A 70,096-nucleotide genomic window follows, 5' to 3' on the forward strand; every position below is an offset into this window, starting at 1 on the left:
TCATGATAATGCCCTAGGTGATGCCCCCCTCCCTTAGGGGTATATTGGTGGGATGCTCCTTAGCACTTCTTAGTTAAAGCTCTTCTTCTTATCAAGACCTCAAGGACCTCTATCCCCTCATCATTCTGACTAAAATAAGGAATAGAAGAAGATTTATCACATTTTGATAGGGTGTTACCTGATGGAGAATGAACTTTTACTAGCCCCATCCCTTAGTTATTTACCAGGAGCATCAACAAGGGAAATAAAGACTTATTAAGAGAAAAAAAATGTCTATCTAAATTCAGGGATTTTGTTAGTAATTTGCCAGTCTACAAACACAACTTTTTTCAGAATAATGTGTCTGCTCGAGGCAGCGCTTATTTTGAGGGTGTGTCTACCTTAGGGTAGGGCATACCATTATGAAAGGTGTATGTCCAAGAACATAGCTTATTTTAAAAACGAGCTTGCCGGGAGATAGGGTTATTCTGGGAGGCTACTTGCCCAAGGGCATGGCCTATTTGAAAAGGAGCCTGCTAAGTGGCAGGGCTTATTCAGAGAGGGTGTCTTTCGAGAAACAAAATTTATTCTAAGGATGTCCCTTCAGCTTAAGCATAGAACCATTTGAGGTTGTGTACATTCCATGGCCGAGATGGGAACTGCCCTTCATGGTCTTCCAGCTCATATGCCCCATATTCTAGAATGCCTACAATTTTATAGGACCATTCCCAATTAGGATCCAACTTTCCAACTGATTTAACGTGTCTACTCATCAAACTATGAGGTCTTCCACTTGGAAACAACTCGGCTTTACCCACTTATTATGGGTGTTTATCATTATGCTCTTATAATGTTGCATTCGAGGGAAGGCCCTCTCCTGAAGTTCTTTAATAAAGTCTAGATTTTCCTAAAGGAGATGGCATTATCCTCGATTGAGTAGTCTTCTACCCGAAACCACATCATTCCAACTTTTGTTTGGATAACAACATCCATCCTGTAGACTAATGTGAAGGTACTTTCCCCTATGGATGTTTCTAGGTTGGCTTGATAAGCCCAGAGAATACAAGGAGACGGTTGATGGAAGAACCGTACTCGTATTAAGACTAGGAGCCTAAATGTCGATGCCTATATTCACCTAGTCCCTATTATCATAAACTGTTACTAGACGGCCACCCATGTTACCAGGTTATTTCTTGTTATCGGTTAATCAAAAATATTTAATTAAATTAAGTTTAATTAATTATGCTGGTCACACATGCCCAAGGCTAGTTGAAGGTGAAGGTAAAGAGTCACACTCTAATCATCAGAATGATGGAATTAATTTCGGAAGATAGAGATTAATTTAATTGGATTAAACTTATTTGGAGAGAATAAATGATTGGGCTATTTATTTAATGATACTACACAATTTATCATGATTTGATAATAATTTTGCTCTCCTTTTTGAGCTAAAATATTCCTAATCATGTGGATTTATTGCATTTCCAGCTCAAAAGAATTGATATGGAGTAAAAATGGCAAAATCAAGCTAAAAACGAATATTGAAGGCATCAAAAAGGAAAGAAATGATTTCTGACAGTTTTGCTGAGCCAACTAAACGTGCCCATGCTCAGTGCTCCAGTCAATGCTGAAGAAGAAAAAGGAAAGATGCGATTTGCATGAAAGAAAAAGGAATGATTTGCTGCGATTTTGGGAAAGGAGCTCTTGAATATTTAGCTGATTTAATAGGATGATTTATTAACTTTTTAGAACCAATTATGTACTTAACCACCCTCTATGTCTAGGTTCGTAGGATGTTTTTAGTATAAATAGGGGGAGTTTCTTAATTCCAGGACATATTGAATTCTATTGACAACTTAACTTCATTTTCAAATTCTTCTTAAGTTTTAATTCATTACCTAGAGTTAATGGAATTCCACTTCCTAGTGAGTTCTTCCATTAACATGTCCGGCTAATTTCATCATTTTCTGGTTAAGGTTAAGGTGATTCCTTGATTCTTAGAATGTTGTGAGATCTAATCAGTGCTTACTATGCTTATTAAATAAGTATTCATGTTATTCTCTATGCTCTTACTACAAACATCTGATTGATGAATAATTCGGCCGGTTGTTCAATATCAAGAAGGTTTGCTTTACTAATTGAACTTTACAAATCCGTGTAATTGCTTGTGTAGTTCAATACTCAGTAGCAACGTAGCATGATTAATTATGTCATAGTAGTAAGTTATGTTATGGGAATGCATGATCAAACTTAAATTAATTATCCTCGTAGGAATTTATTAGTTAGAATTAGGCCTTTCTAATTCTTAATGTTGTTAATGGATTAAATCTTGTGTACGTTTCTAGGATTGTCCATGGGATCTAACCAACAGTCGTACCTTGGCTGACAAAAAGGTAAGGAAAGGTGAGGTCGTTAGGTCGTACCAATGACCATAATTGATTTATTTGTTTGAAAAAGTGTTACATTTGCATCAATGATCAATCCACGAAATCAAGCATGAACCCGACCTTAACCGGAAAAGTCTTCTCTCATATCTTCATCTTCTAATTTTAATTTGGTATTCTTAGATATGCAGCAACGAAGGCATTCTTTCACACGAGAATGATTGAAGGGTCGTTTGTACTTGAGCATGGAGTGATAATGCTATCCTTTGTGGAGAAGTTCAAAGACCTCCACACTAATCTTAAGAGGGAAGACACGTATGTTAACGTGATCCTATAGTCTCTACCGTCCTCATTTGATCAATTTATTGTCAACCACAACATGAATAAGCTTGATAAAAGCCTCAGTGAATTGATAAATGTGTTGGTCCAGTATGAGGTAATGAATGAAAAATCTGCACCATCAGTATAGATAAGAAAGGTTTCAATCAAAGAGGAAGGAGGATGATACATCATCAACTGCTGCTAGCACCTCGAGTACTCTTGTTAGACCGCCAGACCGAATAAAGGAAAGAGGAAGAGGGTTCGGCAATCAAGGATACCAAATGATGTTTCATTCACTGCCAAGAAAAGGACCATTGAAAGAGGGAGCGTCCTCAGCTCCTCTCCAATGAAGGTAAAACTTTAAATTGAGCATTAACATGATTAGTATTCTATCCTTGGTATTGGATACCAATTATTCACAATCTGTGAATGGTTTGCAGGTGGTGATGAGGAGTAAAGAGCCGAAACAAATGGTCTTAAGGTTTAGCAATACTAGGGTTGTTGTTGTAATGACTAGGGACTAATTAGCTTACTAGTGACCATATTAGGATAGTATTTATACAACCTAGCATGATCAAAATAATGTTTTCATTTACTATGGTACAATTTTTTATAATTGACTGACTGAACTGACTCATGAGAATCGTCATATGGAAGCTTTGAGGGCTTGGTCAATACGACTTGAATTCCCGATTTTGGTAGTACAAAATTAGTCCTCGAACTTGAGGAATCATGATTGTCATGTTCATACAAAGATTGTATCTTGGATATGGCAAGCAATGACTGTGTCGTGAGGTATGATCATTATAAACCCTATCCAGTGCAGTCGAAGTATGTTGCGACGACGGTGAGTTCCAAGATACACTCTAAGAACCATTTAAGCCCTTGAGAATCTATAGCCACATTAACTGAATGAATGAGATAGCTTTCTAGTGTTAGTTAGTATAGTAAACGTGAACTCAAATTAAGTATAGATGGCTAGTCCACAATGAGAACCGACACTCAATTTCATATCCTAGACGAAGGCTAGGAGACAGTTGATGGAAGCACAATACTCGTATAAAACTCAGACCCTAAAATGTTCGTGCCTATATTCACCTAGTCTCTAATGCATTGACTGTTGCTAGATGGTCATCCATGTTAACGGGCTCTTTTTTATTATCAGTTAAGCAGAAATAATTAATTGAATTTAATTTAATTAATTATCTTAGTCACATATGTCCAAGTCTAGCTGAAGGTGAACCTAAAGAGTCCCACTTTAATCACTGAAATGTGATAGAATTAAGTTAAATTAAATTTGAAAGGTAGATTAATTTAATTGGATTAAATTAAATTTCTTGGAGAGAATAAATGGTTGGATCATTTTTTTAAAAATTCATAGGTTGAATTTTTTCAAAGATTAATTAATCGGATTAGTTAGTTTTGGGTTTAGGCCTTTTAAAATTGATTGAATTAATTTTATTGCGATTAATTTAATTTATAAATTAATAGAGAGAGAGTGGGCTTGAGTCGTTTAATTGGATTAAAGACATAGACCTTAAAATAACGGACGCATGATTAAATTGGATTTAATTTTTGTCCGTATGATATGAGCTTATCTTTTAAAGCCTAGTTTATTTAAGTCCAAGCCCAAGACCTGTTTGACCTAATCCAGGTCAAAGAGAAGATGAATTCTCTTAGTGGAAAATAAGGGGGATGAAATTGCAGTTTTAGGAGAGCCAAATTTCAGCCAAAGCTTGAGAGTTTGAGGGATAGGTGAGTTTGGATAAGCTAGGTCATTCCTAGCGTGTTGAGACTAGGTCAAAATACTAATCCACTCTCTTTTACATAACATTTGAGCTCTACCTCTCTCATCTCCCCTAACTCACGGTTTCTCTCTATGCCCACTCTCTTCTCTCTTGTTTCCCTTGATTTTCTTGAATCAAAGAAGAAACGAGAAGAGAATCAAAGTCAAGAATTCATAACATGTGTTTCATTCTCTCTTTCTGCTTCCTGTCTTGCTACACAAGAATGAGGCGATCCCCGATGATTAAAGTGGACTGCGTTAGAGAATTTTAATTTTGAGATCTTGAGGAAAATGATCCAATTGGAGATGAAGAACAAGACTTGAAGCCAATAGAAGAAAACTACAAGGGTGAGGTTTTGGTTTTGTCATTATTATTCATGGGCTATGTTTTATTTTTGTACATCAAATGCCCGTGATAGATCAAGTTACACCCCTTGATCGGGTTTATTATGCTTCTAATTTCGTTAATTTAATTTTTCGTGCTTTTGCCATGCCTTTTAGGCCGATTTGCTTCCTACAGTTTCCTCCAATTCATTTTGACCTTCTCTTGATTCCTTTTATCAATATGAGATTGGTGATGAGTGGCACATGCCTCACGTCTGGTTGCCTCCCATCGATTTGTTGGGAGAAGCCCCTCCTGTAACCAGGTCAATATGGATTGTCGTCAGTCCCCCCGAGAGAGGTGTAAATGGTAATCTGCCTAGTTTTGCAATCTTCTAGGGCGCTAGCTAATTTAGATAGGTACTCGGTCTTAGTATTTTCTTCTCGTAGGTTTTGAATGACTTAGAAACTCTCGCATCTTGATTTTAATTCCTCAATCCGTAGCAAGTATTAAATCATGCTATCTTCTTTTTCTTCATACTTGTCTACGATCTGTTTGACTATGAGTTGAGAATCCGAGTAGGTTATGAAGTACCTTGCTCCTACTTCCAGGCCATCCTCCTAACTAGCACGAGGGCTTCGTACTCAGCCTCATTGTTTGATGCTTTAAAGTAAAATTTAACCGCATATTCCATGTCATCCCCCTCGGGGGAGGTGATAACTATTGTAGCTCCACTCCCTTATATAGTAACCGATCCATCTACATGGAGCAACCAAACTTCCTTAATAAGAGAGGGAGTTGTAATTTCTAAAACAATATTGGCCATACTATGGGTCTTAATGGTCTTTTGAGGTAAATAAAAAGTATCATATTCACTTCATTCAATAACCCATTTTATCAGACGCCCTGAAGTGTCAGGCTTCTCAAGTGTTTGTTTTAGAGGATAATTCATTCTCACACCATGGGGTAGGAAAGAAAGTATGGCCATAGCCTTCGTGTAGTGAAGACCAACATGAAGGCCATTTTTTCAATAGTGGTGTAACATCTCTCTACTATGATGAGCACATTTCTAACATAATATATGGGCATCTGTCACCCATTTTCCTCCTAGAAGAGGACAGAACTCACCGCCTGAGATGTTGTGGATATGTATAGCTATAAGGAATGTCCCAGGAAAAGCTTAAAAAGCAGCGGGAGGCCTGCAAGGTATTTGTTGAGCTCCTCAAATGAAGTTTGGCATTCCGACTGCCATTTCAAAATTCTTAGCCTTCCTCAACACTCTGAAGAAAGGTAGTTTTTTCTTAGCAAACTGAGAGATGAATCGGTTGCGGGCCGCTATCCTCCTTGTGTGATGTTGCACCACGTTGATATTGGTAGAAGCCCTCATATCAACGATTGCCTTGATTTTGAGGGGGTTTGTATCGGCCTCCTAGTTACCATGAATCCTAGGAAGCATCCGACCTCACCCAAAGGTGCATTTGGTAGGGTTGAGTGTCAATCCATACTTAAGGACACTAAATGTTTCTTCTAAGTCGGCGACATGATGACTAGCCTCTTTGTTTTTACTAGAATGTCATCCACATGTACTTCTATGTTCTCCCCTAGATGGGGTTGAAAAATCGGGAAAATAGCATTTTAGTCCCACAAGTTAGGCCCGTGTCACTTTTGGTCCCATTCATTATGGGATTAGCACTTTTAGTCCAATAACTTACAAAATTTAGCAGTTTTGGTCCTCATGTACTTTACATCTACAATTTAACGATATAGGTCGCATGTCTAGCATGTTTTCATTAAGCACTTTGTGTTAGAGGAAACATTGGGGCTTTCTTCAATAGTAGCATATGAGTGCTTCATTTTGCTTACTTGATTCACTTGTGAAAGACATGATTCCTTTTGTTGCTTCTACTTGGCTTCAATTTATAGAAATATAGGAAGAATAGGATTCAATTTTTTTGAAAGAAGAGAAATCGCTATATTTTTTGCCTAATTTCCTTCAAGATTTATTTTTCCCCCTCAATTAGTTATATTTTTTGGCCAAAAATGGTTCCAAGCTGGAAAACAAACCAACTTCCTCTCCAACTAAAAATACTTAACGATCACATGCTAAGCACATGTGCTACACTGTTAAATTATAGACAAAAAAGTGTATGAGGACCAAAAGCACTAATTTTGTAAGTTACTGGACTAAAAGTGCTAATCCTGTGATAAATGGGAGTAAAAGTAAAACGACCCTAACTTATGGGACCAAAAATGTTATTTTCCCTTGAAAAATCTTATCCACTAATCGCTGGTAAGTGTCCCTTACATTCTTCAGTCCGAAGGGCATAGCCACATAATAAAATATTCTCGAGGAGGTAATGAAAATAACCCTCTTATGATCATCAGGGGCAAGCATGATCTGATGGCACCCCTGAGAAGCATCCATCATATTCAGAGAATCTTATAGGAAGCGGATCAGCCCAGGAAGCGCAACAAAAGCACGAAAAATCGAAACTAATGATACTTAAACCAAAAAGAAACACGATTAAGGGGTGTACCTTTGATATATCCCAGGCGTTCAATGTATAAATAATAAACAAGGCCAAGAATTAAAGAGGAAGAAAATGAGGATACAAGTATTTAAACCAAATTCTTACCCGCATTATTTTTCTTCAGTCGGCTTCAAGTATTGTTCCTTTCCAACCCGATCATTCCCCTCCAGATTTCAACCTTGAAATCCTTCAAATATATCCACTCCAATCGCTGGGAATTGCCTCCTTCTCGTGCAGCAACACAAGAAGATGGAATGGAGAATCAAATTGGGATCGACTCCTCAACTTGGAACATTTCAAACTGACCCTTAGAAGTTGGTTTTTTATAGCTACCAAACCTATCCGCAACCCAACTCCACGGGTAACCATTGGCCTATGGGCTTTTTGTTGTGAAATTAAAACACCGTTCAACGTATGTAGTAAGCACAAAAAATAATCCTAGCCTGACGAGCACTTATTATATTTATTATTACAATATTATTTTCATAAAGATTCACGAATAGAAAATAGCCAATTCAATTGGCTTTCTGATCACCTATTCTCACAAATCGTACTTGGAGGTAGAATTTACTAGCTGATCGATCCACAGGAGCTGGTAGAATTTCTTGCGATAGGCTTGTTGAGGTTCCATAAATCCACAGACATTCACCATTTGCCCTCTGGTTTCAAGTGCAACACCACATCGGAGAGACACTCCAAGAATTAGATTTCCTTGATATCTGGTGGTTAGCAGTTTATCCACTTCCGCATGGATGATTTTGCTTTTCTCTAGTTTGAAATGTCTTTTCTTTTATTTTACAGGCTTTATGTAAGGATCTTTTATTGAGATTATGTGTTATTACTTTTGAAAATATGTTTTCCAGGTCATGGGGGAGTCTATGCGAAATACATCGACATTCCACTGGAGGTATTAAATTAACTCTTCTTTAATTTCTCCTTCAGCTAGGAGCTAATATTCGTGGTCTTAACGACTCCCCCATGATTAACTCTATGGTGAGTAGTTCTTCTATAGGCTATACTTTGTTGTGGTCCTTCCCCTCAAAGCATATTTCCTTTAAGGTTAAGGAGTCATTTCCCTAACGTTTGGGGACACCCCTATAGGAAGCGTTCGAAGTTGTGCTCTAACCCTTACATACAGCCTCCACATAACATTTTTTGGCCTATAGTTGGTCCCTAGCAACTTGACATATCCCACCTCGTATGGAAAATTTGATCTTCAAATGGAATGGGGACACTAGTGCCCCGAAAGTATTGAGAGTGGTTCTCTCTAAGATCAAATTATGGGAGGAATAGATATCAAACACTAGGAATTTTATTAAGCATGTTCTTCTCAGGGGTTCCTCTCCCAAGGACAAGGGAAGTGTCACCATCCCCCTAGATGGACTATCTTGCCCTCAAATCCATATAAAGAAGTATCTATCAATTTCAATAGGGTGTCCCTAACTGCATTTGATGAATATCCAGAATACTAAATAATTGGCCAAAGTGGCCGTGATTATCAAGGCATCGTTATAAGGTAGCTCTAGCACGACCCTCTTAGTGGGTCCAAACTGCATAGGGACATGGACCACGGTCTCCAAAGAGGCAGTATTGAGACAATGGAGATAGTCCCTCAAAGATTCTGCTTCCTTTTGCTAGATTATGAAAAGGCTGAGTGTCGTCCTCCCTTGCTGATTGTTGCTAGCGAATTGATGCAGGAACAAGGGCTGAAACTCCTAAAAACCCCTGATTGACCCCGCAGGTAGTTGGTTGAACCATGCTAGGCTGCCCGAGCGAGCTGGTGATGAAAATACGTTACTTGGTCTCGTCAGTGCAGCGATGTAAGAAGTTTGCATTATTGAACTGGGATAAATGCTCTTGTGGATTCATATGACCGTCGTACTCTCCTACGGAGAGAGTTCCGCAATTAGGATAGAGATTGTTAGTCGTAACTTCTTCACTAAAAGGAATGTCGTCCTGTTCCTCCAGGGGGACTTCCAACATTCGATGTTGCACATCTCGAAATCCCTTCTGTAAATGCTCTAAGCGAGTTATCCACTGAGGCGGGACCTCTCCCTAGGGCTGAGGAGGTGGACTTATTTCCCTAGAAGGATGACCTGTCGGCACTTGGACATGGTTTCTCCTTCACCACCATAGGGGCCTATGTGGCTAAAGGGCTGCGAGTGGTACTAGGGGTGCAGCCGCCAGTTGCACTCGTACCACGGATGGAATCATCTACTGCATGGTTTCCAGTAGTCCAAAGGATAACCTTTAGGAGGAAGTGTTGTTGCACGAGGGATCTACTAGCCCATTGGGGACAGAAGAGCCTCCAACTTCAATTTTTAATATATTAGAATTTCAACCTATAATTTATTTATAATTAAATTTAAATTTCTTAATTATTCTCAATTAGTCTATCAATTATGTATAAAATCCTATAGACATCACAGAGTGTCTTCTGCCAATGTGTCAATAGCCTTCTTTTTCTCCATTCCGCTGTTTGGTACTTCCATCGTTCTCACGTCTTAACTTTGTATTCCCACATACGGTGCCACTTGATGCAAGCAAAAAGGTTTCCTGGTTAAGGTTATCATGAACTTTAGTATATTGAGCCAAATTTTTTACAAGCCTTGAAGTAGGGACCTGTAGAAAATACGTTAGCACTTTTATGCCCAAGTCAGTAAATGGTTGTGAAAAGAAAAAGATAAAATTGACTAGAATAAAGCAATAATGAGTGATAATGTAGTGGTAGAAGTTTTGAAATATTATTGCTTTGTGCTTATGTGTTGCAAAAATGCCTTACCCTTTACCGGAGGGGAGTGGCTGGCTTTTATAGCTTTAGACCCCTGTAGTTTGAAGAATAGTGACTCCCTTGAGACTCGGCTGGGAGTTACTGCAGATAGACCTCCAAAGAATCCAAGAGCAATTGGCAAATATCTGGAGAGGTCATATTTGTTAGGGGTCTTTAGGGCTCGAATAAGTTGTTCTTTAGGATATATTCTAAATTCCCATGGGGCGTACGAGCAGTGATAGGTGATCCACCTAGATCCTAAGTCTTTTCATGGATTACGTGGCCGAATGCATTCTTTCCAAGTGTGTTTGATGACACATGGACGTTTAGTTGTTTGCTTCCTCAAATCTCAGGCCTATGGTGGCCTTGTTGGGCTATGGTTAAAACCCTTCTCCTTTATGTTCTCACAAGCCAAGAATCCTGATCCCTGCATGCGTGGCCCTCATATTGGTTTTATATTTGGGTTAAATTTATTTTGACTCTCAGTGATATATCAGAATATCAAAAATCCCCTTATGAAAGTTTTAATTTCAAAAATCACCCCTATGTTATGAATAAATAATCACACCGCCCCTTGGTCAACTTTAGCCTAATTTTTTAGAAACAATAACTAAAATACTCCTTCTAGTCAACCGGCCAAACTAGCCTCTTAATATATAATTATTTTAATTTATAATATATAGTTTATAACTATTAAAATACATTTGTAATATGTATAATTATAATTTATAAAAAAATTCAAAGTAATAAGTATAACCCTCTACCCCCACCTGCTTCGCCCTACCCCCTGCCTCCCTCCCCCCCATTTTCTTCCCCCCTCCACCCCACCTGCTACGCCCCCACGCCTCCCCCTCTCCCTCCCCTTCCCACCCACCACCGCCCTTTTGGGAGTGATATGGGCGATCGACATCACCCATAAGTGTGTCGCCCTCGCTGGAGATGGGCGATCGTCGCCACCCCGCACCCTCCTCTTCAGCAATGGCGGCGGCGAAAATGCTGTCACGGTGTTATTTTTAATTAATTAATTTAATTAACATAATATTTTACTATATAAATAATTAAATAATATTATATAAAAATAATATTTTATTATTAATAAATATATATAATATTTATTATTAATAGATATATATAATATTTATTATTAATAGATATATATAATATTATATATATTAGATGTGAGAGAAGGACAAAAATATCAAAAGAAAAAGGTACTTTCATAGCAAATTCGCAATCAAAGCGCGTGTCGATCAATTTCTATACGAAGGGATTTTTTTGAACTTTATGTTATATTACAGTGGGAATATTTTATACTTTCATTTTCATAGGGGGTTTTTTAAACATTCCTATTATCACAGGGGTATAGATTTTTCCCCTTTATATTCTAGACTCCTTCTTGGTTCGAATGCAAATTTGAGGCATTATTTAGGATGGTAACATCGAGAAGTACATAATAAAATAAGTATGAAAACATTCAGTCTAGCATGATACATCTAAGAGCTAATTTTAATGCAGCATATCAAATTAAAATCACCAGCAACAATAAAGTTATAATATTAATAGATAATAGATAAAAGTTACAACTCTAGTATCTTGTGCATTTCTTCACAACTTAAGCCCATTAGGGCAGATCGAGTGATCCTAGGCTAAGCAACTTCAATATAGCTCTTCAACTACAAGGGCAGCTTTGCTGATGAAACCATCGTTGTAGAAATAACAATTCACAGTTGAAAATATAAAAATAAAATTTTCAGGTTGAAATGCAGATATCTCGCTCTCTTTAAGGAGATTCAAGCCCACTGCAGCAAACTTCTCACTGGTACAGCAGTATAACTCTTGAATTGTCCCCTCCAGGATACAACAGCCTGACAACGTCGTATAACCCTAACTCACTCTGGACAAGTAGTAGAGTCCAAAGCTCCACCAAAAAAGAACACCTTCCAACAACTAATATAACTCTCTCTTATAATTGCATGCAGTATGTGTGTATATGTGTATATGTATGTCACAAAATAAGTAGAATGATCCCCTTTTATAGGTGTAGAAATCATCCACCAACGTAATGTGCATTAGTGGACAATTATGTTAAAAGAAGTGATGATAAATGGGTAGTAATGTGTATGAATATGGTGTAGTAGTGAGATGATGGTATTGAAAAAATATAATTGCAAACATTATGACCATAAACATCCACTAACCTCAACTTCCATAGGAGGAATATGAAGGGACATAATTTTAATTTTAAATTAAAATGCAATATAATATTAATATATATACTAACAATCACCCACTCATTTTAATATTAAACCCACAAACCAAATTGTACAACCTATGCAGTTGGGCTGCGCATTGAATGATGGCCGTGAAACCAACTTCTTATGGTCAGGTTTAAAACGTTCCAAGTTGAGGACATCGAGACTGGGCATTGAGAGTCCTATTCTTGCACTAAATTGCATTCATTAGATGAGTGTCGTGTTTCATCGGCGTGGGTGGTTGACAAAGTTGTCAAGTCGACTAAACTGACTCTCGAAAAGTCGTCATATGGAAGCCTTGGAGGCTTGTTCAGTATGACTAGATCTTCCTGGCTCCGATTGTACGGGATTAGTCCTTAGGCTTGAGGAACCATGGTTGTTGCATGCATATGATGGTTGTATCTTGGATTTGACGAAAAGATGAACGTATCTTGGATGTGGTCATTACAAGTCTTGTTCAGTGCAATCAGAATATATAGTGGGACGGTGGGTTCCAAGATAGAATCCGTCACCTGTCAGTATATGACAGTCGAGTCTCATATGCGCTCTGAGATGGTTCGTACTCTTAGAGTTTGTGGCCACAACGATTGGTTGAGTAGGAAATGATTTCCTACGTCAACCAACAGAGCAAATGCATCTCGAGTTAACGAGCATAGTCCAGGATGGGAATCGACGCCCAATTTCATACCCTAGACTTAGATAGGGAGAAGGATGATGGAAAGACCGAAACCTATATTATACTCAGGAGCCTAAGTGTTCACGCCAATATTCACCTAGTCTCTAGTGCCATGAACCGTTGCTAGAGGGCCACCCATGGTGATGGAATTTTTTATTAATGATTAATTGAAAATAAACTAATTAAATTGAATCTAATTAATTATTGTGTTGGGGACGAGCCCATGTCTAGCTAATGGTAAACCTAAAGAGTCAAACACAAATCACTATAAAATTGGTGGAATTAATTTGAAATTAATTCGAGAAAAAATGAATTAATTTAATTGGATTAAATTAATTTAAGGAGAATATATAAATGATTGGATATTTATTTAATAATCCATTTGACGGATGGCTCAAAAATTAATTAATTGGATTAATTAATTTTTTGAACTTAACACCTTTAAATTAATTGGATTAATTTATTAGGTTTGACTTAATTTATTGATTTTGGATCAATTAATTAATGTTTGGGCTTAGATTTATCTAATTAGATTAAATGAACCCTTGGACTTAGTTGGGCTAAAATTAATTTAATTAATTATTGCCCAATGAACTTTGGTTGGGCTTGATTTAATTTGATTAAATCAAGCCCGGTGCATATTTGAAGTCGTAGTCCATTTGAGCGAGGTTGAAGCAAGTTAAGAAGGAGTTGAAACACCTCACCATGATGAACATGATGGAGGAGTTATTTCATCATGGTTGGAGGTTATATGCATGTGGTTTTATAGGTTGCCTTGGAGGCAAACTTAGTAGTTATTGAATTTTGAATTCAATTTATGTGATATACAAAACTACATACATATCCAACATAACCTCATCCTAAGCCACGAATTTTTTCTTCAAAAATATTCTCTTTTTTATTCTATATTGAATTGGATTCAAGTTAGAACATAAAACAATCCAAAAGCTCTAAACAATAGTGTTTTGTTTGGAGTTGTTTTTCTTCTTGTTTTTTATTCTATCTAACAATAGAAAAAGAACTATACCTTTTCTATTTTATGGTGTGGACAACTTAGAGGAATTCTAATTTGAATTCTCAAGTGAACAGAAGGAAGAACATAAAGAGAACAATGCACGTTGCTGCTTTTCTAAAGAAACAAAAAATGTAAAGTTTCATGTTATGTTTCTATGCTTTTTTATTTTATCCTCTAGTCATTTGTCTAGCATGTTTATATATTTATTATTATGCTTTTGACAAACACCAAACACCCAAAAATTTCAAAGGGAACACCCATTTGAATCGATTTTAAAAATTTTTATTTCACGCCTCCATCGCTTCCTGGGCCATACCGATTTTTTCTGTCTCAAATTTGATCTATGACTGCTTCGGGAAATAAAGTATCACTGCACACGCATAACAGTCAAGATGTTAACATGAGTTTTAGTAGCCAGCACAGTACAACCTTGTGTTATCCATATTTTCATTAGTATTTTTTAGAATAAGCCCAATTCTCATAAGAAGCAGCCTATTTCCACACTCATATAGGTGAAATCTGTCAAGGGTGCTCCTATAAGTCTAACACCACACTCGTTCAAGCTACAGATTTTCATTAAGAGTTAATAAACTCAACCTCCACAAATCCTTATACGATAAATGCACTCACATCATAGGGATGAAATATAATTAAGATAAGATAGTGCATTTTAAGACAAGCCATCATATGATTCGTTTTTCTGATTGAACCTGATTATAGGATCTCTAGTTCCCAGGTTGGGTTTCCTCATACATGACTTATGATTATATAGGCTTTAACCCCATCCCCCTTGATGTGTTCCTTAACCTTTCTCTTGCCAAAGTCTTGGTTAATGGATCTGTAAAATTATCACAAGATTTAACATAATTAACATTGATATTACCACTTATCAAGTATGATCTTACAATACTGTTTTTTCTTATTATAGGTTTGGATTTCTCTACAAATCGCAATGGTGCTGTCACAATGAATTAAAATTGGGGCAATTGGTTTTTCAAAATATGGTATTTGAAATAATGAATCTCTCAACCAATTTGCTTCCTCACTAGTCGAAGCTAAAGTAATAAGCTCAGCCTCCATGGTAGAGTTAGTAATAATTATTTTCTTTTTAGACTTCCAAAAAATAGCAGCACCACCCAAAATAAAAATATAACTAGTGGTAGAACACGAATCACATGATAAAGTGTTCCAATCAGCATCAGAAAAACCTTCAAGTAAATATCTCATAACTCTTGTTATGGCATGCCAATATTCAATACCTGGTTTGCTTGTAAACCTGCTAAGTACTCCTACAGCATAGGTAATATCAGGCTGAGTGATTGGTCGCATATCTCAAGCTTCCAATTAAACTAGCAATCTCCTTTTGATTTATCAAATCATCATCATTTTCAATAGGAATTAAGTGAAAACTGGGATAAAAAAGAGTTGTAACATGCTTACAATCAATAAAATTATACTTTCTCAAAATCTTATCAACATAATGCCACTGGTCAAGAAAAATACCATCACACGTTTTGGTAATTTTCATACCCAAAATAAATTTTATCTCATCAAGATCCTTCATGTTAAAGTGACTACTAAGCATATTTTTTGTCTCTTTAATAATATGCAAAGTAGATGCAAAGATCAACAAATCATTCACATAGAGGCAAACAATTAAATGTGAATTATTCCAAGACTTATGATAGATGCACTTGTCACACTCATTTAGTTTAAAACCATTCTCAATCATGCAGGAATCAAATTTTTCATGCCATTGCTTAGGTGCCTGTTTTAAGCCATATAGGGATTTAGTTAATTTACACACCTTGCTTTCTTGGCCTGCTTCCCCAAAACCTTTAGGTTGGTCCATATAAATTTCTTCATTTAAATCCCCATTCAAAAATGCAATTTTTACATCCATTTGATGGATATGCAGATCAAATATTGCAGCAGCAATTAAAAGTCTAATCTATGTCACTCTAGTTATCGGAGAATACGTATCAAAAAATTCTAGACCTTCAAGTTGCTTGAAACCTTTAACAACTAGTCTAGCTTTGAATTTGTCAATTGAACCATTCGACTTTAAGCTTTTTTTTTTTCTGGAGGAACCATTTTCACCCAATTATTTTACAACCCGGTGGTAAATCTACTAACTTTCAAGTTTTATTTGAATTAGAGATTCCATCTCATCATTCACAGTCTCTCTCTAAAAAATAGCATCAGGTGATGAAAAAACTTCTTTCAAATTAAGAGGGTCATTTTCAATATTGAAAATATAAAAATCAGGACCAAAATCTTTTTCTACTCTAGCTCTTTTACTTCTCCATAGTTCAACATTATTTTCCTCATCCTCCAAACTAAAGTGGAAGAGCTAGGTAAAAGTAAAATATTCTTTTCAATATTTTGACCCCCACTATTTTTAGAATAAAATGGAAACATTTCTTCATGAAATAATGCATCACCTGATTCTATAATCACATTATCTTCTAGATTTAAAAATCTATAAGCTATACTATTAGAAGCATAACCAAGAAAAGCACAAGTTGTAACTTTTACTCCAAATTTAGGAATTTTAGGATTTGTTAACCTCACATAGGCTAAACAACCCCAAACTTTATATCCCAATTTTGGCTTATAATCTCTCCACACCTCAAAAGGTGTTAATTTAGTTTTTTTTTTTTTTTATGTGGCACCCTATTCAACATATAATAAGCAATTAAAATAGCTTCACCCCAAAGATTTGAAGGTGCACAAGATTCAATAAGCATGTCATTGTCAAATCAACCAATGTTCTATTTGTTCTTTCAGCTACACCATTAGATGTAGGAGAATATAGTGGAGTAACTTCATGAATTATTCCCAACAATGTAATAAAAGAATTAAATTCATTTGACTCGTATTCTCGGCCCCTATCACTACTGATTCTTTTTATTTTCTTACCGAATTGATTTTCAACTTCATAGAGATAATCTTGAAACTTCGCAAAAGCATCATTTTTATTTTTTATCAATTAAATGTAAGTATATTTAGAAAAATCATCAACAAAAGTGATAAACTAACGATTTTCTCCACGAGTTAAAATTCCTCCAAGTTCACAAATATCAATGTGAATTAATTCTAGCAATTCAGTTTTCCTTTCAACACTTGAATGAGGCCTTTATGTGATCTTCGCTTTACTACAAGATTCACATTTCTCAAAATCCTTTTTTATCATTGGGATTAATCCTAAATTACTCATGATTCCCACGTAACGATTATTAATATGACATACACGAGCATGCCAAAAATTAATAGAAGAAAGCATATAAATAGAAATAGAAGATACTTTATTCATCTCAATATTTAATTAAACATCCCATCACATGCATACCCCTTACCCACAAAAATACCTTTTTCAGTAATTACATATTGATCAGATTTCATAATCTGTTTGAAGCCAGCCTTGTTGAGTAGAAAACTCGACATCAAATTTTTCCTCATGGAAGGAGTATATAGCACATCTTTCAAGGTAAATATCCTTCCTAATGTGAATCTCAACTCAACTTCTCCAATTCAAAGCACTTGGGTGGTATGAGATCACCAAGCATAATAGTTTTTTAGCTCATCCAATGGAGTATACACTTTGAACTAATTTACTCATAACAAACATGGCGGCTTGCACCAAAGTCTGCCCACCACCCGTCAACACTTTCAACCATGTGTATGCCTGTTATCATTGCCGTAAGTGGCTCCTCTATCACGTTAGCTTGCGGAGCAGGCTCACATTTTCTATATTTGCAAAATCAAGAAATATACCCTCTCTTGCCACAGACATAATATACTCTTAGATTTTGATCTTGTGCTTGGACATTCCCATTATTTTTCTTGGAAAATTTACCATAATTTTCCTTAAAAATTTTCTTTTTTAGCTTCAAATAGGTATTTCTGTGAGAGTTGGGTGCGACATTATTTGATGAAATTAAATTTACCTTTGTTGTGATGGGTTGTACATTGCTCTCAGGTGGCTGCATAAGTGCATCTTGGCCCCTTGCCTCTTCTTCCATGCGAATTCGCATGATCAACGTTACAAGTGTCGTTTCTTTTTGCTTGTGGCGCATTGTTTTTTAAAATTCCTTCTATGAAGGATGGAGTTTGTCAATGAACAAACAACAAAGTTATCTCCAATTTTGATGTCCTCTGACTGGAGCTCTCCAACAATCATAATAAATATTGGCTTGGTCTGCCACTGTTTTGCTATCCACCATTTGGAATTGAAAAAATATGCTAGCAGCATATGTTTCCCACCTGCCTCTTCGGTATCATACTTAGTCTACAATGCTTTTCAAATTTTCTTAGTAGTAGAGTATGTTCTATCATAATAATCATAGAAATTATCAAATAGACAGTTGAAAAGATAATACCGATATTTGAATGCATCATTGTTATAATTCTCCACTTTCTCTTGGTAGATAGCATATTCATCATCATTCATGATAGTGTCATCGACCTTGTTCGGATTTTTTTCAGTGAGAATATAGGAAACTTTGAGAAGGCTTAGGTAAAAAATTACTTTACCCTTCCATCTCTTGAAATAGGTACCATTGAAATCAAATGGCTTGTTGAGATCTCCAACACTGACATCCGCTGATTTTTCAACTGTAGCCATAGGATCTCCTTAAAATTGTTTTAGAAATAACCATTCACAGTTAAAAATATAAAAATAAATTTTTCAGGTGAGGCGCGGATATCTCGTTCTATTTAAGGAGATTCAAGCCGACTGCAGCAAACGTCTCACTGGTCCAACAGTATAACTCTTGACTTGTTCCCTCTAAAACATAACAGGCAGACAACGTCATATCTAACTCACTCTGGACAAGTAGTAGAGTCCAAAACTCCACAAAAAAGAACACCTTCCAATAACTAACATAACTATCTCTTACAATTGCATGTAGTATATGTGTGTCACAAAAGAAGTAGAATGATCCCCTTTTATAGGTGTAGAAATCATCCACCAACTTAACGCGAATTAATGGACAATTATGTAATAGAAAGTGGTGATAAATGGGTAGTAATGTATATGAATATGGTGTAGTAGTGGGATGATGGTATTAAAGAAATATAATTACAAACATTATGACCATAAACATCCACTAACCTCAACTTCAATAAGAGGAATATGAAGGGACATGCATTTTAATTTAAATATTAAAATACAATATATATTAATATATACTAACAGCCTTTACTTAAGTGGTGAGATTACAGCCTCACCATCAAGAAGATTGTGGGTTCAATTCCATAAATATAAGTATATATTTATTTTTATAATAATTTTTTATTTCTTTTTTTCAGTTTAATGTATTATTTTATTTGAAATTATCAATTTATTTTATTAGTATTCGAATGTAAATGTCATGAATAATATAATGAATTGTATCTTATAGGTATATTTGTACTATTTATCAAGTATGAGAGGGTTCGAATAACTACCTTTGGTTAAAAAAATATAGAGTGACTAAAATACCTTCAACCATATTTATTTTATACAAGGTGGCCATCTCTTTAAATATTTTCATCGACAATATTCTATTCTTGCACATTTAAAATCATTAAATACTGCAATCAATTTGACTAGTTATTTATTTTCTATCTTACTTTTTCATACAATTAAATAAATATAATAAAATTTAAATAATACACACTTATCGAGTGTGATCCAATCTGGGCTAGCAACAGGACAGGACGGGTCTGAGATGAATTGGGTTGACTCAAGACCCATACCACTCCATTTTGAGAAAACTCGGACCTGCTCCAAATAAAAACCCACCCCGCTCCTCACCCCCTCAAAATGTGCAACTCTCCCTGCCTTGCCCCCATTGTTGTCTCGCCCTCGATCGACCCGTTAATTGCTTATGTACTTCAACCTAATTTTTTTATAAATAATGATTTATATAATACAAATAATATATTTAATCAATATTTTATTTTTTGTATTCTTATATAAGGGGATATATGTAATAGTGATTTATATAAGGTATTATTGAAGTACAAAGGAGTTTATAAGAATAAAAGATAGATTACAACAATTAAAATAGATTAAAAGTTCAAAGGTATTAATTTTTATTTATAAAAAATAAAAGTTTTATTTAATGTAAAAGATTCTTTTATATAGCAATATATAACAAAAAAATTACTTACTTTAAAATATATATATATATATATAATCTTACATAGCACTACTTCCATGCTAGTTTATACATAGACAAAAATAAATAAGAGTACATAATAGGTAAACATTTAATGTAAAGAACCACAATGCAATATTACGGAAGAACTTTAGATGTAATATAATAAGTTTCTAATAACTAGTATTATATATAAATATATTTAAAAATATATTAACAAAAAACTAATAAATAAATAGTTTAGACGGGTTCGAGATAGGTCCACCATAAAACTCGAGACCCGTCCCTAAAATCTAATTAAATTTATAATTTTAAATTCCGAACTACCTAAAATCCACTTCTGAAGTATTCGAATCTGTCCCAAATAAAATGAATTCGAGACGATCCCAATATTTATCCGAACCCATTGCCAAACCTAATTTAAATAATTAGTATATGACAATAGTTTTTCACATGGTTGCAAATAGAACGTAGTTGCTACCTCTGGATATATAGTTGTGGGGCAAAGATAGTCTAATGTACAACATCTTCACTTTTTGACTTTTGAATTTAAATGACAAAAGATATAGACGAAATTGACCATCGTGTTGTTTGTGCTTCGGAATTATTCAATTTGACAGTAACAAATATATGCATATAAATATATAAAATCCAATCGCCCATGGTAAGAGGGATTAAACAATACATTTATATAAAAATATTAATAAATAAAGAATAGGGTGAATTACACTCACCTCTCCTGAGATTTGACATAATTATAAATATATTTTTGTTGTTTGAAAACCTACAAATATCACCCTGATTTTAACGTCCGTCTAACAACGAGCCCATTTCATAAGGTTTTCATCCAATTTTTGTATTGATATGACCAGAATGCACCTTTACATTATAAATTAAAATTTTATATATTTTTTAAAATATTTTTATGATCTAATACTCCCTATGAAATATTTTTTTTACCCACGATGAATTTTTTTTATATTTTTTTAAATACTTTTTTTTATTTTTTAAAAAATTTCAGTAAGGGTAAAATAGTGATTTTTACTTCACTGTTTAGGAGCTATATAATTATTTTTTATTTGAGATGGATATTTATAATTTTTCAAACAACAAATGATATTCATATTGATGTTAAACATCAGGAAAAATAGCTATAATTTACCTTAAAGATAATTATTAAGAAAAATAAAAGGGCAACGTAACATCCTAAATTATTTATGAAAAAAAATAATAACACTGTTGCTTGACGTGGCATTAAACTTCTTTTTTGAAGATCGAATATTAATATATTCTTTAATTTTTTTCAGGATTTTGTACTTATTAGTATTCTTTTAAGGGGAAAAATGCAATTAACCCGGACTAAGACGAACAAAAAGTAATTATTTTTTTGTTAGCTCCATATTTGACTAAGAGTAAAAATCTCATACGCATATTTTCATACTGGTCAGGGTAACAATAATTGCTTCTATACTGATAGCATATTGAAACGTGGTCCTTAAGCTGTTAAACGGTTTAAAAACTTCATGTTGAGCTTCTTTTAGAAGCTGCAGTTTTGACACAGCGATACATGTTTGATTTAGTTATTAATATCAGAATCGAAATTACGAATTTGACTTTCACCAAGAGAACTATTAGAAGAAATTTAAAAAAATTTAGTGTATGTTATAAATCACAAGAACACATGTGGTGGATGCAATTGTGAATTAATTAAACAAAATAAGTGGAAAATGCGTTGGACAATGTAAAATTGGGTTAAAAATGCAATTTATTCCTATGATATGTGAAAATACCTCCCTGTAGAAAAAAGAATTCACAAATTATCTCTTTATGTTTTAAAAAATAAAGTAAATCACCCCCTTATTAATGGTTTAGATAGGGGGCAATTTGCTTTATTTTTCAAAATATAGGGGATAATTTGCTATTTTATTTTTTTTAAGTATTTTTTTGCTTATTTTTCATATCACATGAGTGTAAATTCCATTTTTCCCATTTAAAATCGGTGTTTGGTGTAAGTTTTTGAGATGGTTGAAAAATATAAAAATCAAAGAAAATGTATTTGGTATTGTCCTCCAATGAGAGAAAAATTTGTGTAGATACCATAATGGAATGTAGCACCACATGTAGCACCACTATGGTATAAAAATTACATCTAACACCCCTGATGTCTGTTTTTGTCTAACAAATAAGTCCATTTATTAATCAAAATTCACTGGATTTATTGATACTAACAAAAGAAATAATTAAAAAAAGATCTATATTAACACTTGATTACTTATTACTGACTTATTGTAAGTCAAATAAATCTTTCTATAACTAAATTATCCTCATGTATGCTCACGACTAATGCACATGAGGAAGTATATCTTCACCGTTAGAAGGGGCAGTTTGATCTACAAAAAATATCTGATTTCCAATAAGTCAGTAACTAGTCGATCGAGGATAAATATCAATTTTTATTCAGGCTTTTTTTGTTAATATCAGCAAAATCGGTGAATTTTAACTAACGAAAGGACTTATTTGCTAGACAGAAACAAATTTCAAGACTGCTAGACGTAATTGTCCGAACTACAATGGTCTATGTGCAATTACACCAAACATTAGGGGAAGGGAGTGTAATTATCCCTTTGTAATATTATCAAATTCGATAAATTTTGACTAACAGAATGCTTTATTTGTTAGGCAGAAGTAAACTTCAAGAGTAGTAGATAAAAATTTTAAACCAGAAAGAATTTATATATAATTACACAAAACTTAAAGGGAGTTACAATGTGATTTTTCCTTTATTTTATTATGTTTTGGAGTATTTTTTTTATAATCTATTTTCAAAAAATAGGTTAGATATCAAAAGAAAAAAAAAAAAAACCTGTTGTGGAAATAGTTTGGACTTAAATCTAAAAAAATAAAGAAAAGGAAAAGAAAGAGTTTTTGTTTGTTTTTTTGGTTGAGAAGTGAAAGAAAGAGGTTTTACCAATTGAAATGCTGTAGAGTATGTCTGAGTCTGAGGGAGAAAAAGAAGAAGAAAAACCCAAATAAAAAGCCCCAAGTCTGAAAACAAAAACAACAGCAGCAAAACCCCTCAATCAAGCTTTCCCATTTCACTTCTGAGCTCACCTTCCCCCCCGCCCCACCACCCCACCCCTCCAACCCCTTCTTACTTTCTCTCTCTAAAACCCTTTTCCATGGATCTACGATTCTTCCTCTCTACCATTTGCTAATCCGAGAATTTTCTTCCCCTTAATTTCATTGCCTTTTGTTGGAATTCAATCTGCCCAAGAATAAGAAACAGGAGAATAATTTGCTAAAGGATGAGGGTGCCGTGTTGTTCGGTGTGCCAGAACAAGTACAACGAGGAGGAGCGGTGCCCTCTTCTACTCCAATGCGGCCATGGGTTTTGCCGTGAGTGCCTTTCCAAGATGTTCACCGCCTCCCCAGATTCCTCGCTTTCCTGCCCCCGCTGCCGCCACGTATCCACAGTTGGGAACTCCGTTTCCGCCCTGAAAAAGAACTACGCGGTCCTGTCGTTGATCCAGGGGGGCGAGGATGAGGACGAGGATGAAGAAGAAGACGATGATGGTAATGAAGCTGGCCATGATGATAGAACTTTTATTACTTCTCATAACAGTTGTGGTGGAAATAATACTACTGGTCATAACAGTAGTAGTGGTGGTGTTGGTGGTTGTGTTTATAACAATGGGAGTAGAAGAGTGGAGGATGGGTTTAAAGGCGGACGAATAGATTTGGGGGTACATAAGGAGGTGAAGATGGTGAAGAGGATAGGAGAAGGGAGTAGTCGGAGAGCGGGTGTGGACATGTGGGCAGCAGTTGTGTCGGGCCGAGGGTGTAAGCATAAGATGGCTGTGAAGAAGGTGGCTATTGGAGAAGAGACTGATGTGGTGTGGATGCAGGGGCAGTTGGAGGAGTTGAGGAGAAAATCTATGTGGTGCCGGAATGTTTGTACTTTCCACGGAGCCACTAGGATGGAGAGTAGCCTTTGTTTGGTGATGGATAGGTGTCATGGTTCTGTACAGACTGAAATGCAGCGGAATGAAGGGCGCCTCACTCTTGAGCAGATCCTCAGGTATCGACTTTCATCGCTGTACATCTTAGTAAATGCTCTAAATTAGAGTTTTGCTTCATTGATTATGCTTGTGTCAATGCTTAATTGGCAATCTCGATTTGTTATTTTAGTGGTTCCCGTAATAAAATTATGATAACTATAAATCCAAATGGGTCAAGCAATCGGGATTTTTCTTTAACTATTATTTACTTATTTTACACTGATATGCCATTTTTAAATACACTATAGCAACAGCATTAGGAGACTGTTTTGTGTTGAGCTGTCTATGACATCAATGTGTTCGGATGTGGGAATGGAAATCGGAACGGAATTGAAAAGGAAAAAAGGTCTGATTTTGCTCATTTTAATGTCTTTCCAAGTTTTGTCCTTAATTTCAGTCCAAGAGGACTCAATTTTTGTCGGCTTCTTTTGAGCAAGGATGAACCGTTGCTTGCCAAATGGATTCTCTAGGGTTTCCGGAGGGAGAGTTAATACTGGTCCATTTAGTCTTGCTGTAGTGGCTTGCTCACGTTCGAGCATAAGATGAGATCAACGCCATGGAAGATATGGGCCTACATCTTTTTGCTAGACCACGTGTAGTCTGTAAAACTTTTGGTGGATCACTAAAACATCTTGGTGCCTTTTGTTGAAGAATAAGGACAGAACCAATAATAGCATTAAGTCGGAGATTTTAGACCCTTGACCGGTTAGCTGATACAATTATATAACTTTGTCTGATAACCTTGCTGGGTCAAGCAGCCTTAAATTTTTCTATTGTTTGTTTCATTGCTTGTAAAAAATCTTTCAGCAGTTAAAACAAATCTTAAGCAATTCACTGAATATATGGTGACAAAAGTTATTACGCCATGTTTACATCTATGTCCGGCCCAATCCGTCCGAATTATTTGTTACTTTCCTGTTGCCTAACCTGGGATTTTTACCTAATGCCTGATGTTGTGAGCCCCAAATCTGGGTAAAAGGCAGATTATAATTCAACCCATTTTTAGGTCCATGTGCAAGGATAAAAGTCCTTTGTCCATAATGTCCCCATTCAGCCGCGAGAATTATCGACTATACCCCTTGAATTGGCCCAAATTCAGCCCATTAAGACCCAAATTCAGGGCATCATCTGTCACAATTAAATGGGTGGATTATAATCCACCTTTTGTCCAGATTTGGGGCTCACAGCTCACAGTTCTAGGGCATATGTAAAAATCCCGGGCTGGACATTATGAAAGTAAACAAATAATTAGGACGAATTTCCGGCCCAATCCTAGGACATAAACATGGTAGAATCTTTGGGCCTTTTGGTAAAGGACGTAAACAATTACCTTTTTAATCCATTTAGGTAAATGTGGCATTATTTTATCAATTTCGAATCATAATTTTTATCATCACGAATAGACAGGGATAAAATTGTCCTATTCAAACAAATCCCTGTTCTAATCCCACATTTATTTCTCACCCTTTTATCCCGTCCTAGTTAGTAAACATGGCCTTAATGTCTAATTCGTGCTCACTTATATCAAGACTGCAGAGTTAATATTGTATTACTTGTCTATGATCACATATCTAACCTAACACAATATAGTCCTTTCTTTGATTCTTGTACTTGTCCGGCTTTGTAAAGTAGAGGGTTAGCAATTGGCATTAGCCATCTTCATTTGCTCAAACTGCTCCCATTACATGTGAATCTACAACCTTTTGTAGAAGACAGGATACTTTAATTGCTTTTTAATGCGATTCACGCCCTTATTCTGTATGTTCCATGCAATTGTGCGGCACATAGGATTAGGGTATTCCAGTTTGCCACCTCTTGATAAATACTTGTACCCCTGTACCACGATTTACTAATTGTTTTGAGTTTTTGTGGTCAAACTGATGGTTTCTCTTGCATTATGTATGTATTAGTGTATCTGTCTTCTCTCTCTCTTTCTACGTGTGTATGTATGTATGTATGTATGTATATTATATATACATTCTCATGCATTATGTATGTATTAGTGTATCTGTCTTCTCTCTCTCTATGTATGGATGGATGGATATATATTATATATACATACATGTATGGTTTTTTTTTGGGGGGGGGGGGGGGGGCACTAACAACATTCCCACTATTTACACAGTATTGTTTGTCTAAACATTTAGACCAAAAATCAACGAATTTAATAAGAACAAACATGCCGAAAACTCTTCTATTAAGAAAGGTCAAAGGAGTATTCTGTTGTTGATGACGGCACGTTATAGTTAATAATGACAGGGCCAATGGTAAACTGGGTGTAGATCATGTACCTAATTAAATCACTAGCTCGTTCCATTTGCTATGTTCGCAGTTGCCACCTGGGACTGTCATATTTTCCAAGGGTTTGGCTGTTTGCCCAGTTGAAATTGCAACTTGCAGTTAGAAGAGGCTGCTTGATTTGTCTAACTCCTGGTCTCTTGTGATGGTTTGTTTTGCCTAGGACGTGCTGCTTTTGTTTCAGTGTGTTCTCTTTGAGTAATAGCAATTAAGTTTCCTGATCCTACCTTGAAGCATAATTTTGAAAATGGATATCTACTTTTGTTTGTGTTATGTAACCTATAGTGCCGAGTGCCAACTAGATACAGTGGAGTCTATATGACAGGAAGAAGCCCTAATCTTGAAATAAGAGCACGCCCTTCACCAATTTACAGTATATAGAGATGCCTATGACCTATTTCAAACCTTATAATTCCTATATCCTCGTAATGCTGGCATTCATACAATTATGTTTCTACTTATTGAGACCTTTAAATGATAGAAATTATTCAGAATGCCGACTTGTTGCTGTATCTGGAAACATGCACCTGCAGAAAATGGAAGCAGACTTCCTTCTTTAAACAGGAAGTGTTGAGTCCAAACACTGTCTTAGACTTACCTGCATCTGAAATATGTGTTGGGTATATGTGCCGCGAAAGATGTTAAGAAAACATACTTTATGATTAAATTAGAGGTGGGCTGGGGGATATATCGTTTGAAATTGATAAATCAAACTATTGACATATAAGTGTATCTACTCTTGTAGCTAGAGAACTTGTTTGCATGATCATATATGTTACGTTGCAACTTTCTTCTGATTTTCTAAACCAGCAGAGTTCTTTGAAGAACATGGCTAATGTGCTATTGCTTCTTATGCTTACTATAAAACTAGTTCTTGTCTTTGATGTTTTCTTGCTATAAACAACATAAATTCTAGCTTGTTGAGAAATTAATCACTTGAGTTATGCATATTGTATTTGCCTTATTTTCTTATAATATTAAATTTTATTGCTTTTGTTTCCACGACATGGGTGATATATCATTGGACACAATCTTTCTTTTCTTATTTATGTCATGGGAAACAATCTTTCTTTTCTTAGTCAAAGAAGAGAGAACCATTTCTTTTTTAGCTAGTAAATCTTGAAAACTTCTGGTTTTGCTTGCTCTGTCCTGATTATGATGTGGGTCAAATGTTTTCCAACAATGGACCTGGAGTTTGATCTTTTCTTTTCACCGTATGTTCCCATTGTTTTGGCTTTTCTTTAACATTTTCAGGAAGATTTATAAGGCATGCATGTTTTCAGAGAATAACTGGCTCAGTATTTGGCGTCCTGTTATTTAAACATGAGCAGTTTAGTTTTGTGACAGAACGGTCATGGAATGAGTTCATTTAATGAAAGCAAGTTGTGATTAATTTGAAAGAGAAAGATGGGTGTAAGTTTGACATTTGAGGTATATTCACTGAATAAGTTTGAAAAGATTGCATTTCCTGGTTGCACTTTGTGTTTATAGAAATCTTCTATCTATATAGAAATCCTTAAGAAAATGAGGATTCTCCGGACATTCCTCAATAAAGATCTGCAGTTTGAGAAAAGGGCTACAATGTTCTACTTGAGGTTTGGAAGGGAGTGTAATACCCAATAGCCTCAGTCGCTGGTCTGTGTATTATTACTTGATTTACACTGCTAAAATATAGATTGGTGCTTTAGCAAACTTCTACTGCTGAGGCATAAATCTTTGTTTTCTGACTGTCTTGGATTTTCTTCTGCAACCTTAGATTGGTCAACCAACTAATTGACAACATTGCAGACATAGCTCTGGGATATAGTTTCTTGGGGAATATTTCCTCTGATATGAACACAGTGATACTGGATCCAGTCTCAGCTGTTTAAGTCATATACTTTGAAGAGCTAAGAATGCTTTTCTCTAATAGTTGAATATTCTGTAGTTTTCCTCAGGTTCGAATAATTCTACCACCATATTCTATTCTGAGAAACTATTAGGCCTCTGCAGGGACTTACAACAATTAAAACACATGGAGTATCACAATTTTTTCTGTTCCAAGAAAATGCACATTTCTGTATACCAAGATTTTGTCGTGTTTTCTGTCACAGAAAAATTGTGTGCTTAAGTCAAGTGGATAGTTCTCTGGCGTATTCTAAGATTCGATGCTGTATTATGCTGCATATTGCTTAAGGTTGCTTGAACATTAGCTTTTAGAATTATTAATTTTTCTATTTTGATTTTCAATCCATGTTGTTGCAAACTACAGTAGTTTTAACTGACCTGGAACTTTCTTTATCTTGATGTATCATCTAAACAATGTAGATATGGAGCAGATATTGCCCGTGGGGTTGCTGAACTTCATGCAGCTGGTGTTGTTTGTATGAATATTAAACCATCCAATCTTCTCCTGGATGAAACTGGTCATGCTGTGGTTTCTGATTATGGGCTTCCGGCAATTCTAAAGAAACCTGATTGCAGAAAAGCTAGAAAGGAGTGTGAATCAGTAAAGATTCATTCATGCATGGATTGCACAATGCTGAGCCCAAATTACACTGCTCCAGAAGCATGGGAACCAGTAAAAAAGTCTCTACACCTTTTCTGGGATGATGCTATTGGCATATCTTCGGAGTCTGACGCCTGGAGCTTTGGTTGTACACTGGTAGAAATGTGCACAGGATCTATCCCGTATGTGAAATTATACTATTCTTTTCTCCTGATTACTTTGTAGTTTTATATCTCTTTTTTTTTTATGAAGTAGAATGAATGTGAGAAACAAGAAACGGTTCTTTTATGCAGGTGGGCTGGCTTAAGTGCTGAAGAAATCTATCAATTTGTTGTGAAGGCTAAACGACAACCTCCTCAGTATGCTAGTGTAGTCGGTGTTGGAATACCTAGGGAATTGTGGAAGATGATTGGTGACTGCCTGCAGTTCAAGGCATCCAAGAGGCCAACTTTTCATTCGATGTTAGCAATATTTCTTCGGCACTTGCAAGAGATTCCTCGGAGCCCTCCAGCAAGCCCTGATAAGTAAGAAGCTAACTCGTGTATTCTCCCTTTTTGAACTAAAAGTTCATATATCCCTGTGTTTTACAAAGTGGCATTATGGCCTTAGGTTATTTTCTGGTTTAAGCAGAAAGAATTGGTTTCATTTGGTTTCTTTGTAGCATCATATTCCTAGATATGAACATTTTTTGGTGTTTATTTATAGAATACCTCCGTTTGTTTTTGTACTTGATTACCTGATTGATCCGTCCATTTTCAGTACTGTTTCCTGTTTAGTATTTGATTACCTGTTTGATGAGTCTATTTTTGCTCTATCTTATAAGCAGTGACTTGCCTATAAGCCCCATAATAAATGGGATTGGGCCCTCTCCATCAGCTGAGCTGGAGTTTCCGCTTGCAAATCCCAACCTTCTACACCGGCTTGTCTCTGAAGGCAATGTTAATGGAGTTCGGTGAGGCCTCATCACCTTAGATATTTATTATGCCACTGGGTATAAACTCTTGTCTTTCAGATTTTACATTTCATTGCCTTGTTCATTCAGAGAGTTGCTTGCGAAGACCACTTCAGGACATGGTCAAAGTTTATTACGCTCACTACTAGAAGCACAAAACTCTGATGGCCAAACTGCCCTACACCTGGCTTGTAGACGGGGAAGTGTTGAACTTGTAGAAGCTATTTTAGAGTGCAAAGAGGCAAATGTTGATGTCCTCGACAAAGACGGCGATCCTCCTCTTGTTTTTGCTCTGGCAGCTGGATCACCTGAATGTGTCCGTGCACTCATTAAACGTAATGCTAATGTCAGGTCCAGGTTAAGGGAAGGCCTTGGTCCATCAGTTGCTCATGTTTGTGCCTACCATGGGCAACCAGATTGCATGCGAGTATGTCCCTGGGCCTTTTATAAGTTTTAAACGATGGACTAAGTATTGAAAACATATTGAAATGTAAAGCAGGATGCCTCAAACTAAGTAACTCCGTTTCTATAACCACTGCATGGATACAGAATATCTTATTTGCATTTATTCCAGTTGAATTTTTGCTTTGATTTTTTACCATATTTATCATTTATTTCTTATTTTTGAATGCCAATAGGAGTTACTACTGGCGGGTGCTGATCCAAATGCAGTTGATGATGAAGGTGAATCTGTGCTTCACAGATCTGTTGCGAAGAAATACACTGACTGTGCAATTGTCATATTGGAAAATGGAGGCAGTAAATCGATGAGTATCCTGAACTCAAAACATTTGACGTAAGTGTCAATACATCGTGCAGTAAGTGAAGAGGATGTTTTTGGTTAATCGTGATTATATTCGGAGAAAGAAATGATCAAGTTGAAAGAAATGGTTTTCTTGTTGCAGCTCAAAAGGAAAAATAGAGGCAACTTACCTTTTAGCTTTATTAGGATATCAGTGAAGGAAACTTTATCATGCCTTTTGTGTTCTTACCTAGGTAACATAATTATCTCAGATGTGCAAAGAACAGAGGTAAAAATTGAGATTTATACTTTAACAACATGCAAATAGTTATCATTTTGCTAATGAATGTTGACCTGCTGAATAGAAGCCAGGCCATGACATTTTGGAAATGAATTGAGGTAATATCCAACGGATCTACAGTATTATGTTGACTGTCACCAGTACTTTCCCATACATACTGATAGCTACCACATTGCAATGTGGATACGACTGTTATATTGTGATTTATAAGACACCAGGCATCTTTTCTCTGTTCTTGTCTGTGTGATTTGTCTCATGGATTGGCACATGCTCTAAGCCTTTTTGCTTGACAGGCCACTGCACTTGTGTATAATGACATGGAATGTAGCTGTTGTCAGAAGATGGGTAGAGCTTGCATCTAAGGAAGATATTGCTGATGCTATAGATATCCAGAGCCCTGTGGGAACAGCTTTGTGCATGGCAGCTGCCTTGAAGAAGGATCATGAACCTGGTAGAACTTGGGTCTTACTGTCAGGCTTGTTTAGTTATTTTGATAATAGGTTTTACATAAGTATGTACCTTTTTTCTTTTTGAATTTAGAATGTACTGTTCTGATGTTGACCTTTCTAATGGTCTATTCACTTAGAGGGTAGAGAACTTGTAAGGATACTGCTAGCCGCCGGAGCAGATCCAAGAGCTCAAGACACTCAACATGCCCAAACTGCTTTGCATACTGCTGCTATGGCTAATGATGTCGAGTTAGTGAGGGTATGCTGATTGACCACTTAATGTGATCCTGGCTTTGCTCTATGTGACTACATTCTAGTATCATTCAAGTGCAATGTCAGAGCTTCAACTGCCAACCTTTTTGATCAGACAAATTGTATAACATAAATATTTTGTTGGAAAATTTCTCTTGTAGATCATATTGGAAGCTGGTGTTGATGTAAACATCAGGAATGTGCAGAATACCATACCCCTCCATGTGGCATTGGCTAGAGGTGCCAAGTCTTGTGTTGGATTGCTTCTATCAGCTGGGGCAAATTGCAACATGCAGGTCTGTTCTTGAATTTTGTCTCATCTGAATATTTGGCAGAGCTAGTCTGTGCGAAGTGTTTACTTCAACATGGGAAAACATATCAACAAAGTCTGAGATGATCCAGTAGAGATATCTGATGGGGATAATAAAATGGCACTTCTGAGCACGTCGATCTTAAGTACATTTTCAGATCCATTGATGGTTGGGTAACAAGCTGTAGATTGCATTTTCGATGATTGCTGATGCAAAAAATTGAACTTTAGCACCTCCAATTATACCCACTCTGCTGTATTCTTCTAAATATATCTATGTTACTAATTTGATGTTCCTGAATTATTTTTGTGAAGATGGTTCCACATACTTTAGGCTGTTGAGAAATTAGATCTGGCTGATTTTTCGTCTAACAAGTTAAAGTAACATAGATTTATTTCATGTTTTGCGCCCCCACTACATGTTGCAATATTGGTTAATCCCCTCCATCTGACTCATGCTGTTTTTGTCTCAATTATCTTCAGGATGATGATGGTGATAATGCTTTTCATATAGCAGCTGACACAGCAAAGATGATACGTGAAAACTTGGAATGGATCCTTATTATGCTTAGATATCCTAATGCTGCAGTTGATGTTAGGAATCACAGGCTAGTTTCTGGAAACTGAATTTATCGCTTATTATCTGATGCTATTAAAACCCATTTTGAGTAGGTTACCTTGTGTTTTTATGTGCAAGCTTCCTAGAAAGAAAATATGCTCCCAGATATGACAGAAAAACATAATGATGCTTTTACAGTGGCAAGACATTACGGGACTTCTTGGAGGCTCTTCCGCGGGAATGGATTTCAGAAGATTTGATGGATGCACTTGTGGAGAAGGGAGTTCATTTGTCTCCTACAGTGTGCGTAAACAACCATAGTATTACTTCTTTGTTTCAGTGTTTATCTCAAAATATCTTTGCTCAACGTCATTGATATGACTAAGGGAGTGTTTTCGGGTGGCTCTTTGGGATCCTTTTTTAGCTATGGATTAAAAAAAAGTTATCTTTTCTGATGCTTGTGAAATCAACTTTTGCTTTTCAAAGTCTAAAAAGCAGCACTGCTCAGCCAAAAACTAGAAGCAAAAATATGGTGTCTCGAGCTGCTTTAACTTTTTTATAAATAAGCCTAGTATGGTTTTCAACATTTTTACCCGACTAAAAAGGAGAACATTTTTAACGTAGAGGATTGAAATAGTTTTCTGCTAATTAAGTTCTTATTAAAAGTTATTCCCACAACCACAATTTAGCTTTTCTATTTCTCACTATTTTCTGCAATCAGTCCCGACTTTTGATTTCTTAAAAATTTTGACGTTCTCTAGAGATTTTCATTCCTCCAAAAGTAGCAGCTCTTGCAAACACTTCCTAAATTGTCTGAGGACTTGCATATGGTCAAACATTGTGCAGATATCAAATCGGTGACTGGGTGAAATATCGAAGAAGTGTCAACGAACCTACTTATGGGTGGCAAGGTGCATCTCATAAGAGTGTTGGGTTTGTGCAAAGTGTCCCAGACAATGATAATCTCATTGTATCATTTTGCTCTGGGGAAGCTCGAGTACTAGCAAATGAAGTCATAAAAGTGATTCCACTTGACAGAGGGCAGCATGTTCAACTTAAGTCTGATGTTGTAGAGCCAAGGTATGAGTTCTCTAACACGGACATAACATAACTATGCTTCGTAGTTCTTGAGTCATAAGCTTTATTACTACCTATTAATTTTATTGACAATATGCTGGGTTTCTGGAACTCATGGGATCTTGCAATTTCTTGTAGTTCTTTATATCATGTCATGGTTCTATGCCTTGTTGTTAATGGTTACTATACTTCTCTTTCTCTGTTTCTTCTCGTTCTACATGAGTGTAGTACCATCACTTGCAATATTTAAATGATTTTGGACTGGATAGTGAATTTAATCTAAATGATTTATTTAATGATTTTTACCTAGTGTTAATTATAAATGTCACAGAAAGAAAGTGACGTATAGTTCTTTGACATTTGACAATGTCTACAAGTCCACAGGGAGATTAATCACCCAGTGTTTGAGAGTATTTATGCGTGTTGAGTTCTGGAAAGAGCATTGCCTGCTTCCAGAAATATGGAATCAAATGCATGGCCATTTTGACTGCCTAGGGCAGAAGATCAAATTCACTTAGGCATGGTCTGTTGATTGGTGATTATTTTACTTTAAAAGTGACTTCAGTTCTAGCATTTCTCTTATGATGTGTTGGGAATAATAAGATCTTGTATGTTACCAGGGAGCATGAAAGAAGTGTGGTCAAGTATTTTTCAGAACATTAAAGTGCTTTTCACAAAATATTACCACTAAGTTGCCCTGGAACTGTTTAGAGTTATTTTATGAAGCAACCCTTTAGTTTGGATTCCCTTTGGGACCTTTGATTGAGAGAAAGTGCAATTCTGGCTGTCTACTATCCTGCACCAGTGAATCTTGCACAACTGGCTTATACTGTATTTGCAACATGGACTCCAGGGAAAATACTGAGGGAAGCATTTTCCTTTGTTTGATTTCAAAGGAAAATGTGCAAAAATGTCTGTTTAAACATGGTCACATGAGAAACTAGTGTAGTTGTTCGCCTTTTGAGTTTCTTCTATTAATTCCTAGACCCAAGGCTTTTCACAGTATTAAAATTTATTCAACTGATTTATAGAATCTTTTCTTAACTATTTTGAGGTTGTTTCTTCGACTTGTTCGGCTAATTATTATGAAATGAAGCACCTAGGACATAGTAAAAACTTATACTGAATGGAGTTATGTAGTACACTTATATAAATGAGCAGAAGATACTTGTTTATGTATTACGGGTTCTGTCGTTAATAGATATTCTCAGTCCCCCTTATATGTGATATGCATACTCTATATTATACTAAAGATAATTTCCAGTATAACAAGAACCTTCAAAATAAGTTCTCTCTATTTGAAATGTAACATCTTAGGTTATATAATTCTACGCATTAATTGAACAGTATAGGTTTAATACTAAGATTCCACATACTCTATCATAATTTCAATAGTAATGCAACAACTAATTTCGTAATATGTCAGTGTGTATTTTTAATTGTATATGAAACATTTGGATCCGAATATAAGACTGGTGCAAAACACTTCACAGTTCACTCGAATATAACAGAGATAGCGAACTGTTTATTACACTCGTATAGTACTCGTGTCTGCTGTCCTAAGGACCTATGGCTGAGTGGCTTCCTATGTGGCTTCTCCTTTTGTTATGGTAGCATAGTTTCCTCGTGGTCTTCATGTCCTATGAGCATGTTTGTCAACGGCGTACCTAAAGGCACAAGCCCATTGCCATTCTTCTGCTGTGATGATGGGCTTTGCGCTGGTGACGACTTGGCGCCTGAGCGCCATTTCGGCTGTTGCCGAGGCACTCACCAGGCGCGCCTTTGCTAGCCCAGGCTGTTTAGGCCTGGGCGCATTTTTTTTTAAAAAAAAACATAAAAAATAAGAGTCCAAAAAACCCTTTGTGTCCTGCATGCTTATTGCTTTCTCCTTTGGGCGATGTTCTCTGCTCTTCTGCCTGAATTGTGAGTAGGTATTTCCTTGGGGTGTCTCTTGCTTGAAATTTTCATTTGACTCTTTTTTCAATCTGTCAAAACCATGGAATTTTTCAGTAATCAGTTTTAGCTCTTTCAGTATCTCCTCGATATCCACATACCATGTGGTAATCCAGTTTCTGCTAATGCAGATTTGGTTGGCGTGGCCAGTCGCGCGACAGCATCGGAACAGTCCTTTGTGTTGATGATGATGGAATCTTGCGTATTGGTTTTCCTGGAGCATCTAGAGGATGGAAAGCAGATCCTGCAGAAATGGAAAGAGTTGAAGAGTTCAAGGTTGGAGATTGGGTTCGTATACGCCCCAACCTGACTACCGCTAAACATGGACTTGGATCTGTCACTCCAGGAAGCATTGGTGTAGTGTGCTGTATTAGACCAGATAATAGTCTATTATTGGAACTAAGCTATCTTCCTGCTCCATGGCATTGTGAACCTGAAGAGGTTGAACATGTGGAGCCCTTTAGGGTAAGGGCATTTAATTGAAATGAATCTGTTGATTTTAATTGAAGGTTTTTGTTCCTAAAGTTTCTATTTCTTCTCCCTCTTGGTCTTTCCTGCAATATTCTTTGTGATCTTTTTCCAGATTGGTGATCGGGTTTGTGTAAAGCGTTCTGTTGCTGAGCCTAGATATGCTTGGGGTGGTGAAACACATCATAGTGTTGGAAGAATTAGTGAGATAGAGAATGATGGCCTTTTGATAATTGAAATTCCCAATCGGCCTATTCCATGGCAGGCTGATCCTTCTGACATGGAAAAGTTAGAAGATTTCAAGGTAATGCCTGTTTAAGTTAACGTTCTGCTTTAAGATGTGAATGTACTTGACGGCTGTGTTCAATGTCTAATCATACTATAAATTGCACAGGTAGGGGATTGGGTTAGAGTAAAAGCTTCTGTTCCCTCCCCAAAGTATGGTTGGGAGGACGTTACAAGAAACAGTGTAGGTATCATCCACAGTTTGGAGGAGGACGGCGACATGGGAATTGCATTTTGCTTCCGGAGCAAACTTTTCTGCTGTTCGGTGACAGATGTTGAGAAAGTTCCTCCTTTTGAATTGGGACAAGAGATTCATGTGATTCCATCTGTTACTCAGCCTCGGCTTGGATGGTCAAATGAGACACCAGCTACTGTTGGAAAAATTGTGAGGATAGACATGGATGGTGCTTTAAATGTAAGCTTTTTCTCCTTTTGACTATATGTTAAATTGGGTCGAAGATTGTATCCAATGCTAAATTGTGGTGGAATAAGTCAACCAAAGAGAATTTCTCCTGAAACCCATTCTCCCATGTCACTTTACCTTTTGGTGGTGCCTTCTGGACAGCAAAAGATTACATATGAAGTAAAACTTTATTGAATAGGAAGAAGGATTTATTCAGAACAGACTCCTCTGTCCATTTATTTTGTATGTGTATCAAGAGTTCTGCCTTCTGATTTTGTAATTTCAAAATTATTCATTTACAGGTCAAAGTTGCTGGAAGACATAGTTTATGGAAAGTTTCTCCTGGGGATGCAGAAAGGCTTCCAGGTTTTGAAGTAGGTGATTGGGTGCGTTCAAAACCTAGCCTGGGTGCCAGACCAAGTTATGATTGGAATAGCATAGGGAAAGAAGGTCTAGCCATTGTTCATAGTGTACAGGATACTGGATATCTGGAACTAGCTTGCTGTTTCCGCAAGGGAAGGTGGATCACTCATCATAGTGATGTCGAGAAGGTCCCTGCACTTAGAGTTGGTCAACATATAAAGTTCCGAACTGGACTGGTTGAGCCAAGATGGGGCTGGAGAGGCGCCCAGCCTGATTCTCGAGGTGTTATTGTTGGTGTAAATGCTGATGGAGAGGTTAGGGTTGCATTCTATGGCTTACAAGGATTGTGGAGAGGGGACCCTGCAGACCTTGAAGTCGAGCAAATGTATGAGGTGGGAGAGTGGGTGAAATTGAGAGATAATGCAAGTAGTTGGAAATCTGTTTGGCCTGGTAGTGTGGGTATTGTACAAGGGATTGGATACGAGAAAAATGAATGGGATGGAAGAGTTTTTGTTGGATTCTGTGGAGAGCAAGAACTATGGGTGGGAAATACATCTGATCTTGAAAGAGTCGATAAGCTCATCGTTGGGCAGCGGGTTAAAGTTAAGAATTCTGTCAAGCAACCAAGGTTTGGGTGGTCAGGACACAATCATGCAAGTGTAGGAACTATATCAGCGATCGATGCAGATGGAAAGCTGAGAATATTTACACCTGCTGGCTCCAGAGCTTGGGTGCTGGATCCTTCAGAGGTGGAGATTGTTGAGGAAAGGGAACTCCGTGTCAAAGATTGGGTTAGGGTCAAGCCAAACGTTTCCAGTCCTACTCATCAGTGGGGAGATGTATCCCATTCAAGTATTGGAGTGGTTCACCGCATGGAAGACGAAGATCTTTGGGTGGCATTCTGCTTTATGGATAGGCTATGGCTTTGTAAAACATGGGAGATGGAAAGAATAAGACCATTCAAAGTGGGGGACAAGGTGAGAATTAAAGATGGATTGGTGACTCCTCGGTGGGGATGGGGTATGGAAACTCATGCTAGTAAAGGTGAGGTAGTAGGTGTAGATGCAAACGGGAAGTTGAGGATTAAGTTTAGGTGGCGAGAAGGGCGGCCGTGGATTGGAGATCCTGCTGACATAGTGCTTGAAGAGAGCTGAACCAACCCACCCGTGTAGCCTAACGTCGTCTAACCTCACATCAGTTTTTGGCATTTCAACTCATTGACAAGGTAAGAAGCACTGCATAGCTATCAGAAGAAAACTTACTCGAGTTGACCGCCATGAGTGTGGTGGAAGAGACAAGGATCACATATATCTGTAACTGTTGATAAACAGCAAGAAGAAAGAGGGGAAAGACGAGGGATACAGGGAAAGCAATTGCTCAGCCCAGGTCAGCTCGGCTTACCTTAATATAGTGATCGTATATCATTGAGCTATAGAAAGTTATTTGAGCTGTAGAGTATATATACAAATAAAGGTATAGTTGGGGTATTTATTGGTTTATATTTGTATAAAAAGAGCACTTTCACCGTATTAGTCTGAATGATTTATAGTTTTGTGAATTCTCAGCTGCACTTGTTTATTATAGCTTAGTAAGTGGTTATGGTGGGTTGAAGGAGTTACTACATAGAGCTTCCTCCTGTAGTTGATAAACAAGAGTCTCTTCATCTTTTGTATTTGCATCATTAATGTAACAAAATGAAATGATGATCTCGTTTTTTACAACCCCACTTTGCTAATATGTGAAATCTGTATTGGTAAAACCAAAACAAAGCATCAGATCTACATAATGCATTAATCAAAAAGAAAAATCTATAGTGCTCGGGTGCAAAGACAATGACGTGGAAAAGATGCGAAAAACATAGGATAGACATCTTTTTAAAATTTTAGGTATATTTTTTGAGGTCTTTATAAGTATATTTTTTTATTTAGTAGCAACATTTTATACAAATACTCATTGGGTTCATTGCATCAATATCTACTCAAGTGATGTATTTGTTGTTTTATAAAGGTTAGGGGGTAATTTTGTAATTAGGCTTGATCTCAAGGAGTATCTATGTAATTATTTTAATTTATATATATATATATATATATATATACACTATAATGTAAAAGTATATATCTAAAGGTGAACAGATCATTTATTAGTTATAAAAAATTATTAAGTTCATAATTTTGATTTGTATTTCTATCATTAAAACATTAATATTATATACAATTATATTTTCGAAAGAATTGATAATAATTATTCTAATTGATACAGAGAGTTCTAATATTTGTAATTCACTTCTAAATATAATTGATACGGTTAAACAAAATAAATCATTCTTATAATTAAAATTTGCATTTTGTATTTGTTAATTATTATGCTTAATGATTTTATATTGAAATAAATTAATTCGAAAGTGAAATATAATACATAAATTTAATATTTAAAATAAAATTAATTAGTCGAAATCCCTTATCTTTGATTCTTTTATAAGAAAATTTTATTTAATAAAATTAATCATGTAATTATTTTATGTCCATTATATTATGAAAAAAAGGTATAATTTAAAAAGAAATATCTAATATTAATATTAAAATAAAAGGTATAATCTAAAAAGAAATATCTACTGTTAACATTAAAATAATATCAATTAGTTGAAAGTCATTCGAATTAAAGTTTTCAACAACACTTTTAATTTAATGAAAACTTTAATTTAATAAAATTGAGAATTTTATTGAAATTTTTTTTCGAAATTTCTTCTCTATTATATTTTTATTTTTGCCAGTTTGGATTAATATTTAGATGTTATACATATGCTATTCATTTTAAATTTTACCAAGTTCTAGTAAATCAGTTTTTTTGAGAAATATTTAATATCTTTTCTAACAAATAAAGCTGGTTAGAATATTATTTTTCTATTTACCCTTTAGCTAGATCTATTATTTAGTTTCTAAGTAGTTCAGAGGAATTAGAAAAAATCAAATATTTTTCATCCTTGATAGAATTAAATATTATAGTTGATCCCTTAAGTTTTCATTTGAAAATAAATTTAGTCTTTCAACTTCATTTCTTAGATACCGCTAGAAAAAAATATAATTTTTCGCTACTGTTAATTATTATGCCAAAAGAAGAAAACCATGGCAAATGCAAACTAACCACAACTTCACAACAGCCATTAGCCATTGTTTTTGCAAGTGTGGCCAAAACCATAGCAAATATTTTGGCTATGACTAAAAACTATGGCGAATATTAATTAAACGTGATAAAAATTTGAAATTTTTATTTTCGTTTTGTTTAATTGTGGTTAATATTAGTAATTTACCACGATTTTTAGGCCGTGGTTATTTATAATGTAGTGAAAACTCAATTTTTTCCTAATGTAACATGATCTTAGAGGTGGAACACAGCCTACTGCCATTCTAGTCTGTTCGTTTGTTGAAATTCTGCATTGAAGAAAAGCATGTTACACAAAATGGTCTTGGTGTGTAACTTTTGATTTGAATGCATAATGCGCTCGTCTAGAGAACATGCCCCTCACATAGAGCACAACTAGGCCATGTTGTCTTCATCATATTTATTGTTTAAAAATATACATAATGACAAAATAACTCCTACAGATTAAGCCATATACCAATCACACGATCATTTTTTATCCACATTTTGTAGGAAAATTGACCGAACGGATGTAAAATAAAACTAAATTTAGGAATGATAGTGTTACAAAATGAACTTCAATGACTAAAATATTCTGAACACAAACTTAAGGGACTAATTATAATATTATCTTATATAACTAATTCTTATTATAATTAAAAAGAGTACTTAAGTAAGGGTACGAATCTTTTCACAATACGAATAAACACTTGAAATATTTTCACTTTTATATATTTAATCATAATCATAAGTTGTACTTATTAGTATTATTTCTTTTTGAATAAAATCTTATTCTTTTATTACTAATTCTAATTTATTCTTTAAAACCGATTACTTAAGTAAAAGTATGAATACTTTTTCACAATACGAAAGAATCTTACGATTCGCACTTTTATATATAGTATAGATAAGTGTTTATGCAGTTATACATATACATATACAGACAAAAGTCTAAATGTCATATATACATTTTCTAACAAATTTGTGGAAATATGAATTTACAAAGAAATAGTTTTCCATATAAAGAAACATATCCAACACGCCATCAAATGTGTTTATACTTCTGATTATGGATTACTTGAACGTGTTGGACTGTACATGATATCGGAGCCGGAGGCGTCCTGGACACAATGTTCAAACACGTTCGGAGCGCATAATGTTCTAGCACCAAACATTATAATTTACTGCAAGTTTGCCAAAGTCTACAGGTTTTCAAATATCCTTTCCAAATAAAAGAGAATAGAGAGGTCAGTGTCATCAAGACAACAGGAAAATGCAGAAAGTGGCTAGTAAGTTTTCAGCATAAACCTTATCAACCCAAAGCATAACTTCCCTTGGTGTTAAAATAAAGGAATATTTGCATTCTGGAAAGGAAAGCCAGCCTCTAAGCAATTCCCTAGAACCTGTCTTAAACTGCTGCACTTCCTCCACTCGTTGTTGTTTCGTCCGAGAAGCCACCTATGAGAGCGTCCCTCATCCACGGGTGCCGACAACTCTTGGCTGCTTCAGATACAGTTAACCATTTTCTACTTCTGGTGTTCTGCTCTGGCCACGACCGAAGCTCTTCCTCGACCAGCATAGCGAACATTGCAGCTCTGCACCAACCTTCTGGGCTGTATTCATCTTGGTGGGTTTTGCTCCTAAATTCGTAGTAGCCGAGAAATTTCTACAGACAATTATTCCTTTAGTAATAAAATACTGAGGTTACAGATGACAAAGAGTTGAGTTGCGCTGCATCAGTGAATAATGAGCTCATTGACATCAAAATGTAATAAGTACCACAAGAATGACTTGAAGATAAAACAGTTTCATGTGAAGCATCACTTGGTACAAGAATCCATCCTATATTTCTACTTCTAATTAGATAAGAGCTAAATTCTTATGTACCGTGTGGGTTAATTGCATTTTACCCTTTATGAAAACATTACTAGCTGTTAAACTTCCTTAACCAAAAAATGACGAGCATTCCCTAAACTACTAAAAGGTAAGCTCACTGTCCTCCGCATTAAGGGGTCGCATTTTCCTTTTCCAAAAGTGCGGTAACTTTTCGCTCTTAAGGGAAGGGGGCATTTTGGTTATATTTTTATAGGGAAGCTTGGTGCATTTGACCCTGCGTGCATTGTGACAGTAGACATGCCTCCACACACAAAAAATGGCTTTCATTGTAGAAAAAATAACTAAGCTAGTTGATGATCCCAATTTAATCTACTTCTAATTATTAATCAAGTTACTGCTGTCATCACTAAACCAAATCGGAGATCAAGAAGTCCAAGGACTGAGCTAGTTGATGAACCCAACATGCTCGCACCAACACTATTAAAATCTGCAACTATTTCTATAAATGTTGCAAATGGACTGATACCCACTGAGAAGTTCAGTATCTTGGCAGCAAAACAGAACCCTGCTTCCAATAACAACTTCATTTAGAAGAGATCAGTTTAGCTACTTCCTATGGCATACAATTAACTTATCATATGAAGCGACGCGTGGATTGGCTTACACACTATTTTGGGCAGCATTTGTTGTGTTCTGTGTAACCAACAGAAAGTTTGCTATGTTGAATAAGAATGATTAACTGATGTCATTTTGAAGTGCGGTGAGACAAGATTTACAGTGTTAATATCCATGCATCTTGTTGCTATAATGACATGGCTTGTCAATAATTTAAATTAGAAAAATGGTTCATCTCTTAAAATTATGTTATTTTGAGCTATTAGATTCTTCAGCAATGTGCTTTACTTGGGTTGTATATGAAAGTTAGTACTTTTTGCACCTGTTAATATGCAGCAGGGATTGCTCGGACTAAAATTTTGTTTTCCAATTTCATCTCAAGCTCTTTTCTTCTGTTTCCCCATGAGCTTCTCTTTTATGTGAAAAACATAACAAAATAATAACACTTTCAATGGTTTAGCATACTAACACATCTCCACAAGAATTCCAACTTTTATCCGGATATATATTTATTTTTTTTGGTAAAGGAGTATAGTTAATACTTAAAGTTTGATTTCATAATGCCATATATATATAAGAGAGAATACCGAAAACAGGTTTATGTCTATCAACTCAATAATACAAACAAATTTGTTACAATTCTGAGCTACTTCTAGGAGGTGTAGACCTAAATTTCTTCTTAACCACTATACATAAAGTCAGAATTTCCAGCTGGTGTGATCTTTGAGAGGATTCAAACCTTATAATTTAAAATGATGAAATTCACCCACTAATAACCTTTTGGCAGCTACCTCCAATTTGACTAAGAATATCATGTTTTAGGGGTCGGACTATCCATTCAAGAAATATGTGAGAATGGTAGTAAGAATGATGAACCCACCATATTAGAGGAGAAGAAGGCCTCCAAATAATTTTAGTAAAATGGAAATCAAACATAGTCAAAGTGTTTGGTCCACGAGATACATATTCCTGAAAGGTAGACACTGTCTGGCAGATAATTCCCTATGTGCGGTAATTTCTTTCATTCATATCATTAAGCAATCAAAAGGGTAAGCTACAAGCATAAGCATAGCATGCTGCAAAGTTCACTGTGATTAATGAAAATAATTGAAGTAACTCATAAATAGGTTAATCTATATATATGCACATTTTAATAAAATTAAAATTGTATTTTTATCTTGTAATACGTGCAATGATGCCTAATTGATGATGATTTAAGAATACAAATATCACGAGTACAATAAAGCGAGGTATGAATGCTGAATACTAACTGCTTTATCTATCAAGTCAAAGTTTAAATTGTTAACTTTAGCAGGTCGTAACAAGTTATTTAGAGGAAGAACAATAGACAAGTCAAACAAAGATATATCACAAAGAATTCTCACCACTATTTTCCCTCGAACTCCTGCTTCTTCAATAGCTTCTCTAAGTGCAGCTTCTTGAACTGTTTCATCATTTTCCCAGCCTCCCTGGTTAGAGATTAAAAATAAATATGAAATGACACTCATTTTCATAAAAAAGTGATTGGGCATGCGATAGCAATGCAGACTAACAAATATTTTCTTGAAGTTAAAACAAATAGTTAGCAAGAAGAGGGGGGAAGAAAAAACAGATATATACAGAAGAGGGATAGAACAAGTGAAGCCTGACAGGAAAAGGATATATGAATAAGCTTTAGGGACTGCTGCTTAAAAGACAAGGAAAACAAAGCCATAATTTCCTTCGGAAAAGAGACCATAAAGAGAGAAATGATCTTTTGAGCTGTGAACTTAACACACTGATAATGTTTTATGGAGTCTTCCACTACCATATCGCAAGTTTATATGTGATACCAAATACTCATCGTCTTCTAAATGTTGCACAGAAGAAGGTTACAAAGCCTGGAAACTTTTCATCTTAAATCTTAGCATAAGTGCATAGTAAACTGCAGATTCCCATCATCAACACATACGACATGCTTACTGTATCAAAGAAAGACAGGCCTAATAGTACAGACCTCTATAGCTGTTAACAACTTAATCAACAACGGATGCTTATAAGTTTTCATGAATATCCATTACACTGTTTACAGAAAACTTTAGTTCTAATTATTGCGTTTGGAATTGTAGAAACAATTTCACGAGGTAATTGTACTCATCTCAAAGCTACATGCTAGAAAGCCAAGCAAAAGACATACTTCAAGGAAGTGAGCATCTGACATAAAGATACATAATAGTTACCTTAGGAAACAAAAGTCCAGGGCCGCTAGGTGAGTTGATCATGAGCACCTCTACAACCTTCTTTGAATTCTTACAACTGCTTCCATCAAGATCTCTATACCTATAGGGAATGCACCTGCCAAAAAAGCTTCTGCATTTGATCTATGATGCCAACATATATGGTACTTGAAATAATAATCAAATTGTATTCGATCAAAAAATGGAAACCCATATTGTTAAGTTGGCATGAAAGGTATGACGAAGAGTTCAGTCCATTACTTGAGACCCCTCAAATAAATAACTTAAGATTTGGACTTATACACAGGAAAAATAGGAGAAAACTCTTGACTCTTTCTGTTTTGGATCTCATGAACATAAAACAGGTGATCAGAGAATAAGATGAGTCAGCAGATGCATCAAGTCTCACTAACATTTCCCTACCTTGCTGTTTGCAGACAAAATACGGAATGCAAGGAAACGTATCAAAATGTGATGTGAAGTTAGGGCCTCATAAATCCCAAACTGCCCATTGAAAATTAAGAGAACGAACCAATGGATGCGAACTTCAGAATCAATGGCAATAACCAAACTTAGAGAAATTTTGATAAGGCCTTTTAACTGGATTCTATTGTTTGTAAAAGAAACACTTATGCATTTCATCATCTTCAGTAAATCAATCTCAAGATCTAAAATTAGTCAAAAATATACTGGCCGCTAGCTCTATAAGGACACAGTTTCAGCATATTCAAATACGAGTAATCGCACCAGAACATTATGAAGGATTCTCATCAGATTTTCCAGGAACTATTTCAATATAAGCAAGAACTGAGTTTTGCTCCCATATATCTAAATGCACTGTGAAGATGCCTTGCTCTCTATTCAACATAATATTTCCAGCAGACACATCTGGCCAAAGATATAGTGTTCTTATTATGTTCCACAAAAGCCTAAAAGTCAAGCAGTTTACAAGTTAAGTAGGCGCATCGTCCGAGCAAACCGAACCAAGTGATAGATTGGGCCATGGTAGGATCCTCACAATTATGAGTATAACCCCACCATAAGCTTCGAGAGTAAAAAATATGAAAAGTGATGATCCACCAGCATTTTTGGAATCAAACCTCACTTGATAGTGATAATGTACCATCAACGACAGAAGTCCACTACAGCAAAACTCAATGCATGACAAAATGGGATGCTCCAATTGAAACATTCTTTCATCTTCACGACTAACCAGAATCAGATGATCTCATATCGTGATCCCATACTCAAGTAAATGCATCACATCAATATATAACAAAAGGAAAAAAATCCTCAAAACAAACACAAGAACTTTCTAGCATATAATGATACAAAAGAACTAACACTAGACTGCGGCACTAAGACTCCAGCCTCAAAATATACAGCACATTAATGCAGCAAAGTATCAATTGCGAATAACAAAACCAATAACACTCCACCTAATACACCCCACAAAAACATGTTATTACAACTTGTTACACAACCAAAATTGCCTTACATCCTTATAGCGTATTAAGGTACCAGAATTACCCTGCAACAAGGCGAAAACCGGATTCATACCGCTGCTGATGCCTTCCAGTTCTTGCCACCAAAATTTCACACATAATTTATAACCGAATCTGAACGAGCACCAACTTTTCTTTTTGTTCAATATTTACAATTCTTCTACCCGGCTTGCTGCACTTACCATGGGCAAGACCCGGCTATTCCTTGAAATGGGTTGGCCATTTGCCATTGAGAAACAAAAAATACAACGACAGATGAAAAGAAGCAAATGGGAGGTGGGTTCAATAGAAGGAAGCAAAAGGGAACTCATGAAGTTTGAAAAAGGAGATATCGGTTGATCATTAATCGGGGTGAATCTGCCAAAAAGACCATGCTTTTTGTGCGGTGAAAATGCGTTTGTTTCGGGCTTCCTTGCTGCGTTGCTGTTACTGTATCTGGGCTGTGAATGAATTCTGCTAGAAGCGTCAGAAACGGATCGACGGAGAAAGGTGGCGATGGGTGGGTGGGGGCGGTGGGTCAAAGTCACGTGGGTCCTGTCAATTAGTGGGGCCTGACTTGGACACATTGATGTTTGGTTGTGTATCAAATCTCATTTTTACGAGTGTTCCCAATTGAGATTTCAATCATGTATTAATGTAAATGCACAAGAGAGTTCAAACTCTAGAGCTTTTTTATTGGAAAGCCAATGGCCCCACTGCTTCACCAGACATTCCTTAATCTTTTTATTAAAAGGAAATATATAGCAGTGAAATAAAAAATATATTAAAAAATATTTCAAAATTATGCTGAAAAATCTCATAATCAATCATCCTGATAAATATCTCAAGTTCCTATAAAATTCCTATATATTCTGATAACAAAAATTAAAATATAAACAATCAAAACAATACAAAGACCACAAAATATCATAAACACAACAATATTAATTGCAGTCATAAACAAACTTTACACAAACACCAAACAGCATCATAATACAACACCATTAATAGTAGATGTAACAAGTAGAGAATTCTGGAAAAAATAAGCAGAGTTAACGTAGAGAATTGAGCTGGCCAGAAGGAAGCCATTTCTGTATATTCAGAAAAAACCAAAAAACCAGAGTTGTACACTGTTCGTATATATACAAAAAGGAAGTAAGTAGCTGCAGTTATAGCTGTTCCTAACTAACCTCAAAACTGACCGAGAAAGAAAACGTGTTCTCTACTAACAGAAACGTGAAACACAAAATAACAACAAAGGGTTAAGTTAGAGTCCTAGGTGGACTCCACATCAGTGGCCAACGCATCAGGAAATGCCAGCAGCAATCGTCTTCACCAAAACTTCATCTGCAGTGCTCTGTAATATTCTGTGACAGTAGATATAAACAAACCTTACAGTCATGCATCAAATACATAAAAGCCATGTCATCAATACATAAAAATAGTCTTAAAAGAATATTCCAAATATCAGTTAAAAATAAATAATTCAGACATTGTTCCATCAAGACAAGAAGATTTATTGCTTCTTGTCTTTTTTTTCTTCTGCCTATTTCAATTTTCACTTGGCCCTTTAGTGCATTTATTTTGATTGACTTGGAAGTGCAGCTATAAGATTTGGCAGGGTGATGAAATTCATGCCTCCCTTCATAATAACTGGAGTAGAAACTTTTAATGATTGAGTGATCTGCATAAAACACCAAAATCTTAAGTACTTCCATTCTGAATTAGAATCATAATAATAAAAATTGAATTGTAATCGCATTGTTCAAGCTTACATTAACTGTTGAAATAGTATTTGATGTCCCTCCCACGTTCACTCCAACATTGCTTTGAATCATATCTCTTCTTTTTACCTGAAAATCACCAAGTACGTAAATTCAAGAATCATCATAAAGTAATAAAAAAAGAAAGCATCTTTTAGATAATACAATTATTATAAAGACTCATTGGTAACTTTTTGGGCCTTGATTGAGTGTTGTTGCTCCTTGTGAAAGGAACAATACATATTCGAGAATAAGAAAAACTAATAGAAGATGGAATTTAGATCAAATTTAAATATCGAATCAAGGTGTGTATTCTTGGGGTTCGGCACTTAAGAATGGAAAACGAATAAATAATAAAAACATTCATAAGTTGCTTAGGCGAGAAAACTGAAAAACAATACATATTTGTATATCGAATTTTTCTCTTTCGTTTTAGATTTTGATTCGGCTACTAGATTCTTTTGGTTTGCTCTCATCCAAGAATCAACGTAGATCCTCTCTCATTTGTCCACACCACACAAACAAAAGCGATATGTACAAGACTATTGCTGGAGAGCTCCTGCTCTCTCAATCAAAGAAATATATTAGGATTTGTACTATCCATTAGTGAATCCAAATTGTTAGTTCAATCTTGAACCTTGTTCAAGAGGACACAAGAAGAGAGGGAGAATGTGAGGAGGGAAGAGGGACGAGTTGTGTATAGAGATAGTAGGAACGAAGATAAATATTTTTTTTTGATTGATTGCTAGATGCATATTCACCCTTCCAAAAGGTGAAATACACATAGGCCATTTGTGTGCTTACCATAGCACACAACCCAACCCTCAATCAAGCAAGCTAATCAAGTTTTCATGTGTTTGACACGACATAACACCCAAGTCAAACACCGTGAACCTACTCATGAGAGTGTTGATGGTGGCCGAGAATGAGGGCCCCTTGGTTCCTATAGCCGGCTACATTCATTCCCCAAGGAGGAGCCTTCAACTTCTCCTTGATTTGGGCACCCTTGCTTATGGACTGGGCTTGTGTAGCACACCGTTTAACGGCACTAGTACTATATGTATCCTAAATATCAAATTTAATGTAAGTCCTGCAGAGTATATACACACACGTAATCTTATCATCATCACTATCAAATTTATCGGATCGTCCACAAGATTATACATACGTCTATCAGATACCACAATATGAAACTCTTATAATTACTTCATAAGTTATTCTCATTTTTAATTCATATTTACACAACCCTAAAAGGTGATTTCTATTTTTATTGACGAATGAGAAACTACATACTGGCCCGACTTGACTGAAATGCAAGGTTTGGACCTAGCCCTTGATGGGTAAAGATATATACTGGAAAAATGTTAGCAGAGGAGATGAGACTGCAACTCAGTAAGTAAATAACCAACATCACTTATATATGTATATCAATTATAGTCTCAAACAAGATGAGATGAGCAACATATGTAGAATATAATCAACTTTAGTTTCAACACGATTTACTTTATTTCATACACAACCAACTCATAACATGACCATCAACTAAACTCCTCTTTTCCTTGCCTATTTATCAGATGTTGATATAATGTTCTTATCCACCATCACCATTAATTATGTAATCTTTAAGTGAATCCCCTTAAGGGTAAGTTACATTTTTGGTCTCATAAGTGGATCTGTTTTCAATTTTAGTCCCACACTCAAGCCAATTCGTACATTTAGTCCCATATGTGAATTTTTTTTTTCAATTTCAAGACCAAAGGGGGAATTCCGTTAAAAACTTAACGCCAGCTTCAATTTTTTAATGGAATCCCCCCTTTGGTCCTGAAATTGAAAAAAAATTCACATATGGGACTAAATGTGCAATTGGCCTGAGTGTGGGACTAAAATAGAAAACAAGTCCACTTATGGGACAAAAAATTTAATTTAAAACTATATTATTTTAATATATAAAAAGTTATATATTGTTTTAATATATATATATATATATTTGTATCTATGTGTATATTTCGAAATTTAGTTTTCCTGTCCTCCCATATCTCCATCGTTCGATCACCTCTCGACCCCAACATACCACCATTGCAAAGCCCATCTAACAATGAGTATTTTAATACCCCACCTACCGGCAATCTCCTAGACATCGGTGAGTCATCTTTATTTTTTTTGTTCAAAAAATCCTAACCAGTGCCTCGATCTTCTGTCGCCTTTTTCTCCACTGTCCGATCACCTCTCAACGTTGTCTACGACTATAGTAATATCCATCCAATGACGAGTATTTTAACAGTCCACCCACCACCATTTAGCCTTCAGCGAGTTATCTTTATTTTTTCTTTCACCAATCTCCTAACCTGTGCTCCAGTCTTCTACTACTTTTTTGTATCCATCGCGGCCACCGCGCTTTAGCTCCCAGTTGACCACTTCTGAAAGCCAACTTTAGGCGGTCATTCTGCACCATCACCCACCTTCATTCTCCCCTCTTCTAGTGACTTCTCCTCCTTTTTTCGATCCATCATTCCCCCGTCTTTCAAAATCCTCCTTTTATTTTTATTTTGTGGTTTATTTATATATATATATTGAATTATATATTTTATATTAGATTTTTAAAATATGTATAGTTGAGAAAGTATATAAAAAATTTATCGTTTAAACATAAAAATATATTATAATTGATGTCACTACAAAAAAATATCTATTCTTGTGACTAATTTTATATGAGGAAACTAAATTTTGTCATATATAAGGGTAAATTATATTTTTTGTCTCATAAGTGGACTTGTTTTCAATTTTAGTCCCACATTAAGACCAATTGCACATTTAGTTCCATATGTGGTTATCTTTTCAATTTCAGGACCAAATGGAGGATTCTGTTAAAAAATTAAGGTTGCCGTTAAGTTTTTAACGGAATCCCCCCTTTCATCTTGAAATTGAAAAAGAAATCCATATATGGGACTAAATGTGCGAATTGGTCTGAGTGTGGGACTAAAATTGAAAACAGGTCTACTTATGGGACAAAAAATATAATTTACCCGCCCTTAACACGCCACGAAGGTTCATCAATATCATTTTTTACATTATAGCTCTTTCAATTCGCATCAAAGCTCTTTATATATCATATCATAGTTCTTTTCACATCGCATCATAGCTCTTTTCACATCGCATCATAGCTCTTTTCATTTCATTTTGCCACACAGGTTATTCAACAACATCAAGGGTTATTGACATAATAGTTATATTCAATTTCCATCACTCCCTCGTTTCCACATATCACTGTTCTTGTAAGCAACTAGTAATGTAAAACACATCTCAACGCATGTTCATTTGCAAATACTAACAACATATTATTCAACAAATAGAGTATTTCAATGCATTTCCTCATCTCACTTTCACAACATAATTATTTAAATTAAATTATCAACCACTCATACAATTCCATATACATTAGTTCTAGTATTAATTACAAACTTACATAAAAGTAGTATCACAAAGAAAGGAAACATATTATTTACTTACCTTGTTTTCACCAATTAATCGCTCACCTTAAACTATCAACAATCATATTCTTCTCATAGATTATTAGCAACACAAATCATAGACTAACAATAAATGTAATATCAAGATAAAAGAGACACATATAGATGACGTTAATCATTTACTTACCTCAATCTTACAATACTTTAATTATAAAATTGGGAGATCTTCAATCATCTACTTTATTCCCGAATCCTTCCATCATCTTCTCCAGAAACTGAAAGAGAGAAATAAAATTGTGTAATTGTATGAGTAAAATGTGTGCATGTGTTTATTTAGTGCTCTAATTGAGGGTGGGGAGCCTATTCTCATTCATATTCTATATATGTATGTTTTTTTTTTAATATTTTTAATATTTTTTAAATTTTCATTACGTCCCTCTTTTTGTTTCTGTATATAATTTGCACCCAAATATTTTATAAAACTCCCATTTACTCCATTCAAATTTTAATATAATCAAAATTTGAATCTAAAATTTATTTATTAATGAACTAAATTTCATAAATATTTAATCAATTAATCCCACAATTATGTATTAAAAATTTGTGAATGTTACAACTTGTCCATATCCAACAATCTATTAATCTCGTCAATTAAAAGTCCAACAAAAAACCCAACTTACTTATAAAATCTAATTAAATAAATTGAGCTCATCTCCCATCAATTAATTAATCTAATTAATGAATGAACTAAGCCCAATTAAATCAATCAAATTAATTTAATTGTGGAAGATTCAAATTTAATAAGTTCAATTAATTGAATATTGGGCAATCCATCAAATGGACCCAATCATTTATTCTCTAGAATTAATTTAAATTATTTAAATAAATTATTTCTTCTAGAGTTAATTTTAAATTAATTCTACTACTTCTGTAGTGATATTTGTGTTTTTTTAGGTTCACTCTCAACTAGAATTGAATTTGTATATAACACATTTAATTAAATTTTACTTAATTAATTATTTTTGAGTAACCATTAATTCAGAAGCATCCATAACCATATGTGGTCATCTAACAACAGTTCATGACACTAAAAACTAGTTGAATTTGCAGTAAATATGTAGCCTCCCAAGTACCATAGAGTTATAATGCTTCAGTCAGTTGTCTCCTGGTCTAAGTCTAGGGCGTGAAATTGGCAGTTGGTTCCCATCTTGGACTAGACAACAACCGCTTAGATCTCTAAACGCATTTACTCCATTGATTAACATAGTAGACCATTTCCTATTCAATTGTTTGTTGTGGACACAGATTCAAGGAGCTTAAACGCATTTCGAAGCGAATAGGAAATCTTACTATCACATACTGATAGGCGACATATCCTATATTGGAACACAATATCCTCACTATATGTTCTGATTGCACTGAATAAAGCTTGTAATGATCACATTAAAGACACATCATCTCTTGCTAGATTCAAGATACAACCACCATATATATACGACTATCGTGATTCCTTAAGTATGAGGACTGGGTACTATTGGAGCTGAGGAGTACTAGTCAAACCGACCATGCTTCATAGGCTTTCATATGACGATTTCTCGTCAGCTAGTTCAGTCCTCTTGACAGCTCTTGTCAACTACCCACTAAAGTTGCATAGACATCCTACGTTTGTCATTAATAAAACACGATACTCATCCAATGAATGTAATATAGTGCAAGTCTAAATAGAATAATCAATGCCCAATCTTGAGACTTTCGACTTAAAACATTTCAATCCAACAAGAAGAAGTTAGTTTCACAGTTGGCATTCAATGCGCAACCCAACTACCTTGGTTGATTAATCGATTTGTGGTCTTTGTTTTGATATAAAACAGTAAAGCAAAGTATACATGAAGTTAACACAACAAAACGATGTCATTGAATATAAATTTTACTCAATAATTCAGTATTACATAATGAAAGAAACTGCTTAGAACAAATTATGAAGTCACCAATCTAATTGGCTTTCTGCTCATTTATTTTAAAAATCCCACACATGGCCTAAAACCAATTACTCATTTCCCTCAAACCCATTTTCCAAAGATGCTGAATATGAGCAATCTACGAAATTGGCTTGGTCAATTGATGCGGAATATGAGCAACCCATTTTCCAAAGATGCTGTGTTTTCTGTAGATGGGATGCGGTCCGTTTGCATGTCACCTCTTCCTACCATCTCTTTAGCTGATGGAGTGCCTAAGAATGCATTTGGATCTGTGATGAGACCTCAATTCCTTCTCTTGAGCTATCACGTAGTTGTTATTGAAGAAGAAAACCACAACTCAAAAATCCTAGGCGCTACACCCAACTCTTAAGTTTATTTTTTCATCCAAACCGCCTTTAGCAGCTTTCTAAGCCACTATGTATTCATCTAATGAAATCTGTTGTTGAATCCTTCTTGGAACTTTCCAAGCCACCACACAACTATTCAGATTGAATATGAATCCAAATTGAACTTAGATTCGCCTCGCCCACATTAGACTGGAAGCTAGCATCGTTAGAACCTTCTTGATCAATTCTCCACCAACATATACCAAAGGATAAATCTTTATTTCCATCTCAAGTACCTAAGAACTATCTTGATAATAGTCCAATGTGACTCACCGGCACATACTTGATATCCTGCTCATAACGCACAAAGCCTATGCGACATCAGGACGAGTGCACTGAACAATATATTATATACTGCCCAAGGTATATGCATAAGGGATGTCTAACATATTTCGATCTTCCCAATCAGTCCTGGGAGCCTAGTTCTTGGATAGTTTTATCCCATGCCTTATGGGAAGGAATCCTAGTTTTGAGCTCTCCATCTTGAATCTCTCTAAAAAAAAGTTCAAACATACGAGGTTTGGGCCATTTCCAATAGTCTTTTAGATATGTTCCTTTCCATCTTGATGTGTAGGGCGTAGGAAACTTATTCCAAATCCTTCATCAAGAATTGCGTGGATAACCATGCTTTAGTGTCACCCAATATTTTCACATCATCCTGAATGAGCAAGATGTCGTCGACATAAGTACTAGGAACACTACCAGTGACCTTCTTGTATACAGAAGGGTCAAAGCCTTTCTTGAAAAAATCATAATCCTTTATGACTTCGCAAAATGAATATTCCAACTTTGGAAGCCTTTTTTAATCCACAAATGGATCTTTTGGGGGAGTAAGCAAAAGGTTTGCAAGCTATAAATGTCTATTTATGGAGTTAAGCAGGAGTTTTGGAGTTGGAACATTCTTTTTTATGATGTCATGAAGTTATGATTTCATCAACAAGGAGTATGACCATGTGCATATAAAATGGTTAGTGCGAGCACAGTTTTGTTCCTAATACTTTACATGGACAAAATCTTACTCATTGGGAAAAAAGATGTTAAGGGACACTAACTATGGTTATCAATTTAGTTCTCTATGAAGGATAAAGGTGAAGCATCTTACATCTTGGGTATCAAGTGTTAAAATTGGTGACTAGAAATCCAATTAGATAGGTTATTTTTCTATTCTCCAATCTATATCAAAGTAATATTGATAAAATGAATAGAGTAAGTATTCATCATCTACTCATGTGTTTGGTGGGCTTACTACTTACATTGAACGGCATTTCAATATCACAACAAATGCTCACAGACCAAAAGGTCAAACTCGTGGACTTGGGCTGAGTATAGGTTGGCAGCTATGAAACCAATTTCTAAGAGTCGGTTCGAATCATTCCAAGTTGAGAACCTCGAGAAAGAGCATCGAGAATTCTACAAAGACTTGCACTAAGTATTGCAGTACCGTGTTTCATCAGCGGGAAACGTAGTTCGTTTATGCAATTTTAGTGGGTTAGTTGGCAAGTAATCGACTGACTAAACAGACTAGCGGGAATCGTCATATGGAAGCTTTTAGGGCTTGGTAGGTATAATTGGAGTTTTCGATTCTGATAGTACAAGATTACTCCTTGGACTTAAGAAATCATGGCAGCCACATCTAGACGAAGATTGTATCTTGAATCTGGCGAGAGTTAATTGTATCATAAGATATGGTCATTATAAGGCTTGTCCAATGTAGTTAGAGTATTTAGCGAGGATGGTGGATTCCAGGAAAGGATCTATCCCCTGTCAGTATGTGATAGTGAGATTTTCTATTCGCTTTGAGATGATTTAAACTCTTACAGTCTTTGGCTAAAGCAATTGAATGATTAGGGGTGGGTTCCCACATCGAATAAATAGAGTAAACACATCTTGAGTATGAAGCATAGTTGTCTACTCAAAGATAGGAACTGATGCCCAATTCCGTGCCCTAGACTAAGCTCGGGAGATGGTTGACAGAAGGACCGTACCCATACAAAACTCAAAATCTAAATGTTCGCTCCAACATTCACCTAGTCTCTAGTGCCATGAATCTTTGCTAGACAACTACCCATGGTAACAAGCATTTTTGGTTATGGAATAATTAGAGTACTTAATTAAATTAGACTTAAATGATTTTATTGGCCACAAGCCCAATTAGCTGAGGGTGAACTTAAAGGGTTATACACAAATCATTGTGGAAATGATGGAATTAATTTAAGAAGAAATAAATTAATTTAATTAGATTAAAATTAATTCATGAAAAAAATAAATGATTGGATCATTTATTTGGAGTTATCCATTGGATGGATAATCTAATAAATTAATTTCTTGGGTTAATTAAATTATGGGCTTAGCCTTTTAAATTAATTAGATTAATTTAAAATAGGTTTGAGCTAAATAATTTTTTAATTGGATTCATTAATTAATTATTAGATGGGCTTGTCTAATTAATATATTGGATTCATTAATGAGTGGAGATGGGATTGAATTAATTAGTTGGACTAAGTAATTCTTTGGGTTGAATTAATAAATTAGATTTATTAATTGAATGTATTTGGGCTTGTGTATATTTAATTGGATTAAATATTCACATAGGTTTTTTATTGGGTGTTTTATTTAATTGAATAAGATAATAAACCCAATAGATTATTTTTGGAATCAATTTAATTTATTGCACAAATTAAAATAAGTCCAGTCTAAATATTAGTTCTGTAGAAGTTTAAAAAGACTAGGTCTCTTACACACACCACTATGTCACAAAAGCTCTCTCTCTACATTAAGCATCCCTCTCATTTTTTCTCTAAAAAAATATATGAAATTCCTTCTATTCATGGGTGCTTTATGTTCTCCTTGAATTAGATTCAATATTGAGAACAAGAGAAATTCGGGTACACTAATTAATAGTGTTTTTCACAATCCATTTCTTCCACCTGATCTAATTCTTTCTAGCGAGAGGGTAAGACCCATCTTCCCATAGTGTGGTGTGGACTAGCTTTAGAGGAATTCTACACTTGAACCCTATAAGTGCACGAATGTGGAGAAGAATTTGGAGTCAATGCGAGTAGCCGATCAGAAAACGAGAAAAGGTATATAATTTTCGTGGTTATGTTTTCTGTTAGTTTTCATTCTTCCTTTGCCACCTATTTAACACATGTCTATTTTATTTGAATTCTGCATTTTATTTGCACGAACGCCTGGGAATGATCAAAGGGTACACCAATTTGATCCGATTTTTATTACGTTTGGTCTTAATTTACCATTCTTCATGCTTCCGCTGCATTTCGGGCCATTCTTCTTCCTTTTAGTGGTATCAGAGCCCGATTTGGTGCTTGTGGCATTGGACTTAATATGTGATGTTATGTTTTAAAGTACATATTTTAAAATTTGTGTATTAAAATTTTAGATACTTTATTTTTATGAAAAATTGAATTTTCTGAAAATTTATAATATTCAATTTTTTGCAGAAAAGAAAAAAGATTAAAAAATTAGAATTTTTTGAACACATGCAGCAACAGCAGCTGCCTACAGCAAACACGCGTGCTCGCCTGCCGGTCGGTTGCTTTGCATTCTTTTTTTTTTAGAAAATTGGATTTTTTATTTCAAAATTTATGATTTTAGCTAATTTTTATTTTTGTTGAATTGAATTTTTCCAAAATTAAATTTCCTATAATTAATTTGAGAATAAAAAAATTGTACGTTGGATGTATGAAGGGATATCCATTTTTAATTTCATTATTGTGCATTTGTTTTGCATATAATTGTGTCAATTAATATTTATGATATTATATATTATTTTTATAATGCATGGTTTGCCGTATATATGATACATGTTTAGTTCGGAAATAAAAGTGTTATATTTGTTGGATTAACAATGGGGATGATTACAATGCCCATTGCCCGTGCATCATTTTAATTTATGTCAGATGGAGCCTGCATGCCTCTTTTTTTTATTAGGTCTTATTTTTATCCTTGAAATAATAAGGCTTGCTTTTTCCCTTATTTTGTACTCTCTCCAACTTTTGATTGTGGTTTCTTATTTTATTATGTAATGAGAGTAGATAGGAGGTGAGGGATTTTTATTTTTGTAAATAAAATGTAAGGAAGGCAAGCCCTAGATGGTGGGGGCCACGGAGGAGGCTATTGGATAGCCTAGAGAGGATCCATGGTGAAGAGGCTCGATGGAGCCCCCGATGGAGAATCCAAGAGAATAAATAGGAGATAGAAGGCCCATTAGATCGATAATGGGTTAAATTCTTGTAATAGCGTAGGCCTACCCTAATTTGACCATAGATTCACTGCGCGCTCAGTACGAAAAATAGGATTTTGCTTGTGATCATCCAATAGGGGCGTGCTAGGATTTTATATTTTGCGTGTGACATGTTTATTTATCAGGAATACTTTATTAAATACTTGTTATGTAATCACATGTGAATATAGATAACGTGATGAGCTCTCTGTCTCAAAACTAAAAACGAATTCTCACTAGGATTTTTCAAGTCAATATTAGACCCATAATGGATATAAATCTAAGATTAATCCAAACTTTCCATCCATGACAATGTAGTGAGGGACTTAATTTCGCTTAAATATCCATAATAATGAAATAAAGCTGCACTATTGTTGTGAATAGAGTGAATACACTTCTATTTTTCTGTCTTACGAATCGTGAGGGCGATAGTTGTGCTATGATCTAGTTGATGGGTAGGATCTAACGCCGAGTAATATGATTTGCTTGGAGTCCTTGAGATCATGTGAAGAGGCGAGACAAAATAACTTGGGGATTTCATTGGATGAGAATGATATAGGTTACCTCCCACAAGGCCTTTTTTCATGTGAATCGTAAAAATGGGGCATGGAGAATTTCGCTTATGGACTCCAAGCCCACTAGAAAATGAATTTCTTTTTAAACCCCATTTGAGATTGATTGGCTTTCATGGAAATAGTGGGAGGAGTTAAGCACTAAAGGCCAAGTCTTACTATAATCTACTTAATAATTTTTCTGTTAAATGTCTAAAAATCCACTATTAGAATAGGTGACCAGAAAGCCAATTGGATTGGCGATTTTGGGAATCATATAACAATCTTTATGAATGTGATATTATCTTGATGATATCTCAAGTAGTCAGTATAGTTGCCTGGTCCAGGATGAGAGCCGACGCCTAATTCCATGTCCTAGACTAAGGCAAGGAGATGGTCGACGGTAGGACCGTACTTGTATGGAGCTCGATTAGTCTAAATGTTCACGGAAACATTCACCTAGTCTCTAGCATCATGGACCGTTACTAGATGACCATCCATGGTGATGGGCATTTCTAATTAATGGTTGATTAGAAATAATTAATTAAATTAAATTTAATTAATTATTTGTGTTGGACACAATTGCCAAGTCTAGCTAAGGGTGAACCTAAAGAGTTACACAGAAATCACTATTAAATTAGTGGAATTAATTCGATAAGAAACGAATTATTTTAATTCGATTAAATTAATTCAAGGAGAATGTATAAATGATTGGATCATTTAATTAATAATCCATTTGATGGATGGCTCAAGAATTAATCAATTGAATTAATTAATTTTTGGGCATCACACCTTTAAATTAATTTATTAGTTTTTGCTTAATTAATTGATTGGATCAATTAGTTAGTGTTTGTCCTTAGATTTATTTAATTAGATTAAATGAATCTTTGAAGTCAGTTGGGTTAAAACTAACTTAATTAATTATTATCCAATGGACTTTGATTGGACTTGATTTAATTTGATTAAATCAAGCCCGGTGCATACTTGAAGTCCAAGCCCATTTGAGGGAGGTTGGAGCAAGTTAAGGAGTTGAAACTCGTCACCATGATGAACATGATGGAGTGGTTATTTCATCATGCTTGAAGGTTATATGCATGTGTGTGTATAGGTTGTCTTGGAGGCAAACTTGGTAGTTATTAAATTTTGAATTCAATTGTATGTAATATACAAAACTACACATATATCTTTGAGAACCTAACACAAAAGCCATGAAATTTTGCTTTGATTTTCTCTCTTAAAATATTTTTCTTTTGTTTCTATATTGAATTTGATTCAAGTTAGAATATAAAACAATCCAAAAGAAATAAATAATAGTGTTTGTTTGGAGTTGTTTTTCCTTCTTGTCCTTTGTTCTATCTAGCAATAGAAAAAGAATTATATCTATTCCATAGTGTGGTGTGGACAAATTAGAGGGTTCTAATTTGGATCCTAAAGTGAACAAAATATGAATAAAAAGGAAAACAACACACGTTGCTGCTCATCTAAACAAACAAAAGGTAAAGTTTCACGTTATATTTCTATGCCTTTTGCTTCATCCTCTAGCCACATGTCTAGCATGCTTATATATTGTTATTATACTTTTGACAAAGAGCGAACGTCCGAGAATCTCAAAGGGAACACCCTTTGAACCGTTTTAATTCTTTTTTCTTTCTCGTTTCCACCGCGTTCCCAGCCCATATGACTTTCAGTGGTATCAGAGCGTGGTTCGGTGTTGTGGCATTAGGATTAACATGTTATTATGTATTAAGCATGGACAACGTGTTTAATTTGCTTTTGAAAAGCATGTTTTATGGCTTTAAGCATGGTTATGTGTTTAGAAAATATGTATTAATTTTTCTTTTAAATTATCAATATCTATGTATTTTTTGAAAATTAGATTTTCTGTAAATGCATGGTTTTATTTCCTTTAATTGCAGAAATTCAAAAAAAGAATTTTAAAGAACAAAGTAGCACAGTTGTTGCTGCGCTGCCGGTCGGTCACTGGTCAGTAGTGCACGCGGCTGGGCGCGCTCAGGCAGTGGCCTGCGCACTGCCTGGTGAACGTGCTCGTTGGCGTGCGTGTTGACACCCTTCACGTGCGCGCGACTGGTAGCAACAACCGTCTGCGGTTAGGACGGTTGGGTCGTTTTGTCCTATTTTTTTTTGAAAAATTTGATGTTTCTGATTTCTACAATTTTTTGAAATTATTAAGTTTTGACAAATTTTAATTTTGATTAAATTGGATATTTTTAAAATTAAATTGTGCCTTAAACTAATTTAGAAATAGTTTCCAAACAAACAACAAAATTGTACATTGGATGTATGATTGATATCTATTTTTTAATTGCATTATTAGTATGTTATTTTTTGCATTAAATAATATTTTTGGTATTTGATATTGGAAATCTATTGTTAAATACATGGATTATATTTATTTATTCGGAATGTTTATATTTGATACAAAATATGTTAATTATTGTTTATGGGATAAACAATGGGGATGATCACAAAGTCGATTGGCCGAATGCATAGATTACTTTTATGTTGGGTGAGGCCAGCGTGCCTCTTTGTTTTAATTCCTTTTTTCATTTTTAGCCTTGAAATAATTAAGCTTGCTTTCTCCCTCTTTTTATACTCCCCCCAACTTTTGATTGGGGTTTCTGATTTCAGTTGTAATGAGTGTAGTTAGGAATGTGTAAGGTTTCATTTATTTTCAATAAATGTAAGCTTTCAAGGAGATGAAGACCTAGGCTTGTTGGAAGGAGCTCACAACGGAAGAAGAACAAAGATGAAGGCCCATTAGAATGATACTGGGTTACTAATTTGTAATAGTTAGGCCACACCTAGATTGACCATACACTCACTGAGGGCTTAGTGGGTCAATTAGGATTGGGCTTGTTATTATCCAACAGGGGTGTGCTAGGCTTATTTTTGCATGTGGTGTATATTTTAATATTTGAAGTATGATGTGTTGGGAATGCATCTAAAGATTGAGGAGATAGATGTATAGTAAGAACCTCTCAAGGAGGGCAGGTCTGACACTGGAGTTTGAGGATGGGCTTAGACTTTTATAGAATGGGCAAAGAGTCAGTGTAGACATATGGATGGAGACAAAATTAGGTGCCCTTGTCGAAAATGCAAAAACACAAAGTTCAAAACACCCAACAATGTCAGTTATCACTTGTGTATGCGAGAGTTTATGCTAGAATATTATAATTGGACTTTTCATGACGAGGATAGGGCGCAGGAGTACTTTGAAGTTGTGACTGTCCCTTCAGTACCTGAAGAGCAAACCCCAACTGCCCAGTGGAGGGTAATTGTTCACATTGGGGTGATGAACAACATATAAATTGGGCGCAGTGGATGATTTTTGCTGTAGCCAGGCCGAGTTATTTTTCTTCTTCTCACAATGCAGACATTAATCCTGCTGTTGAAATGTCATTGATACTCCCTTCTAGCTATGGTAGCGACCACAAGTGGATGAAAAAAAGCATCTTCTGGGACCTCCAATACTGGGCTACACATTTGATCTGAAACAACATTGATGTCATGCACATTGAAAAAAATATGTTTAACAATATATTAAACACGGTCATGGAAATTAAGGAAAAGACGAATAAAAATTTGAATGCATGTAACCGCCCGGAGCTTGAGTAGAAATCTTTTAACACCATTATTCAACTTTCTAACACCATTATATTTACCAAAATATACAACAATGCACCATCAAAATAAATCATTTTTAACATCTACAACAAATCAATATTTACAATAATACATCACCAAAATAAACCATCTTAAAAGAATATATACCTAAAAAATTTCTCTTTTCACTCAAATTTGTTAAAGAAAGAATCAAAAATACAAAAATGTTAACAACACATCTACTAAAAACAAAACAAAATATAGCTTACGAAAATTACAAAGAAAAGAGAAAAAACTGTGGCAGCGGCCAGTGGTTGGCGCAGGCGGATGGTGAGAGAAGAGGGGTGGCGAGTGGGAGAAGAATGGTGGTGGTTGTGAAAAGAGAGGGAGAGAAAATGAAAAAGAAATGAGAGAGAAATGAAAAAAAAATGTTGTAAATGAAGGGGGGGAAATGGGGGGGGGGGGAGTGAGGGAAATGAAAAAAAATTATGAAGAGAAGGAGAATGAAAAGAAAAAACTTGATGTTAATTTATTTTAATTAAAATTAGAGAATGTATATCTTCTGTATATATATTTTTTATAATTGAAATTTAAATTATATATTTTCTCTTTTTTATAAAAAATTTAAATTTATCTCTTACTTAATTATTTTTTATATATTTTTTCAATATATTTAAATAAAAAATATTGTAACAAAATACATTATGATTATAAATAATAATCAACATCTCAAAAAATTAATGAGATACAGTGTGTTCAATGAATAATCACCATCTTATCAAAGTGCTTCATCATTATCATCATCTTGTCCAAGTGCTTGTTCATCATCGTTCATTTGAAAAATTTTTAGAACTATCTTCTCTGTCTTCTTCATCAGCAAATTCTTCATTATTGGCTATGTCGTTTCTCATGTAGAGGTGGAATGTCATTTTCTTTAGTAACTATTGGAATAGATTCGACCTCAACCTCTTGAAATGCTGCCTCAATCGACCTTGTATGTTGTATTCAAATTTGATGTTTACTAGCTTCGCCAACAACATAAAATTAAGAGTGACTCTTGCTTCCATAGCACAATGATTGATCTGCAACGCTTATAACATTAAAAAAAATTATCAATACTGTACTTTGTCCCGTCGTCAGAACTCAAACCAACCTTGTTTTCATGTGATCGATGACTAATAGGAATCATTTCATTGAATCTATCCCCATAATTATGATACTTATGATCAATATATGGTGGAGGAAATACAGGACTAGCTGCATCAAATACCCTTCTTTGATCCCAATTCAATTGCTCATAGTTATTTCGCTGTGTCGTTTGATTTGGCAAGTTATTTTCTGATATTAAATGCTCATGTTTTGGCTCACTGTGAGATGTCTCGTTGTAGTAATTTTTTACATAGCCTTTTCTAACAAGGTCGTATGTCACGTCCTCTATGGATTTGTATTTACCATTCTTAGATTTACTATGTGGACAACGAATTTCTCTTTATCCATAAGAACATATCGTGTTTTTGCTTAGTTTATAAACTTTGTCCTTCTGTATTGAAATTCTTTTCTAACACCAACATTATGGGGAGGTTCTTCTCATACATTCACTTTCTCAGCTCTATCAACATTTTTATTCTAAAAAAGAAAATTATGTATATTCAATAACATACATAGATAATAAGCTAGTTAAACATAAAAAATGTGTGACTTGTTGCACTGGCTTGATCACAAACAGTTAAGTCGCACATAGAAGATCAAAATTTCAGTAGAGTAAATAAATGAATAATAAGAATAGGTGAACTAACTCGCGGGGATCGTCATATGGAAGCCTTGGAGGCTTGGTCAGTATGATTCATATCCCCGATTCTGATAGTACGGGAGTAGTACTTAGACTTGAGGAATCACGGCAGTCACGTGAATATGATGACTGTATCCTAGATTTGTGCGAGAGGTGACTCTGTCACAGACACGATCATCATACGCCTTATCCAGTGCAGCCAGAGTATATAGCGAGGATGATGAGTTCCAAGAAGAGGATCCGTCCTCTGTCACCTCCTATGCACTTGGAGATGCGTTCATGCTCTATGAATCTATGGCCACAGTTGTTGATCGATTAGGAAAAGGAGGTTCCTATGTCCAGAAACTTGGCATAATGCGGTCTCAAGTATTAAGCATAGACGTCTAGTCCAAGATAAAAAGTGACAACTAATTCCATGCCATAGACTAAGGCCGGGAGATAGTAGACAGAAGGACCACACCCGTATGGACTGGAGAGCCTAAATATTTACATGGTAATTCACCTAGTCTCTAGTGCCATGGACCGTTGCTAGATAGCCACCCATGGTAACGGGCTTCCTTGGTTAAGGGTTAATCAAGAATTATTAATTAAATTAAATTGAATTTAATTAATAATAGTTTTAGACACTAGCCCAAATCTAGATGAAAGGTGAATCTAAAGAGTCACACACACGTTACTAGGAAGGAACAAGGAATTAATTTGGAATTAATTCCAAAGTAATTGGATTACTAGCAAAGAGAGATCCATTGGATGGAAAAAGGCCCAAGAATAAATTAATGGTATTAATTTATATTGAGTTTGTCCTTATGATCTAATAAGTTTGATCTTATTAAATAATAAGGATAATTTGGGCTTATGTAATTAAATAGATTAAATACAAGTTGAGCTCAATTAAATTGGATTTAACTAAAAAAATTTATTGGGCTTGTATTTTTTTAAGGGTAAAAATTGGCCAAGCTCAATTGTTTTGAGCCCGTGAAAAGTTCCATGAAAAAAATAAATGACTAACAAATTACAATTTCGGAAAGTGCAATTCTAGCCATTTTGGGGATCTCTTTATTTGGAATAAAGAGAAATATGTCTTGTAGATAATAGAATGTATTTAAAAACATTCTTAATCATCAAACAAGATATATATATATATATATGAAATATAATTATTTGGGAAATAATTATGATCATTGTTACACACAAAAAAAAATCCCTTTCCTTCCACAAGCCATATTCGACCGCTCCATTTCTTTGTGCACTAAGGTGCAATTTTCTTTTCTCCTTCTCTTCTAGCAAAGAGGACATAGAGATCCTGGCTATGGTGTGGTGTGGACGAATTAGAGGACTGCTAAGTTGGAGCTTCAAGGGAAGAGCATTTCAAGCAATTGTAAAAAATGAAGGTATCATCTTTCACCCTTCATTTTCGTTTTTTTATGGCTTGCACATCAGCCCCTTGCACGTTTTAATTTTAGTACATCAAATGCCCGAGAACTCCAAGGATACACCCCTTGGATTCGTTTAATTTGTGCGTTTAATTTTCGATATTACGCGTTTACATTTTCACCGCTCTGCTACTGTGTTCCCGGGCCGTACCATGCGATCCTTCAAAATGAATAGCCTCCAACAATCTTGTACGGGTGCAACGGACCAAAAGTCCGTTGCAAAAGTTATTGCAAATTTATGCAACTTTGCAATGGATTTGCGTCCAAGGAAAAATCCATTTCAATACACAACTCTTTGATTTGTACTAGAAAAAACACCAAGGAGTTCATGGCCAAATTAATTGCTATATTATTTTATAAATTATGTAACTTGAAGATCATGGCAAAAGTCGTTGCAAAAAGTTTAACTAAATTGCAATGACTTCTTTCCGATGCAATTTCATTGCAAATTATTAGCAATTGATGTAATTGAAAATTTTTTGCAAATGGTGCTACGGATATGAACTATTGCACAAACCATTGCAAATTTGCAACGGACGTGTGGCCGTGGCAATGTTAGCTGCGACTTTTGCAATAAAGGTGGGCCACTTAAAAGTTAACCGATTTTTGCAACGAGATGTCTGTTGCACAATTTTATTGTGGTTTCGCCATGAAATTTGAACCGAAAATCTAAATTTTGTAATTTTATTGCGAAGTCGTAGCTAAGTCCCTAGCAAATTTGTCACAATAATTTATGGGAGAAAAATTCCGTTGCTATAACACAGTTTTTTGTAGTGTGAATATCATGATTTTCATGCCCTTTTTTGAATAGCCAATCTCCTCGACCGTCCAATAAAATTGATTCGGATACCCATCAATACACGCTCTCTAAAATTGCACGTATTTGTGTCCAAGTTGATACAACCAAACCGTTCTCCATGTAAGTCAATCCATTCATTGGACTGCATGTAACGGGCAAAATACTAACTTCTGGACCGATAATTGGATAGACAACCAGTCTATTGCCTCTCAACTCCCTTCTATTCCTCTTCATTTGGAGTCTCTTAAAGTTCGGGCAGTCATATCATCGGCACATAATTGGACAACTTGCAGTTTGTGTCATAATGGTTTTGAGGACATTGCTCATCTTTTCCAAGAATGCAATCTATTCCTGCTGTTATATTTTTGTGGCCCAAGTTTTGAGAGACCCACTTACCCGATTCGCTCGGACGGCCCAGTATCCGATCCACGACCTGTTCGACCCGATCCGGAGAGTCCTCATCGTTCTTCTCTCTTATTTTTTCAAGTCTCCAACTTCCATGGGAGTCTTCTTTAGCCAACAAAGTTACTTGAGGAAGGACTCTATTGTTGTCCTTATCCAGCGTGTCTTCATCCCTATATAAAGGCCTCTTCCTCCTCGGCCAAGAGACACCAAAAACAGAGAGAAAACCCGAACAACCGTTTTCTATTTTCCAACCTTCTTTGTGAAATCTGTGTGATTAAGGTCTCGGTGACCAAGAAAGAGAGAGATCTGTGTGATCGAGGGACAAAACCTTTGTGGTGTTCTTTGAGTAGTAGTGCAACCGTGAATCGAGGTGTGGGTGCGGCACTCTTGTGTGTTCAAAGGATCTGGTTTGAATCTGAGCCTAATTGATACTACAGTATTCTTTTCGTTTGATTTATTCATATCTAATGAGTTTTGTAACCATTATAATTCATGTAATTATTTTGGTCTATTAAAGAGTTTTGTACTCTATAATAAGTATTTTTGCTATCCACCCAACAGTGGTATCAGAGCCACTGGTTTCTATCTCCGTCTCCAAACGCCGGTAAGATTGTTCCCTTTCGCTTTGTACGATCTCTACGTTTGCTGTTTTGAGTGTTAAGTTGCTGCAGAAATTTTGTTGTTTTGAGCATTAATTTGCTGCAGAAATTGGTGCTGTTTTCACTGTTTTTGGTTGATACTAGTGCAGAAAATTTCTTATTCTACTTAGTGTCTATGTGCAATATTTTTCGGAAATCAATATCCTCTGATTAAGTGCTCATCTTTTGAAAATACTCTGTTTGAAAAATATGTTTTAATCCTCTTGAAATACGACTGCATTTTGGTTGAAAATTCTGTGAGATATTATTATTGGCCTATTCAAAACACTCACTTGGCCGAACCCTTGAGGTTGCGGGTATCTAGTTGAGCTTAACCAGGATCGTTCTTAATTTGTGTGATTGTGACTCATTTTTCTAATATGTCAGGATATTTCTTGCAACCTTTTGATGGGAAGTCCGATTTTTCAATTTGGCAACAGAAAATGAAAGGGTTTTGATTCAGCAAAAAGTTTTCAAAGCTATAGATGGTAGATATGCGGAAAATATTTCTGAAGAAAAACTACTTGAAACTGATGAATACGCCTACTCTTCTATTATTCTTAATCTGTCAGATAATGTTTTAAGAAAAGTAGGGAAACAAACTTCTGCGAAAGAATTATGGAAAAAGTTAGAAGAGCTTTATACTGAAACTTCCCTACCGAGTAAACTGTTCTTACTTGAAAAATCTTTTAGATACAAACTCGATTTGTCTAAGAACATTGATGAGAATTTGGATGATTTTACTAAACTTGTTCAAGACATAAAGTTGACTGGTGATAAAAATATTGATGAGTATTCTCCTATTGTGCTCTTGAATGCTATACCTGATACTTATTCTGATGTGAAAGCTGCTATTAAACACGGTAGAGATAGCGTGAATCTTGATACTATTGTGAATGGGCTAAAAAGCAAAGAGATTGACCTAAAAACGAATAGACCTAGCAGCAACCAATATGAGGTTAATTCTGTTAGAGGAAAATCTAGGTATAGAAATTCCTTCCATAAAAGAAATAGCAAAGAGAGGAATAAAAAACATAATAGTTCCGAGTCCAGTGATAACGAAGAAGAAGTGAAGGATAAAGATAGGAGATGCTACAATTGTGGAAAAAAGGGTCATTTTATAAAAGATTGCAAAAGACCAAAACGGTCTAATAAGAGGCAAGAAACAAACGTAGTGATTGAAGAACAAGAATCAACAGTTTATTGATTTTGTATCAATTCATATTCTTGTGTTTGCTTTGTGCAATGTTACCTTGTGAATATAGTAAGACTTTGTGTCTTGAGCCTGAGTGGCTAAGTGTTTTAAAAGTTAAGTGGATGTTCAATTTTGCCTATGTGGCTATATGATTATGCCTTAGTGGTCGTATGAAAATGCCTAAGTAGCTCGTTGAGTTCTTTGTGTGCCTTGATGGCGTGAATTTGCCTAAGTGGTTAATTGAGTTTTCGTGAAATATGATCGGTTGAACGTAAGTGGTTTGTTGAGCCTTTTGTGGTTAGATGATTCTTTGTGAATGTGCCTCGGTGGCAATATGCTATAGCCTTTTGTTTGAAACTTAGTGTTAATTGTTGTGTGCTAAAAGTGCTTAGTGCTAATCGAGCTGTGTGCTATGCTCTGTGTTTTAGATATTCTGTTACTAACATCTTTATTTTGTAGGTACACCGGAGCGGGCCCCTAGGCAGTGATGAGAAAAACCAAATCCTAACTCCGGACCCTGTTCCTCTAAAGGACTTGACCCAAGGGGGAGTATGTTATATTTTTGTGGCCCAAGTTTTTAGAGACCTATTTACCCGATTCGCTCGGACAACCTACTATCCGATCCACGACCTGTTCGACCCGATCCGTAGAGTCCTCATCGTTCTTCTCTCTTATCTTTTCAAGTCTCCAACTTTCATGGGAGTCTTCTTTAGCCAACAAAGTTACTTGAGGAAGGACTCTATTGTTGTCCTTATCCAGCGTGTCTTCATCCCTATATAAAGGCCTCTTCCTCCTCGACCAAGAGACACCAAAAACAGAGAGAAAACCCGAACAACCGTTTTCTATTTTCCAACCTTCTTTGTGAAATCTGTGTGATTAAGATCTCGGTGACCAAGAAAGAGAGAGATCTGTGTGATCGAGGGACAAAACCTTTGTGGTGTTCTTCGGGTAGTAGTGCAACCGTGAATCGGGATGTGGGTGCGGCACTCTTGTGTGTTCAAAGGATCTGGTTTGAATATGAGCCTAATTGATACTGCGGTATTCTTTTCGTTTGATTTATTCATATCTAATGATTTTTGTAATCATTATAATTCGTGTAATTATTTTGGTCTATTAAAGAGTTTTGTACTCTATATTCCGCTGCAATAGTCGAATAAGTATTTTTGCTATCCACCCAACACCTGCCTTTTACTTCTCATCAAGTTTCGGAATTCGTCTTCTAAAGTATGAAAATCTTCTTAACATAAGATAAGGTTGTTCTAAAACCCCTCATAAACAGAAACATACAGCGTATACTCTATGGAATATTTGGAACCCCAAAAGTCGGATGGGTAACCTCAACTATACTTCAGCAAAAAAATATGTATTTCGACAAGAAGAACATTAGGGTGTTCA

The 70,096-nt window shown here is 35.4% G+C and overlaps 2 protein-coding genes across 2 annotated transcripts; one reads left to right on the forward strand and one right to left on the reverse strand.

Annotated features, from left to right (window-relative positions):
- The first annotated feature begins 23,226 nt into the window (after window positions 1–23,226).
- Window positions 23,227–38,698, forward strand: KEG (protein kinase KEG). The gene is made up of 16 exons (XM_011093550.3): window positions 23,227–24,260; window positions 28,846–29,208; window positions 29,320–29,550; window positions 29,853–29,978; window positions 30,069–30,405; window positions 30,617–30,774; window positions 31,315–31,472; window positions 31,608–31,729; window positions 31,884–32,018; window positions 32,516–32,640; window positions 32,790–32,894; window positions 33,438–33,671; window positions 35,753–36,086; window positions 36,205–36,393; window positions 36,484–36,789; window positions 37,080–38,698. The coding sequence occupies exons 1-16, from the start codon at window positions 23,488–23,490 to the stop codon at window positions 38,292–38,294; spliced, it is 4,911 nt and encodes a 1,636-aa protein (XP_011091852.1). The 5' UTR covers window positions 23,227–23,487; the 3' UTR covers window positions 38,295–38,698.
- Window positions 38,699–41,437: 2,739 nt separating this feature from the next.
- Window positions 41,438–47,025, reverse strand: LOC105172187 (nudix hydrolase 16, mitochondrial). The gene is made up of 4 exons (XM_011093549.3): window positions 46,476–47,025; window positions 44,949–45,063; window positions 44,115–44,198; window positions 41,438–41,944 (listed from the first exon to the last, which is right to left on the reverse strand). Exons 1-4 carry the CDS (start codon window positions 46,547–46,549, stop codon window positions 41,687–41,689), a joined length of 531 nt encoding a protein of 176 aa, XP_011091851.1. The 5' UTR covers window positions 46,550–47,025; the 3' UTR covers window positions 41,438–41,686.
- Between the last annotated feature and the right edge of the window lie 23,071 nt (window positions 47,026–70,096).

Source organism: Sesamum indicum, linkage group LG10, assembly GCF_026168435.1.
Source record: "Sesamum indicum cultivar Baizhima isolate 11 linkage group LG10, ASM2616843v1, whole genome shotgun sequence".
In the NCBI taxonomy this organism is placed as follows: Eukaryota; Viridiplantae; Streptophyta; class Magnoliopsida; order Lamiales; family Pedaliaceae; genus Sesamum; species Sesamum indicum.

What these genes read in the sequence shown, in the direction of transcription:
- KEG (XM_011093550.3), top strand. Translation starts at nt 23,488, where the DNA reads ATGAGGGTGCCGTGTTGTTCGGTGTGCCAGAACAAGTACAACGAGGAG. An exon ending in ATGATGTCGAGTTAGTGAGG is followed by an intron (nt 31,730 to 31,883) that starts GTATGCTGATTG and finishes TTTCTCTTGTAG; the next exon opens with ATCATATTGGAAGCTGGTGT. An exon ending in AACATGTGGAGCCCTTTAGG is followed by an intron (nt 36,087 to 36,204) that starts GTAAGGGCATTT and finishes ATCTTTTTCCAG; the next exon opens with ATTGGTGATCGGGTTTGTGT.
- LOC105172187 (XM_011093549.3), bottom strand. Translation starts at nt 46,549, where the DNA reads ATGTGTGAAATTTTGGTGGCAAGAACTGGAAGGCATCAGCAGCGGTAT. An exon ending in GGTTTTCGCCTTGTTGCAGG is followed by an intron (nt 45,064 to 46,475) that starts GTAATTCTGGTA and finishes CTTTTTTGGCAG; the next exon opens with GTGCATTCCCTATAGGTATA. An exon ending in GAGTTCGAGGGAAAATAGTG is followed by an intron (nt 41,945 to 44,114) that starts GTGAGAATTCTT and finishes AATTGTCTGTAG; the next exon opens with AAATTTCTCGGCTACTACGA.